The sequence below is a fragment of the Ranitomeya imitator genome, chromosome 2 (genome assembly GCF_032444005.1).
Source record: "Ranitomeya imitator isolate aRanImi1 chromosome 2, aRanImi1.pri, whole genome shotgun sequence".
In the NCBI taxonomy this organism is placed as follows: domain Eukaryota; kingdom Metazoa; phylum Chordata; class Amphibia; order Anura; family Dendrobatidae; genus Ranitomeya; species Ranitomeya imitator.
In genome coordinates, this window is record NC_091283.1 from 362,806,343 (window position 1) to 362,877,495 (window position 71,153).

The 71,153-nt window shown below is 44.9% G+C and overlaps 1 protein-coding gene and 1 long non-coding RNA gene across 2 annotated transcripts; both read right to left on the bottom strand.

The window, feature by feature from the left end:
• Positions 1 to 18,809: 18,809 nt before the first annotated feature.
• Positions 18,810 to 58,804, bottom strand: LOC138663863 (oocyte zinc finger protein XlCOF7.2-like). Its single transcript, XM_069750219.1, has 7 exons — positions 58,767 to 58,804; positions 26,501 to 26,647; positions 26,198 to 26,377; positions 25,991 to 26,114; positions 25,814 to 25,911; positions 25,460 to 25,550; positions 18,810 to 22,637 (listed from the first exon to the last, which is right to left on the bottom strand). Exons 1-7 carry the CDS (start codon positions 58,791 to 58,793, stop codon positions 21,952 to 21,954), a joined length of 1,353 nt encoding a protein of 450 aa, XP_069606320.1. The 5' UTR covers positions 58,794 to 58,804; the 3' UTR covers positions 18,810 to 21,951.
• LOC138663868 (uncharacterized) lies at positions 46,499 to 49,777 on the bottom strand. The gene is made up of 2 exons (XR_011318246.1): positions 47,521 to 49,777; positions 46,499 to 47,367 (listed from the first exon to the last, which is right to left on the bottom strand). It is a non-coding gene; the product is annotated as an uncharacterized lncRNA (long non-coding RNA).
• Positions 58,805 to 71,153: the final 12,349 nt, after the last annotated feature.

Below are 71,153 nucleotides of genomic sequence, written 5' to 3' on the forward strand. Positions count from 1 at the left end.
CAAATGATGAGAGAGGGGAAGTTATAGCTAGAGAAAAAATGAAAAACAAAAAAGAGGGGGGAGGGGTCAACAAACAGACTAGGGAAATTCGAAGGGAGGGAAGGGGGGGGGGTGGGACACACGGCTCCGCACTTCGCCCAATGTGTTATTTAGGAGACAACTCCGCTCACAAGGGTGTTCGGCCCGCTACCGCCTGTTCCAGAAACCATGTAGTTGTACAGAAGCATTGTTTGAGCCTCTGTTGTATATGCGTTGGAAGGATGGGTATAAGTGGCTGCCATAGTTCAAAAAAATTTTGGGTTTTTAGTTCCTTCTGAAGGGATGCTTCCACCCAATCCATCCTAAATAGGAAGGAGAGTTTGTCCAGGAAGATCCTCAGGGTGGGCACATTAGGTGCCAGCCAGGTTTGTAAAATCGTTTTCCGGGCCGAGGCCGAAATCATGTACAAGAATTTTCTACCATGAGTGGGGATCACAGCCCCTTCATTAGTAATGTACCCGAAAAGAGCCCAGGCTGGGGTGAGAGCTACTCTATATGGTGTATGCGTATGAGTAAATACAAGTATGCGTTGCCAAAATTGTTGGATTTGTGAGCAAGCCCATAAACAGTGGAACATGTCTGCCTCGGCCTCTCCACACCTGGGACAGATCGGACTCGGTATATTACCCATAAGAAAGTTGCGCCTTGGCGAGATATAGGATCTATGCATAATTTTCAACGCCATTTCCCAATAAGATATAAACGGTGTAAATTTAAGCGTGTTCCTCAACATTTGTAAAATCAGAGTAGGTGTCAATGACGGGTCACGGAGCTGCCACTTCATTATTCCTGTGGAATGTTCTTCCCTCTTGGTCTCAGTTCTTAGGAATGTATAGTAGTCTGACACAAGCCGTTTCGTCAGCTTGCATGTGGTAAGTTTGGTTATCAGCTTATCCTGCCAGTCATTATCACTGAAGCCACAAGTAACACTTGTCACATAGCTCTGTAGTTGCATGAAGTGGAAAGGGTGTGTATTGATGAAATCAAATAAAAGTGTCGCCTGGTTGAAAGTAAGGACCTTTTTGGAATGTACATCCACTATGTCTCCCACCCTGCCCAGGCCTAGTGTTTGCCAACCATGAAAAATGTGGTGTGCCTTCCCTGCCTGAAACCTAGAATTAGTACAAAACCAGTGACACCCGTGGCGATAGCCCCAACCCACGGCGTATGACAACCCAAGACCGCCAAATTGTTGTAAACAGAGGATTGGCTCTCAGCTCCTGGGGCATCAATGTATAAGGCTCATGTAATACGTTTACCAGTGACCTACCTCCCATTAGTGATGTTTCAACCGCTAGAGCTGAGTATATAGAGGTACCCTTCAACCAGTCTCGGAGAATTCGCATGTTTGCTGCCAGGTTATACAGCTTAATGTCTGGGAAATTCACTCCGCCACTGGTTCGGGTTTGTGTGAGGGTGTGGAATCCTATTCTGGGCCTCTTCCCTTGCCAAATAAATCTGCGAAACATACGGTTAATATTATGTTCATCCACTGGTCTCAGATAAAATGGCAGGACATTAAATAGATATAATAATCGGGGAAATGAGATCATTTTTATCAAATTTGCCCGGCCTATGAAGGACAAGGTAAACTTTTCCCATGCTGTCAACTCGTCCTGTAATGAGGTGATGTATGTTTGCAGGTTAGTTTTGTAAAGTTTTGCCGGGTCTCTCGTGATCTGGACCCCCAGGTAAGTCAAGGAGTGAGTCTTCCAGTGCAAAGAGTGTTCCTGTGTCCAACGTGGTTCAGAAGGCCCAGAGAGCATCATTGCCTCAGACTTACCAACATTTATGGTGAAACCCACCAACGCCCCCTTCTGTTCTATTGTTCTAAGGAGCGGGCCCAGAGACTCCCGCGGGTTTGACAGGAAAATCAATAAGTCATCAGCAAAGGCCACAATCTTAATTTCTGTCGCCCCATATCGTATGCCCTGAAGACCTGTCCAGCCATGGAGATACTGTAAGAAAGGGTCCAAAGCCAGGTTGAACAATAAGGGTGATATCGGGCATCCCTGTCTCGCCCCTCTTTCCAAATTAATCCGGGGAGACATCAAGTTGTTCACCCAAAGCCTAGTAGTCGCGCCACGTTGAATATTCTGCAGAAATCCCAGAAAAGTCTCTCCAAAACCCCTGTAGCGCAATACTGTATTTAAAAATTTCCATGAGATCGAATCAAACGCTTTCTCCGCGTCAAGGCTGAGAAGCATTGTCCGGGGGTAGTTTTGTTGTTTGGCCATAACCGTAGCCGCCACCGCCAATCGGACCCCTAAGGTCGAGTGTCGCCCCCTCGTAAACCCCAACTGTGAGGGTGTCAATACCTGTGGCAGAAATACCTGCAGTCTATTCGCCAATATTTTAGCTAAAAGTTTGTAGTCAACATTCATTAGTGAAATAGGGCGAAAGGAGCTCACATCAAGGGGATCTTTAATTGGTTTGGGTATAAGAATTGTGTGGGCCTCATGAAAGCCCTCCACCACCTCCCCTTTAAGATAAATATCATTGAGTATATCCACTAGAATAGGGGTATTATTCGGTTGCAAAAGCTTATAATATTCTATGGTCAGTCCATCAGGTCCCGGAGACTTATTATTATGGAAAGATTTAATCGTCGATTGCACCTCCTCAATGGTTATCGGGGCAGAAAATAAATCTCTCTGCTGTGCTGTCAGCTTTGTGGGCTCCACCGAGGAAATTAAGTCCCATGCACCCTGGGCGTCATACGGTCTCTCTTTATAAAGTGTGGTATAGTATGTTATAAACGCCTGTTGTATCTCAAGTGGCGAGGTGACCAGTCGGTTACTTTTGGGTTGTTGAATCTGCAGGATTGTGCGCTTGGAGGTATGCGGCTTAGTCAGACGGGCCAGTAAACTACCCGTCTTCCCCCCCATCTATGGTAATGATTTTTTGTGAACTCTATATTCCTGGTTGCCTGGGTGATAGTAAAAGCATCTAGCAGTTGTTTGGCGGAGAAGTAATTTTGTTTATTAATGTCTGTAGGGTCTCTCAAGTACTCCTGGTGCATGGCTAGCAGGTCAGTGTGAAGAAGATTATACCTAGACCTCCTTTCCTTTTTTTGGTGTATCATGTATGAAATGATATGGCCTCTCATGACGGCCTTAGATGTGCGCCACATCAGTGAGGTATCCGAAGATGAGGACATGTTATCGTCCAAGAAGTTGTTCCAATGGACCTGGAGAAACCGCTTGAAATCCTCTGAGTCAACCAAATAGGATGGAAACCTCCAGGGCGCCGAAGAGCCCCTCGAAGGCTCCATCCTCAGTTGCAGTTTAATTGGTGCGTGGTCAGATATCATGATAGTCTCTATTGTGGTTTCTGATATCCTTTCGAATAGAGCCTCTGCTACTAAGAAGTAATCTATCCTAGAATGGGTATCATGGACCCTCGAGTAGAATGTGTAATCCCTTTCCGTGGTATGAAGCACCCGCCACGGATCGCACAACCCAGCGCGCTGCATAATCTTTAAAATGATTAAAGTAGCTCGTTTGTCATGGGAAGCCGCGGAAGACCTGTCCAGGTGTGGAGCAAGGACAGCATTAAAGTCGCCGCCCACAATTAAATTATCTGTGCGCTTTGTCAGAATAAATTGATATAACTCTGAAAAGAAAGTAGTATTGGGATAATTTGGGGCGTAGATATTCAATAGTGTGTATACTGTGTTTCCAATTTGGATCGCAAGATATAAAAACCGTCCCTCCGTGTCTGAGTATTCATCAAGCAAGGTGTAAGGCAGAGAATTCCCCAACAAAATCGCCACTCCGCGCGACTTGGAAACAAACGGCGCTGAATAGCAATGCTGAATCCAAGGTGCTCTCAAAGTGTTATCATCCCCTTGCCTCCAGTGAGTCTCCTGCAAGAAGACCACATCAGGCTTCAGCCTCTTTAGGTGCGTAAGGACCCGTTTACGTTTAATCGGGGAATTCAGGCCCGCCACATTCCAGGATACAAAAGCGTATGGCTGTGCGTTAAGCGGTGTGTTACTCATCCTACCCCAGTCCTGGGCATCTCAAAATGCTGAAAATCCTGCATCTGGATCCTGTGGTCCCTGTCCCAGCGAGCAGGAGCCTCCAGGAAGTCGGTAAGGCGTACGGAGTCGTGTGCTGGTGGGGAGGGGAAGGGGAGTCCACACAAGGGTAAAAACAGCATAAGAACAAACCTATGGTAGAAAAACATCAATTATAACATATAAAAGCATTAATTTGAAGTCGTGAGCATACAGGGTAGAACATTGCAATAATCTCAAGCTAGGTGTTTAACACCCAATAACTTCTCCTAGCCATTATCTTCTTGGCGAATGAGCCTAGCCCCAGCCTCATCAGGATCTGTGTACACCGTAAAACGCCCATTTTCCAGCACTCTGAGTTTAGCAGGATATTGCAACTGGAATCTAATGTTGTGTTCCGCCAGATAGGAGCACACAGGCGTAAATAATTTTCTCTTGTCTGAGACCTGTTTTGAAAAGTCCTGAAAAATTAAAATCTTGAGACCTCGGACTGAGACATTGCGCTTTTGTCGATATGCTTCTCTTATTAAACTTAATATCCAAGGGCTGGTCGAGATTTTCTCCCAGGCCGGGAGGAATTGAGATAATCTCCCTCCCACCCTGGGGAAGATGTCACTTGGGGGGGGTTTCTATCTCGAGGGGTGTTACCAAAAAGGAACCCCCTGTCCTTCCTTTTCCCGTCATACCATCGGCGGTCTTCTCCTAAAAAACTTTATATTCCGAAAGGGCCGCTTATTATATGTTGGGGCCAGGATGGGAAAACCTTTCTTTCTATCACCTGCTTTTTGCAGGATATCGTCCAGAGTCTCTCCAAAAAGAAACTTGCCCTCACATGGAATTGAACAAAGCTTTTGCTTGGTTTGTAAGTCCCCCGGCCAGCTCTTTAGCCATAAGGTTCTACGTGCTGCGTTTGAAAGAGCTGCAGAATTAGATGCTAATTTAATTGAGTCGGCCGATGAATCTGCCAAAAACGCTGCGGCTCCTCTAATCATAGGGATGAACTCTAAAATTTTATTTCTGGGGACCCCATCCCTAAGCTGTTTCTCTAGGTTATCAACCCAGATCATTAAGGATCATGACGTGCAGGCAACCCTATGGTTGGCCTTAAGCATCTACCTGCTGACTCCTAGGCCCCTTTAAGAAAAGTATCTGCTCTTTTATCAAGAGGATCTTTCAAGGTTCCCATATCCTCGAATGGTAATGCGAACTTTTTTGAGGCCTTAGCCACCGCAACGTCGAGTTTGGGGGCTTTATCCCACGAGACAGAAGCCTCTTCTTCAAAGGGGTATTTCCTTTTAATAGAGGGGACTGATGCATTTTTCCTTTCAGGTTTCTCCCACTCCTTTTTAATTAATGCTTGTATGTTCTCGTTAAGGGGAAACACTTTACGCTTTTTTAGGATAACCCTCCAAACATAATGTCCTGCACAGTTTAGTCAGGACGAGGATCCAACACCCCCATTGTTGATCTTACTGCCTTTACAAGGCCATCAACCTCATCTAGGGGGAAACAATGACGACCTCCACTCTCATTATCTGAAGAAGAGAAGGAGGAATCCTGCGTATCCGAATCTTTACTCTCGGAGCTGGAAGAGTCAGGATTCCTATAAGGAATAGGTTGTTTCCTACTAGCTCTTTTTCCCCCTTTAAGGGAGTTAAACACAGTCTCGACCTCTGATTTAATTACAGAACGTAACTCAGAGGCGAAGTTTGGGGTCCCCTCACAGAGGACTCGTTCTATACAGGAGTCACATAGCTTCTTATCCCAAGACTACGGTAGGGCTTTCTCGCATAAGGGGCAGGTTCTGTGTTTTGTCTTCCCCGTTCTCTTCCTTGCCTAAGATAAATGGAGAAGGGGAACCCCAATTACAAAAAGTGAGCTTTCACGAAGATCACTCACCAATCTGACACAGTCACCGGTTCTGGAGGAGGGGCAGGATCCTGAGGTGTGAGATCCGTGGGCGGTAGCTGGTTCACCACGCTGGAATTCTTACTATGCTGCATGGACTGGCTACCAGACCGAGAGCTCCGGTTGTCCGCAGAAGTTCACTTTTTCTGAGCGTCCGACTTCTGTTGCTGATGATGGCGCTGTTGCTGCGGCTGAAGCTGCTGATCGCTGTCCTCCATGGTACCACCTTGGGACGGCATGCAGCAAGGAGCTTCCTTGTGCACCTTCTTTTAAGCGCTTATCCCCTCCCCCATGGCTGCATCGCTGATGAAGCGCTCTTTTTTTTTTTGTCTTCGGTCTTCTGCACCTACTGTGCATGCGTGCGCAGTCAGCGTCCCAGAAATGAAGAACTCCGGTTCCGGGGCAGCGCCATCTTGGTGCAGTCAGTCACCACACTGCCCCTGAACCGGAAGCTCTCCCACTACTTCTGGTGCGGCGCCATCTTGGAGATCCAGGCGTCCTGTGCGCGGCAGAGTGCCGGAGCCCCTATCTCCTATCCGGAGTGGCGGTTGCGCTTCCCCCGCTCACACTTCCCGACCCATTGGTCGTAGCTGTGGTGGCCTCGGATACCGGACCAGCCGTGGCTGGGGCCTCCCCGCTGCCAGAACCCGGACTGGCCGGCTCCAGATTCTTCGTTCAGGTTCCAGTCTTCTTCAGGTACCGTCCAAGAAGGTTCCCCGTCAGGGACAGGAAACCAAACTGATGCAGGGGAGAGGTACCGCCCTTTTATCCTGTAGGTTTCCTGTCTCTGAAGGGCGGATCCCCTCTCTCCGGTAGTGCTGTCATGGGCGACTGAGTAAGAGGCCTTATATGTAGCGAATGTGATCTCTTTAACTTCTGAATGTAGTTATGTATTATACTGTAATTGGATAGGTTTGTTCCCATATAGGATCCCTTTGATGTTTAAAATGCAATTCTACTTTTTGTATATCATAGTCTTTTGGATATGTGATTTTTTCTTTGTTCTTTATTGCGCAGTTTGTCACTTATCCCTTTAAATTATTTTTTTATTTTTTAATCCCCTCGGATTACTAAGGCTTCTCCAGTCCCAACACAATATTACTCATTGTAGCACACTTCATCCCCTCCACACATGGCGCATTTAAATCCCATCTTTTGTACCTTATGTACTTATTATTTATCCCCACATCACAGTACATATATTATTATTAGTGTTCACTACATTGGTTATCCATGCCATCCTCTTCTTTTTATTTCAATTCACATACTCACCTTTTCCTATTCTTCACACATATCCTTCTCATTGTATTCTTTGCTTCCTCAACGTAGAGTTATTGTTCTCCCCGACTGTCCCCTATGCGCATGCGTGGCAGACCCGGTCTTGGCTCTTTGGATGCACGGACCAGTGACCAAACTGTGCATGCTGTCTAGTTGACGGAAGTCGTGGGCCTGCGTTCCACCGCCGTGAGTCGGACGATCCCCATTGAGTGCTGGGGCTGCGACGCATGCGCTGTTCTGATGAGATCTTGATCCAGGAGCAGTGGTCACGCGACACCAATTTACAACACACCCTTTTATACTTTTTTTTCTATTCATTGGACGAGCTCAGTATAAATCACCTGGCCAATCCCTACCCCAACACACGCCTCCTGAAGAAGATTTACAAAACGTGTGTTGGGGCGACGGGGATGCCAAGGTTGCTCGCTTTCTACTGCAGTAAGTGTACTTTCCATTTTACATGTGACCCTGTGGGGTTAGATTTTCATTTATCACTGTCTTAGGTTTAAGCTCTCATTTTGAGTTAATTATGAGCACACTGCACTTTATATAAAATTTAGTGATCAGTACATAGGGTATTTTCTTTTGTAATTACTGAGATTTTCCATGCCTACTTTGTGATTAAATCATGATGTATTTTGACATTTTTTGGTGACTTAGTTTGAATAGCCATGCACTAGCACTTCATATTCATATTTTATTATTGTTATTACTATTTATTTATATAGCACCATTAATTCCATGGTGCTGTACATGAGAAAAGGGGTTACATACAGGGTTATAGATATCGTTAACAGTTAACAAATTTATAATGACAGACTGGTACGGAGGGGAGAGGACCCTGTCCTTGTGGACTTACATTCTTCGGGATAATGGGGAAGAGACTGGAGGTCGGGGTGCTGCAGCACTGGTGGTGGTGAAGCGGCATCTCTGGTGGTGGTGAGGCGGCAGCTCGGGTGGTTGGTGAGATGGCAGCTCGGGTGGTTGGTGACTTAGTAGCAGCTCGGGTGGTTGGTGAGGCGGCAGCTCGGGTGGTTGGTGAGGTGGCAGAATGGTTATTACAGGCTGTAGGCTTTCCTGAAGAGATGGGTTTTCAGGTTCTGTCTGAAGGATCTGAGGGTGGTGGATAATCGGACGTATTGAGGCGTGGAATTCCAGAGGAATTCCTGTGTGAGGAACGAATAAGTATGGAGGAGAGTAGGAGGTCGTAGGAGGATTGAAGATTACGTGGGGGAAGATAGTGGGAGATTAGTTCAGAGATATAGGGAGGGGACAGATTGTGGATGGCTTTGTATATTTGTTTTAGTAGTTTGAACTGGATTCGTTGGGGAATTGGGAGCAAGTGGAGGGATTTGCAGAAGGGAGAGGCAGGGGAGTAGCGAGGAGAGAGGTGGATTTGCCGAGCAGCAGAGTTGAGGACAGACTGGAGTGGTGCAAGGGAGTTAGCGGAGGAGGGTGTTGCAGTAATCAAGGCGGGAGATGATGAGGGCATGCACAAGAGTTTTAGTAGATTATGGGATGAGGAAGGGACGGATTCTGGCAATTTTTTTGAGTTGGAGAAAACAGGAGGTGGCAAGAGTTTGGACGTGCGGTTTGAAGGACAGGGCAGAGTCGAGAGTTACCCTGATGCAGCAGATTTCAGGTGCGGGAGAGAGTGTGATGCCATTTACCAAAATAGATAGAACAGGTAGGGGGGATGTGCGAGATGGGGGAAAGATGATGAGTTCGGTTTTGTCTACATTGAGTTTTAGAAAGCGAGAGTTGAAGAAGGAGGATATGGCTGACAGATACTTCAGGATTCTGGACAGCAGAGATGCGACATCTGAGCCAGAGAGGTAGATCTGAGTGTCATCTGCATATTGGGGATACTGGAAGCCATGGGACTTTATGAGTTGCCCTAGGCCAAGGGTATAGATGGAAAAAAGTATGGGCCCTAGGACAGAGCCTTGAGGGACTCCCAACAGAGAGAGGGTGTGATGAGGAGGTAGTGTGGGAGTGGGAAACGCTAAATGTGCGGTCAGAAAGGTATGAGACACTCCAGGACAAGGCAAGGCCTTTTATTCTGAGGGAAGAAAGAATCTGTAGCAGTAGGCAGTGGTCGACTGTGTCAAAAGCAGAGGACAGGTCGAGAAGGAGGAGGATGGAGAACTGTCTGTTAGCTTTGGCTGTAAGTCATTAGTAATTTTGGTCAGAGCAGTTTTGGTGGAGTGGGGCGGAAGCCAGATTAGAGGTTGTCAAGGAGAGAGATGAGAGATGGGAGGAAAGTTGACCATGGACATGCTGCTCAAGGAGTTTGGAAGCAAACGGGAGCAGTGATATGGGGCAATCGCTGGGCATAGCAGTTGGGTCAAGGTTAGCTTTTTTGAGGATGGGTGTGATGGTGGCATGTTTGAAGGCAGAGGGGAAGGTACCAGAACATAGCGATAGGTTGAAGAGATGAGTTAGGGCTGGAATGAGCATGTTAGTGAGGTTGGGGAGCAGGTGGGAAGGGATGGGGTCAAGTGCACAGGTGGTGAGGTGTGATTTGGAAAGGAGGCGAGTAAGTTCTCCTTCAGTGATGTTGGAGAGGGAGGTTATTAGGGAAGGGCAGAGGTCTGGTGTATGGAGTGGTTGGGGAGGTGGAACAGTAAAGGTTTGCCTTGTTTGGTCGATCTTGTTTTTGAAGTAGGTAGCAAAGTCCTCAGAAGAGATGAGGGGAGTTGGAGGTGGCTGTTGCGGGCGGGGTGTAGCTTGTTTAAAAGCAGTGAAGTCGTCTTGCAGGCGTGTTTTTTTCCAACGCAGCTCTGCAACCCTGGATGCTTGTCTGAGTTTTTTGTTGAGGTTCTTATGCCAGGATTGCCTATTGATTTGTCGCACTTTGCCATGTATGAGAGGGGCGACTGAATCTATGGCTGATATGAGGGTGGAGCTATAGAAAGCAGTGGCGCTGTCCATGTCGTGGAGTGAAGATATGGAGGACAGGGGTAGGAGAGAGTCTGAGAGTCTGTGAGTGTCTAGGTGTGCAAGGTTTCTGTGAGGATGTGGTAGTGGCTGGACATGGGGGGCAGGTGAGGAGGACAAGAATGAGAAGGTGAGTAGATGGTGGTCTGATAGGGGGAAGGGAGAGGTTGTGAGATTAGATAAGGAACAGAGGCGGGTGAAGATGAGGTCTAGCGTATATCCATCTGTGTGGGTGGCTGTGGAGGACCACTGAGTAAGTTCAAAGGATGAGGTAAGGGACAGGAGCTTGGAGGCTGCTGGCTAGCGGGTGTCAGTAGGGATATTAAAGTCATCCATTATGATGGTGGGGATATCAACAGAGAGAAAGTGAAGAAACCAGGTGGAGAATTGGTCAATGAAGGCAGTGGCAGAGCCCAGGGGTCGGTATATGACAGCCATTTGGAGATTAGAGGGAGAGTAGATACGGACAGAGTGAACCTCGAAAGAAGGGAGGATAAGGGAGGGTGGGGGTTGGATAGGGTTGAAGTAAGTTTTTGGAAAGAAGGAAACCCACTCCCCCATGTCTGTTGCCAGAGACGAGGAGTGTGGGTAAAGTTGAGGCCACCGTAACTCAGTGCAGCAGGGGAGGCCGTGTCAGGGGGCATCAGCCAGGTCTCAGTGAGGGCCAGGAAGGAAAGGTTGCAGGAAGTTAAGAGATCGTGGATCATGTGGAGCTTGTGGCAGACAGAGCAGGCATTCCAAAGTGCCACAGAGAGAGAGGAAGCAGGGGGGTGGGGGTCAGTTGGTCACAGATGGGGGTCACAGATTTTAAGTGTGAGGGGTTGCGGTAGTTTCTCTTAGTGTGAGAAGGATAGGGGTGAAGATTAGTGAGATGTATAAGGCGGAGGGGGCAGGATTGGGGGATATGTCACCAACAGTGAGAATGAGAAGAAAAAGGAAAAGCAAGTGGCATTGTATTGGCCCGTTGGTTTAATATTTATATTGTGATACCTTTTTTTGTACAGTTTCTTCTACTGATTGTGTATCAATCACTTGATATCAATCACTTTAAAGTGCTACCCATTGCACTTTAAAGTAACTGTGACCCCTGTATTCTGGAATCTAGCGGACTTTTTATATTTCATAATATAATTTAATAAAGTTTGATATTCTTTGGATTATACTCTGGCTGTCGTGGTCCAATTTTCCCCTCCATGTTTTGTGTCACTGATGGTAGCCTTTGTAACGATGGCCCCAGCTCTATGCAGGTCATTCACTAGGTCCCCCGTGTGATTCTGGGATTTTTGCTCACCCTTCTTGTGATCATTTTGACCCCACGGGGTGAGATTTTGCGTGGAGCCCCAGATCGAAGGAGGTTATCAGTGGTCTGGTATGTTTTCCATTTTCTTATTATTGCTCCCACAGTTGATTTCAACACACTAAGCTGCTTGCCTATTGCAGATTCAGTCTTCCTAGCCTGGTGCAGGGCTAAAAATGTTGTTTCTGGTGTCCTTTGACAGCTCTTTTGTCTTCACCATAATGGAGTTTGGAGTGTAACTGTTTGAGGTTGTGGACAGGAGTCTTTTATACTGATAAGTTCAAAAAGGGGCCATTACTACAGGTAATGAGTGGAGGACAGAAGAGTCTCTTAAAGAAGAAGTTACAGGTCTGTGAGAGACAGAAATCTTACATGTTTTTAGGTGACCAAATACTTATTTTCCACCATATTTTGCTAAATAAATCTTTCAAAATCGCACAAAGAGATGTTGTGGATTTGTTTTCTCATTTTGACTCTCATAGCTGTTATCTACCTATGATGTCAATTACAGGACTCTCATCTTTTAGTCGGGAGAACTTGCACAATTGGTGGCTGACTAAATACTTTTTTCCTCACTGTACTAACTCTCCAGCTGAAGATGGGAATACACTCCTCCTGTACTTCTGAAACCTATTGTCGGAGCTCAATGTTCTATTAACCCTGTCATAATTTGCCGCCCAACATCGGAAACCCCTACACACGGCTCATATATTAATCTATGTGCCATCAATACCCAATAACTATACGTGCCCATCGTGCATATTTGTGGAAACGTAAAATTATTGAAGTCGATCACCTCTACAGCGGAAGAGGCTCCTGAAAACCCCTTGAAAGGGAATACACTGTGATTTTTATATTAATAATTATTGATTATATACTGAATTGAGACCAGGACTGCAGAGGAGACTTCTCCCAGCTGTGAGAACAGCTCAGTAGCCAGAAATTAGTAGTGCAATGTCATGCTGCAGACCACCGCCACTATTTCCACAGTGGTCAGGACACATCGGTGTAATCATCACGCTATGTGCCGAGCAATGACTGAGCTCATTCATACGTCCCTGCATTACAGACATCTGAAAGAGGCTTACACTGACATAGCAGATCCAATGTCTATCTAATCCCACCATGTGCGATATAGCCCACAGTCACTTATCTCATCCCATCATGAGTGATATAGCAAGAAGAGCAGCCTACCTAATATAATAAACTGAGCCCTTCATCCTCCTTTATCCTTTGGCAAATGCCCAGAAGAGGAGAGGAGGTAAATCAGACATGTGAGCAGAACCCGCCCACAATTACTGCAGTTGTAATGCGAGCTATAAGTTCCCTAGGTTTTCATGACGAATTTCAGCAGCTGCTCCACTTAGTGTTTTAGGCTATGTGCACACGTTCAGGATTTCTCGCAGAAAATTCCTGAGAATTCCGGACATGTTCTGCAAGAAATCCGCAAGAAAACCGCACGCGTTTTTGCCACGATTTTGCCGCGGTTTTGACGCGTTTTTGCCGCGGTTTTTTCTGGACACTTCCCAATGCATTTTGGAGTGGGAAATCCGCAAAAAGAAACGGAAAATTAATGAACATGCTGCGGTTTTTACCGCGATGTGTTTTTTTTTCGCGGAAAAAAACGCATCATGTGCACAAAACATGCAGAATTCATTCTAAATGATGGGATGCTTATTGTATGCGGGTTTTTTTGCGGTTTTATAGCGTTTTTATCGGGAAAAACCGCGAAAAAAAACGCAAAAAACCGCAACGTGTGCACACAGCCTTAAAGTGGAAAAAAAAATCAAATGCTTTTCAAAATATTTTTCATCTTATGTCATTACTTTAAAAAAAAAAGTGAAAAAAATAAAACATTACCACTAGAGATAAGCGAATATTTCAATGTTTGGTTCAGATTACGATCACCAAATTTGCAATATTAATTTGTCGAATATTCACCAAACGTAACCGAATGCCATTTATGTCAATGGGAAGCAAAAACAAATGCATGTACAACAACTTATGATGGCCCCTAATGCTGCCAAAACACATTAACTGAGGGACAGACACCAGGAAAGTGGCCTCAATTCACCCACAGTACAAATTGTAGCATGGCCACGCAACAATCAGCCAGGCATGCGGTATCAGCATCTGGGGCAGCATTTACAGCTTTCAATTAAATGTCACAGTAAGATGAGGTGGATGAGCGATTGGTATAGGCCTTCTTTGCTGGGAGCCCTGATACCACATGCAACACCTCTACCTGCTTTCATGCTGAGCCACACTCAGGTGGCATATATATCAGTTTTTAGACTACCATTGTCAGGAAAATTTAAGGATAGTAACACGGGTAGGTGAGTTCAAGGATGTGGAGGCAGTCTTGGAGGCCTACTGCTACAGGCAACACATATGGAGGAGACCCAACCAGGAGTGTTCACATTTCCAAAAATTATTGTGAGACAATACCAAAGTGGCATAAATTTCACCACAATAGAAATAGTATAATAGGGACTGACAGGTCTTCCACTACACCCAATATAGCAGATGGACACTCAAATAGGAGTGTTCACATTTAAACAAATGAGGGCCTTAAAACACAGAAGTGGCATCAATTTCACCACAGTAGAAATTGTATAATAGGGACAGACTGGTCTTCCACTACACCCAATCCAGCAGATGGACACCCAACCAGGAGTGTTCACATTTCCAAAAATTACTGGCAGACACCACAAAAGTGGCATCAGTTTCACCACAGTATAGATAGTATAATAGGGACCAACAAGTCTTCCACTACATCCAATCCAGGATTGTTCACATTGCCACAAACTTGTGTTAACATCAGCAGCAGCAGCCACAGTAGGCACAGAAGCCACACTAAAGATATCACAGTGTGCAGTTACTTGACATTAATACATCATACTAAAAAATGCAATATCTCCTAGTCTGTACAGTCTGTGATTGGTGTGCAAAAGTCCTTGGAGATCCATGACTTGTTCATCTTGATGAAAGTTAGGTGGTCTACACTTTCAGGGTACAGCCAGCTGCGCTTATCCATCAGGACACCACCAGGAGTGCTGAAGACACGTTCTGAGAGTTGCTGGCTGCCGGGCACCATAAAACCTCCAAGGCGTGTGAGGCTAGCTCTGGTCACTCATTCATTTTGGAAGACCAAAATGTGAAAGGGTCCAAATCCTCCATGATGGTATTAATATTCAGTCCTAGATAGTCCTGCATCATCCTCTCCATTTGTTCACCACATGTAAGACTTGATCTAAAAAGTGTTGAAGGACTCACAGAAATTGCTTCTTCCAATTACACCACTGCTGTTGCTGATGTTTTGGTGTTGACAAATAGACGTGCTGGTGGCTGGAAGTCTAGAACTGCGATGCAAACTGTATGCTTCACTGCTGTCTTGGGAAAAAGCTCTCTTCCGGCATTCGCGGGTCCCTTTCCAGGGCGGGAAGCATCTGACAAAATTTTTTTTTTTTTAACGTGGATCTAAGACTAAGTTCACATTAGCGTATCTGTGCGCAGCGTACAATCTGTATGCACAAACACATGCCAAAATGCATACAAACGCATGGTTATGCTGCAGTTTTTATCCGCATCAGCTTACGCATGACACCAAAAAACGCTGCCTGTGCATGCGTTTGTGCAAGCTTTTGCATTGTTTTTGCGCATGCGTTCAAATTTGCAATGAATTTTGTTATGCGGCAAATGCTGTTTCAGGAGAATTTCCTTGACAAAAGTCACACCCAATGGGCATGTCTTATGGGGATTTTGTATATACAGACCCTACACAGATGGAATCCTCATCTGATGCTGATGTATCCTGCTGCAATATGGATCTTGGCATGGAGAGCTTCTATCATAATCTGGATTTGGAATTGAAATAGGCTTTTGCCTTTGCTGTGGCTTGTGTAGAAGAAAGAAGAGCAAGATGGAGAAGACATCATCACTACTACTGGCAACACCCCATCGTTGAAGTCCGAGAGAGCCGTGGAGCCTACCACTCATTATACACCGAGCTGCATGAAAACCAGGAGACGTTTTTCACTACGCGAGGATGTCTGAACAGAGCTTCGATGAATTGCTGCAACATGTCCAAGGATCCATCACCAGGCAGGACACACAACTACGTTGAGCAATTCCTGCTAAGGAACGTCTGCTGGTGACCCCGAGGTACGTAATTTTGAAAAATAAACACATGTCATTTGTATCATTGTTATAACAGCCATGAGCTGATTTTGTTTTCCATATTTGTTCCGCAGATTCCTGGCTACCGGAGAGACTTTATCATCTCTGTTTTAAATTCAGGATTGGAGTGTCAACCCTTTCTGGGATTGTTGGAGACACCGGCCATGCTTTATATCATGTTGTTCGTGCAGAATTCCTTTCCCAACCCACAACTGAACTCTGGCTGAAGAATGCAGCAAAATTCCATGAAATTTGTAATTTTCCAAACTGTTTGGGTGCTGTGGCAGCAAAAACATTCAGATTCTGAAACCTGCTGGAAGTGGATCGGATTATTTCAATTACAAAAAATACCATTAGATTGTTCTCATGGCGATTGCAGATGCTGAGTGTCGATTTGTCGCCATTGACGTTGGCTCATTTGGATGAGGAAATTGCTCACAGACTTTCAAAAACTCTGACATGGGCCAACGTTTATATGGTAATAATTAAAATTTACCATCGCCACAATCTCTTCTGAACACTTGAAGGCCCACCAATGCCGTTTGTTGTGGTTGGAGGTGAGGCATTTCAACCTCATAAAACCATACTCGAGTCGGGACTTGAATCACACCAAAAGGATTTTCAACTACCAACTGACAAGGGCACGGTTTGGTTTGCTGGCATCTAAATGGCGCATTTTGGGGATACCAATCAAGCTAAAAACTGAGACAATTGATGATGTGGTCAAAGTGTGTGTTGTTATGCACAATTACATTCTGGCAAAAGAGCGACAACAATTAGAACTTGGCAAACCTTGTCATGAATTACAGTGGGGTCTATTTGTACATCCCACCGCTGCCACCAATATGTCATGAACCGGGAGTGTTTGGCTGCCCACTGTTCGTCAATTTGGAACTTGCAGCTCTCTGGCGCCCCCCTTACTCTCAGGTCAGTCAGAGAACTGCACCTAGAATAAGTAGTCACCAGAAAGGCTGCCTGGTCGTGTACTGGCTATTGGGCACACTGCAGTGAGGGCGTTATAACTACTCCCATCTTTCAGGCAGGAAATACACTTATAAACCTCTGTCAGTCACCAGCTCCTATTTCTATTAGTAGCAGGTCAGGAGCCAACCCAGTCAGTAGCATAATTTACTTCCGAAGACGTTGAGACAAATACAATATGTACAAAACGATTACAAAATAAAAGGATTAAAAGAACAACTTACATATCTCAGTACTGGCAAGCCATGTGGCGATGGTTGGTGGGGGGAGGGGTTCCCAAAGGTAGAGATTCAGTCCCTCAGCATGGATGGTATACGCTCTGTCCCCTCAGGTTAAACAGACTCCAGAATGAGCCTACTAGCCTTATAATTCTCCCTGGGTGACCTGACTGGGGGCCGGAGCAATGAGTGCACTCCCCTTTTCCAAAGCTACCAAGAACTCCACTAAAACTCAAAACCATCATAACTCGAGCTTGAAACCTCATAGAGCGACAACGGCAGTATTACATGTCTTCTCACGAGATTAGCTTACATTTAAGTCTAAACATGGGGTAGCAGTACGACCTGGTTAAGTAGAAATCCATTTGTCTGATTCTGCTGGTTCCTATATCACTACTTGGGGTCAAGTTATTTACGTTTTCAAGAACAAAGAGTGTCCCATGTGCTTTTGGATAAAGGACCGATTCCTGATCACCAACACATTCCTGAGGGAGGAGTGAGAAGGAGAGCTGATTTGTGCAGGCAAAGGGGGGCCGTCGGGGAATAGCAGCTGCAGCTTGTGTTCTTTACACAGACCTAATGGGGGTTAGAGAGAGACAAAATTACATGCAACCTGTGCCTGCAAAGTGCTTTGGGCTTATACCAGTGAATGCAGTGGAAAGTTCCAGAAGCATACTTTGAATATGGGCATATTCATTTCATCGTGACACCGCCCCCTTTCAGACTGCGCTACGGAGGCAGAACCTCTCAGTACACCTCCATGCGCACCTTGGCAGGCTCGCCACGGTGGGACAACTTGTCTGCATTGCCATGCTCCCTGCCCTTTTTGTATTTGACTGTAAAGTTGTTCTGCTTAAGGGCAAGGCTCCAGCCCAGCAACCTTCCGTTGGTATACAGTGTGCAGTCAGCTCAGGGGGTTGTGGTTGGTCACCACGGTGAAGGTGCATCCGTACAGTTAGGGCTGCAAACGTAGCAGGGCCCAAACCATGGCCAGGCACTCCTTGATGGTGGAATAGGCCACTTCCCTCGGCAGAAGCTTCTGGCTCAGGTGCAACATGGTGTGCTCTTGGTTCCCCGCGTGCACCTGGCTGAGCACTGCACAGAGGCCAAACTCACTGGCATCAATCTGTACCAGGAACTGCCGACTGCTGTCGACGGCTTTTAGCACAGAACTGCTCAGGGCTGTTTTCAAAGCCCGAATAGCCACCTCACAGCCTTTTGTCCAGTCGACTGTTTGGGGTAGCTTTTTTCTTGTGAGGTCCGTCAAGGGCTTTGCAGGGCTGCTATAGTTTTGTACAAAGCGTCTATAGTACCTTGCAGTGCCCAGGAAGGACATAACTTGTTTCTTGGTCCTGGGGGTGGGCCAGGATGCAGTTGTGTCCACTTTCCCAGGCTCTGGCCTCAGGGAAACCCCACCTACCCGATGCCCCAGGTAGTGGACCTCGCTCATGCCCATCTGGCACTTTCCCGGCTTGATGGTCAGGCCTGCTTGATGGATGCGCCCGCGCACCTCCTGGAGATGCTGCAGGTGTTCATCCCAGGAGAGAATGAAGATGGCATTGTCATCCAGGTATGCCACTGACGCCAGAATGAGATGCAGTGAGAGCACGCAGGTAAGGTAAGTAGGATGTGTGCTGGAAGCCAGTGGCTGCTGCTGTATCTGTGCGCGCTATAAGAGAAATGAATATTCACTCCCAGCGCAGTGAATATTCATTTCGCTTTAGTAGCGGGCACAGGCTTTAGCCGCAGGCTCCTGCCTCTGTGACCCGCTGCCCCGCCGTCTTTCTGGGACAATGACTTGTGTATAAGCTTAGGGGGTGCTTTTTTGCACAAAACAGGATTTTATGGAATAAGGCTATTGCAATTGTAAAATCATGTATCAGCAGGTTTAGCTGGAGATTTTTTTTTTATCAGGGTATGTAGAAGAACTGACACTGGACACACACGGTAAAACTGCGGTAGGTGGTTTATTGATTCTTGCACATAAATTGATAACATTTAGATTGATTCAGATGAACCCTCCTACAAAACATGATTAACAAGGTCATTACTACAGGACTGTATAAAAAAGGGATTTATTCTAAAAGTAATGCCAGAGCCAAAAATTAGAGAATTCTGACCTCCAGCATGTAAAAACGATACGGGGTCTTGTGAGTAAAATAAAAACTGCCTAAATGGACCTGATCTATTATCATTGTATAAAGAACTATGGCGATATCGCTGTTCTTCTGTATAAAGTACACTAAGGCTACGTTCCCACGGTCATTAATTGGCAGCACTTTGGATGCAGCACATGTCTGCTGAGCCCAAAGCACTGTGGCTTTTGAACACAGGTAATTCCGCATGTGTTCACTGAACCGTGCGGAATCACCGTGTATGGGTGAAATTTATTTTGCGGAGACTCGCGTCTCCGCAAGATAAATAGACATGCTGCGGTCCGCAAAGATGCACCGCATGTCTGTCTCCACAGGTAAGCCGCTGGTGTCGGTGCACACATAATTGACTTCTTGAAATCCTATCCACTATGCTGTGACATTTGAATGCTGTGGGTTGGATGCTGCAGATGTACGCAGCGTCCAACCCGCAGCATTTACTGACCATGGGAACATACCCTGACAAATGTATGTAGCCCTAATATTTATCCACAGGGTTTCTGAATAGATAATCTTACCCCACATTACAAATTGAGATAAAGAAGATGAATACTTTTTTATTTTAATTGAATCACACCAAACGTTCCAACAAAGAAGGAATGGATCATACATACACTACTGTTCAAAAGTTTAGGATCACTTAGAAATTTACTTATTTTTGAAAGAAAAGCAGTTTTTTCCAATGATTCAGAAATGATTCAGAAATAGACTCTATACATTGTTAATGTGGTAAATGACTATTCTAGCTGCAAATGTCTGGCTTGTAATGCAATATCTTCAAAGGTGTACAGAGGCCCATTTACAACAACCATCACTCCAGTGTTCTTATGGTACTTTGTGCTTGCAAACAGTGTAAGAAGGCTAATAGATGGTTAGAATATCCTTGAAAACTCTTGTGCAAGTATGTTAGTACAGCTGAAAACAGTTTAGCTGATTAGAGAACCTATAAACATGACTTTCCTTTGAGCTAGTTGAGAATCTGGAGCATTACATTTGTTGGTTCCATTAAACTCTCAAAATGGCCAGAAAAAAAGAACTTTCATGTGAAACTCGACAGTCTATTATTGTTCTTTGAAATAAAGGCTATTCCTTGCGAGAATTTGCGAAGAAACTGAAGATTTCCAACAATGGTGTGTCCTACTCCCTTCAGAGGAGAGCACAAACAAGCACTAACCAGAGTAGAAAGAGAAGTTGGAGGCCCCGCTGCACAACGGAGCAACAAGACAAGTGCATTAGAGTCTGTAGTTTGAGAAATCGACACTTCACAAGTCCTCATCTGGCAGCTTCATTAAAAAGTACACCCAAACGCCAGTGTCAATGTCTACAGTGAAGAGGCGACTCCGGAATGCTGGCCTTCAGGGCAGAATGACAAAGAAAAAGCCATATCTGAGACTAACTAATAAAAGGAAAAAGATTAATACGGGCAAAAGAACACAGACATTGGACAGAGGAAGATTGGAAAAAAGTGTTATGGACAGACGAATCGAAGTTTGAGGTGTTTGAGTCACACAGAAGAAAATTTGTGAGACGCAGAACAACTGAAAAGATGCTGGAAGAGTGTCTCATGCCATCTGTCAAGCATTGTGGCGGTAATGTGATGGTCTGGGGTTGCTTTGGTGCTGGTAAAGTGGGAGATTTGTACAAGGTAAAAGGTTTTTTGAATAAGGAAGGCTATCATTCCATTTTGCAACTCCATGCCATACCCTGTGGACAGCGCTTGATTGGAGCCAGTTTCATCCTACAACAGGACAATGACCCAAAGCACACCTCCAAATTATGTAAGACCTATTTAGGGAAGAAGCATGCAGCTGGTATTCTATCTGTAATGGAATGGCCAGCGCAGTCACCAGATCTCAACCCCATTGAGCTCTTCTGGGAGCAGCTTGACCGTATGGTATGCAGAAAGTGCCCATCAAGCCAAACCAACTTGTAGGAGGAGCTTTTGGAAGCATGGGGTGAAATTTCTCCAGATTACCTCAGCAAATTAACTGCTAGAATGCCAAAGGTCTGCAATGCTGTAATTGCTGCAAAGGGAGCATTCTTTGACGAAAGCTAAGTTTGAAGGAGCAAAATTATTTCAAATAAAAATCTTTTTTTTGAACCTTGTCAATGTGTGGACTAGATTTTCAATTTTTTGGCAACTCATTTGATTAATAAAAGTATGAGTCATGGCTAGGAAGGTGATAGCCCGAAACTGGATTAGGGAAGAACCGCCGTCAAGAGGAGAGTTCCTCCAGTATGTGAAGCAGGGCCTGACACTGGAAAAGGGGTTTTATAAAAAAAGAGGGAAAATCGAAATGTTCAATAAAATGTGGTCTCCGTGGATTGCTATGGGATAGGGGTATTATAGAGGGAGAGTTAATTAAGGTTCCTAATTAATGGTAATGTTAAATATGGCTTATATTATTGACCGAGGGATTAGATAGTATATTGGTCTAATGATGGAAGTGCTAAGCAAGGTGAGCTGCTTTGTTGGGTGGGGTTGGGGGGTGGTGGGATTGAAGGGGAATGTTTGAAGGGGGGGAAAAAAGCTTTGCATTGAAAATGAGAATGTAACATGTCATTTATCTTGTTATTCTTAATAAAAATTTATTTGAATAAAAAAAATAAAAGTATGAGTTTTCATGGAAAACACAAAATTGTCTGTGTGACCCTAAATTTTTGAACCGTAGTGTATAAATGATAATTTTCAATAGGGATATGAAATATTCAATGTACATGGAATACTGCATTAAATTTGCTTTTCAGATATCAGATATATATAAATAACTGAATGTTTTAATTCAAATGTAAGTTCTAATTTGTTTTCTCGTTTACTTATTTTTCATTACTTTGTCTCTCTGTTATGTTTATTCTTGTACAGTTTGTCAAAAATAAATGGTTTCTTCCTGTGCAGGTTTTCAACAAAATATGATTTTATAGTAAAATATTTCCTACCTAATACGGATGAGACTGACTTTTCCCTTTGTGAGCCATTTCATGTCTAGTAAGACTCCTTTTATTGGTAAAACATTTCCCACATTTTGAACATGAATATGGCATCTCTCCTGTATGAGTTCTCCGATGTCTAAAAAAATTTGAATTATCTGCAAAACGTCTACCACATTCTGGACATGCATAAGGTTTCTCCCCTGTGTGAATTCTCTGATGTGTAACAAGATTTGTCTTACTTGCATAACTTTTCCCACAATCTGAACATGAAAATGGCTTCTCCCCTGCATGAACTCTTTTTTGGCTAACATCCTCAAATTTCTGGATAATATGTTTCCTACATTCTGAAGAAGAAAATCTTTTCTCCTCTATGTCAAATTTTGGATGTGTAACAAATGACATTTGGAGGGGAAAACTTTTTTCATATTCTAAACTTGAAAATTGCTTGTTTTCTGTCTGAGCACTTTCATTTTCAACATCATTTTTGTGACTTTTATTCTTCTTAATAGTCTGTAATGAATCAGAAGATGTGACCTGTTTAAACGAATCTGATGATAGATCTTTGTTTTTAAAGGATGATGATATATCTGGACTTGTGGCATAGATGCAAGTTATATCTTTATTGATATCAAGGTCATCTGACTTAAAAATTGAAGATGCCAATCGGCCATCTGATCTCCTGGTACAGTCATCTGCCAAGAATAAAAATTATGCTTAAATAAATTATGATGAATTATATTTTTATAACATTTTTAAAATGCCCCAATAAATTGCAAGTTATGTAGCAAAATTCAATCATTTACTAAGACGAAAACAGTTAAAAATCTAACAGACCTTGAAAAGCAACATGTCTTCTATAAACCAATCCAGCAAAATCTGTGTTCATATAGACAAATGTTCCCCTCGCTTCTGAGTCTTACAGTTTGTCCAAAAGTGGTTAGTGTACACATGTTTAGCATTGCAGTAATGGGAAGAACCCACTTAAACATTTACAGTGTGTGTGTCTCCACAAGTACAAGCTGGGTACCACTTATTGGGTTCTAAAATTGTATATTTGCAATTATCATTCTCCAACATTCATTGTGTGCTAGTTTCCAGAAAATATCTGTGGTGTAAAAATAATCACTGCTCCTAAAGATGAATTCACTGAGGGAGTTTGCGTCAATTTTATGAGGGTTTTCTACTGTTTTTCTGCCATTCTGGCACCTTAGATGATCCGCAAATTGTGCTCGCAACTATTGCATGAAAATCTGCATTCCCAAAGCCAAATGGCGCTCCTTGCCTTCAGAACCCTGCCATGTGCCTAAACAGTATGATATTGTCTTGTTTAGGAGAAGTTGCAAAATATATTGTGGAATCCATTTTTTTCTATTACCCTTTGTAGTAAAATTGAAGAACTTGGGGCTATTTCAATAGTTAGTAAAACACCTAAAAGGTTAAATCTCCTGAATGTGGTTTTTGATACTATGTGGGGTGCAATTTTCTAAAACATAGGCCATCCAAGTTACTACAAAAGTGATTTGGTCCCCAAAAAATAGGTTTTGTGAATTTCCTTGAACATATGACAATTGGTTGTTTAAGATTTTTAAAGTCCTAACAAATAAAAGGATGTTTGAGAAATGCTGTCGGAGAAAAGCAGAAATATGATGGATTCTAGTTATTAAATAATTTGTTTGGTATTACTTTTTTTTTTAATGGCATATAAAATCAATGTTTGAACTTTCCAATTCTTCTAAATATTTGCCGAATTTCAGATTTTTCAATAAATAAACTCAAAACAAATTATCCTGAAATTACCACTAATGAAAAGTACAATGTGTCACGAAAAAAAAAAAAAAACAATCACTTGGATCAGGTTAAGATTTTAAAATTATTACTACATAAAGTGACACATGTCAGATGTGAAATATGGGGCCTGGTTAGGAACAAAAGTGGAGCTGTAGAAAGCGATTAAATGAGAGGATCTTGTGCAATAACAGTACAGAAAAACTGACATCTCTGGATAATTATAGTCTGTATTTATCCTCATTTTATGTTTCCCCTTATTATCTCCAGTAATTGTATTATTACACGAGATTCTTTATGATGTTACATCGTCATCATCTCCCTATTCAGGTCCCTACAATATTGGATTCGCTCAGTGGAGATCTTCTATCTACTATATAATTGTCTAAGGGTCACTTCCGTCTTTCTGTCTGTCATGGAATCCAAGTCGCTGATTGGTCTCGCCAGCTGCCTGTCATGGCTGCCGCAACCAATCAGCGACGGCCACAGTCCGATTAGTCCCTCCCTACTCCCCTGCAGTCAGCGCCCGGCGCCCGCTCCATACTCCCCGCAGTCACCGCTCACACAGGGTTAATGCCAGCGGTAACGGACTGCGTTATGCCGCGGGTAACTCACTCCGTTACCGCTGCTATTAACCCTGTGTGGCCAAGTTTTTACTATTGATGCTTCCTATGCAGCGTCAATAGTAAAAACATCTAACGTTAAAAATAAAAAATCATTATATACTCACCTTCCGCCGCCTTTCCCGCTCCTCGCTACGCTACGGTAACCGCTCAATGTAAGCGGCAAGTTCTGGTGGCAAGGATGGTATGGGAGAAGGAACTGCCATGGCGTCATCACAGGCCCTGCGTGAGAAGGACCTGCCATGACGTCACAGTCATGTGATCGCAACATTATCACAGGTCCTCGCCTGTGTGAGAACGACCTGCCATGACGTCACGGTCATGTGACCGAACTACAAGGGGCTCTCGGAAGGTGAGTATATGTTTATTTTTTATTTTTTAACCTGTGACATACGTGACTTGGCAATATACTACGTACCTGGGCAATATACTAAGTAGCTGGGCAACATACTACGTAGCTGGGCAACATACTACGTGGCTGGGCAATATAGTACGTGGCTGGGCAATATAGTACGTGGCTGGGCAATATACTACGTGGGCTGGGCAATATACTACGTGGACATGCATATTCTAGAATACCCGATGCGTTAGAATCGGGCCACCATCTAGTATCAAATAATTTTCCTAAAAGATCATGAAATTCATGACAAGGAGTCATTAGAGCCATCAACCACACAAAGCTTAGAGACACATCGTGACATAGGTGTGATGTTTTTTTCATGCAGTTTATCATGAAATTCTTTGAAGTTGGACAGTTCTTTTCTCACAGAAAGTGAAGAGTCAGGATAAAGGAAAACTCTGCTGTTATTGTACAGAAATTCAAACTTGGCCAAGTTTAAAAAATATTACAGTTAGTTTATTCTACTAATAAGGTGGAATTTTTATTTTCTGGCCTCATAGCTTCAACAATGGATGACTCCACTGCAAGTTCTTACATAAATGCTCAAACTAATGGGAACACTTTTGGTTGGAGGAGCATAGAGTGGTCTAGAGGCAGAATGGTGATCTTTAATTGTTATATGACCGGAAAACATTGCCAATAAAGCAGTGTCAACCATGACTGAGAAGACTCTGTAACCTGTCTGCATTTAGTGGTTACTACTCACCTGGGCGATTATCTGTAGGAATTTCCTCTTTACCCCACTCATCACCCCTCACATATGTCTCTTTGGTATTAACATGGGTCAGATCTTCACCCTGAAATAAATATTGTAAAAGTCACAGACAGATGGAGAAGTCACATCTATGATCAGCTCTAATCCTGCCATCTCCACTGTTCTCATTACGCAAGTATCGATGTGAATACGGCTAACACGGTACCATAATACAATTTGTTATTGTACATCATTACACAAGTATAAAACATATAATACTGGTGGATAAAACAAGACTGAACACAAGACCTTCACAGCCATCTACACATCATAGGGGAGATCTCATGACACCTTCTCTCCATCTACCTGATGATCCTGAGGAATATTGGGATTTTCTTGTTCACACTCCTGTGGAAGAAGAGGACGAGGACATTTCACCGATGTTGTCCTCTTACTGGATAGAACTGGAGGAAACACATACAGAAACTGTATTAATTCTTTATATACAGACAATTATAGGCCGTGTGTATTTAGTCCTATTACCTGGAGATGTGAAGGGCTGGGGAATCTCCATCATGACGTCCTTGTACACATCTTTGTGTCCTTCTAAATAATCCCACTCTTCCATGGAGAAATAGATGGTGACATCCTGACACCTTATAGGAACCTGACACATACAATGATACTGTCATCCCCCAGATCCCTTCATAACATTACAGTATAATATCCCAGCATTCCCAGCAGTGTCACCTCTCCAGTCAGCAGCTCAATCATCTTGTAGGCGGGTTCTAGGATCTTCTGGTCATTAATGTCCTCATGTATCTTGGGGTAAGGTGGAGGCCTCCGGATTGGGTTCAGGGCTCTTCCCAATCCCTCAGACACTGGGTCCTGACAGCGCTCACTAGAGGTCTTCTTCACTACTGTGTAATCCTGGTTATGGAGACACATTAATAAATTTCAATACAGACATTTCCAGAGTCCTCACCTCTCCAGTTATGTTTGTTATTCCCATAGATAAGAATAATGTAATGTGACGTCATCAGAACCTCTCACCTCTCCAGTAAGCCGGAAGAGGATTTCTAGGGTGAGGTGTAATATCTTCTCTAGCAATTTTATCCTATCCATCACTTGATAGTTCAAATAAGGAATTGTTTTTTTATATAGAAGATCTCCACTGAGAGGATCAGATATTGTAGGGACCTGAAAGGGAAGAAGATGACAATATAACATCATAAAGATCCCATGCAATAATATAATTATTGGAAATAATGAGAAACATAACAGTATATATAATGAGGGTAAATATAGACAAACACCAGAGCTCCCAAGAGAGGAGAAGGTGTATGAGAAGGAGAGGGAAATCCACACCAAGCAGCAAATGGTATTAAACAAACCTGCCAATTGTGTGCTAAATATGGGGAATGGAATCACTGATAAATAACATATACAGTGGGGAAAATAAGTATTTGATACACTGCCGATTTTGCAAGTTTTCACACCTACAAAAAATGGAGAGGTCTGTAATTATTATCTTAGGTACACTTCAACAGTGAGAGACAGAATCTTAAAATCACATTGTATGATATTTACTTTTTTTTTACATTTTATTACATGAAATAATTATTTGATACAATAGAAAAACAGAACTTTATATTTGGTACAGAAACTTTTGTTTGCAAATACAGAGGTCAGATGTTTCATGTAGTTCTTGACCAAGTTTGCATACACTGCAGCAGGGATTTTGGCCCACTCTTTCATACAGATCTTCTCCAGTAAAAAAGTTTTAAAAAAACAAACAATTATTAACCTGCTGTTGATTTGTTCATTCTGCCCCCCAAAGATTGCATTAAGGCTCGGCGCACATTTATCCAGCGCGTTTTACGATGAGCGCTTACACCGGGTTTTCCATGTAAATCTCTGAAAAACGTGATCCAGACAGAACCCAAGGCAGAAGATTCCTTATTATGAGGCAGATATTGGCACTGTGGATGTCGTCTGTTTGCCTGTGATCTGGCGTTGTCTGCAACTTTCGGAGTGCATAAAAGCGTGGTCTGTGCACTTCTGAAAAGAAGGACACTGCTGAACAGGGGCCTGATGAAGTCAAGATTAACTCTGCTGCCTCATTATAGTGAATGGATCCGGTTTCTACTGAGATGTAGATGGATACACCTGTAGTGGGATATGTATATGTATGACCAGCAGTAATTGACATTTGTCCTGAGACTACAGCTCTCACAAAGGTCACAACATATGTTATCCTGAGAAAGGCAGTTTCCTGGCTCCAGTCACTGTTGTGGATTCTGTTTTTGGGCTCCCTCTGGTGGTTACAGATGGTACTGGGTGACTTGTGTTCTCTGCGGTCTCTGGTGTCCACCTGTTCTATCAGGATATGGGAGTTTCCTATTTAACCTGGCTTTCTTGTCATTTCCTCGCCGGCGATCAATGTAATCAGTGTGTCTTGCTACCTCTGCTTTCCACTTCTGTAATCATCAGGACAAGCTAAGTTTTTGATTTTCCTGTTCCACGTTTTGCTTTATTTTTGTTTTAGTCCAGCTTGCAGTTATGATTCCTTGTTGCTGGTTGCTCTAGTGGGCTGATATTACTCCTCATGTTCCATGAGTTGGCACATGAGTTCAGGTAATTTCAGGATGGTTTTTTGTAGGGTTTTTCGCTGACCGCGCAGTTCACTTTTGTATCCTCTGCTATCTAGTTTTAGCGGGCCTCATTTTGCTGAATCTGTTTTCATTACTACGTATGTGCTTTCCTCTCATTTCACCGTCATTACATGTGGGGGGCTGCTATTTCTGTGGGGTGTTTCTCTGGAGGCAAGAGAGGTCTTTGTTTCTTCTAATAGGGGAAGCTAGTCCTTCGGCTGGCGCGAGACGTCTAGAATCATCGTAGACACGTTCCCCGGCTATTGCTAGTGTTGTGAATTAGGTTCAGGATCGCGGTCAGCTCAGTTTCCATCACCCTAGAGCTTGTTCTGTTTTTTTGTGTGCTTGTTCTTTTGTGATCCCCTGCCATTGGGATCATGACAGTATCGCCGGCCCAAAAGTGGTAATCGTATTGGCTGAAGTAGGAGGAAAAGTAGTGTGAGGAAGTTTTTTTTTTTTTTTTTCCCTTCCCTCAGAGTTTGCTGCCTAGCCTTAATTGCAGCCTGGCTGCGTCTTACCTCCTCTTAATCCTTGAATGGCTCTGACCTCAGCTGTTTATCATGGACGTCCAGAGTTTGGCTTCCAGCCTGAATAATCTTGCTGCTAAGGTTCAAAATATACAAGATTTTGTTGTACATGCTCCTATGTCTGAACCTAGAATTCCTATCCCAGAGTTTTTTTCTGGAGATAGATCTAGTTTTCTGAATTTTAGGAACAATTGCAAGTTGTTTCTTTCTTTGAAATCTCGCTCCTCTGGAGACCCTGCTCAGCAAGTCAAAATTGTAATATCTTTCCTGCGGGGTGACCCTCAGAATTGGGCATTTGCATTGGCACCAGGGGATCCTGCGTTGCTCAATGTGGATGCGTTTTTTCTGGCATTGGGTTTGCTCTATGAGGAACCTAACCTAGAGATTCAGGCTGAAAAAGCTTTATTGGCTCTCTCTCAGGGGCAAGATGAAGCAGAAATATATTGTCAGAAATTTCGGAAATGGTCGGTGCTTACTCAGTGGAATGAGTGCGCTCTGGCTGCAAAATTCAGAGATGGCCTTTCTGAGGCCATTAAAGATGTTATGGTGGGGTTCCCGGCGCATACAGGTCTGAATGAGTCTATGACTATGGCTATTCAGATTGATCGGCGTTTACGGGAGCGCAAACCTGTGCACCATTTGGCGGTGTCTTCTGAACAGGCACCTGAGACAATGCAATGTGATAGAATTCAGTCCAGAAGTGAACGGCAAAACTATAGGCGGAAAAATGGGTTGTGTTTTTATTGTGGTGATTCAGCTCATGTTATATCAGCATGCTCTAAACGCACAAAAAAGGTTGATAAGTCTGTTGCCATTAGTACTTTACAGTCTAAGTTCATTCTGTCTGTGACTCTGATTTGTTCATTATCAGCCATTTCCGTCGATGCCTATGTGGATTCAGGCGCTGCCCTGAGTCTTATGGATTGGTCATTTGCCAACCGCTGTGGGTTTAGTCTGGAGCCTCTGGAAGTCCCTATTCCTTTGAAAGGAATTGACTCTACACCTTTGGCTATGAATAAACCTCAGTACTGGACACGTGACCATGCGTATGACTCCCGTTCATCAGGAGGTGATTCGCTTCCTGGTACTGTATAATTTACATGATGTCTTAGTGCTTGGTCTGCCATGGTTACAAACTCATAATCCAGTCTTGGACTGGAAGGCGATGTCTGTGTTAAGCTGGGGATGTCAGGGGGTTCATGATGATGCACCTCCGATTTCTATCGCTTCATCTACTCCTTCTGAGGTTCCTGTATTTTTGTCTGATTATCGGGATGTTTTTGAGGAGCCTAAGCTCAATTCGCTTCCTCCTCACAGGGATTGCGATTGTGCTATAGATTTGATTCCTGGCAGTAAATTTCCTAAAGGTCGTTTGTTCAATCTGTCAGTGCCAGAGCATACTGCTATGCGGGATTATGTTAAGGAGTCCTTGGAAAAGGGACATATCCGTCCATCTTCATCTCCTTTGGGAGCAGGTTTTTTTTTCATGGCCAAAAAAGATGGTTCCTTGAGGCCTTGTATAGATTACCGTCTTTGAATAAGATTACGGTCAAATATCAGTATCCTTTGCCATTGTTGACTGATTTGTTCGCTCGCATTAACCCCTTCATGACCAGGGGATTTTTCGTTTTTCCGTGTTCGTTTTTCGCTCCCCTCCTTCCCAGAGCCATAACTTTTTTATTTTTCCGTCAATTTGGCCATGTGAGGGCTTATTTTTTGCGGGACGAGTTGTACTTTTGAACGACATCATTGGTTTTAGCATGTCGTGTACTAGAAAACGGGAAAAAAATTCCAAGTGCGGTGAAATTGCAAAAAAAGTGCAATCCCACATTGGTTTTTTGTTTGGCTTTTTTGCTAGGTTCACTAAATGCTAAAAATGACCTGCCATTATGATTCTCCAGGTCATTACGAGTTCATAGACACCAAACATGACTAGGTTATTTTTTATCTAAGTGGTGAAAAAAAATTCCAAACTTTGCTAAAAAAAAAAAAAAATTGCGCCATTTTCCGATACTCGTAGCGTCTCCATTTTTCGTGATCTGGGGTCGGTTGAGGGCTTATTTTTTGCGTGCCGAGATGACGTTTTTAATGATAGCATTTCGGTGCAGATACGTTCTTTTGATCGCCCGTTATTGCATTTTAATGCAATGTCGCGGCGACCAAAAAAACGTAATTCTGGCGTTTCGAGTTTTTTTCCCGCTACGCTGTTTAGCGATCAGGTTAATACTTTTTTTTATTTGATAGATCGGGCAATTCTGAGCGCGGCGATACCAAATATGCGTAGATTTGATATTTTTTTTATTGATTTATTTTGATTGGGGCGAAAGGGGGGTGATTTAAACTTTTATGTTTTTTTTATTTTTTTCACATTTTTTTAAACTTTTTTTTTAACTTTTGCCATGCTTCAATAGCCTCCATGGGAGGCTAGAAGCAGGGACAGCACGATCGGCTCTGCTACATAGCAGCGATCTGCTGATCGCTGCTATGTAGCAGAATTGCACGTGTGCTGTGAGCGCCGACCACAGGGTGGCGCTCACAGCGACGGGCAATCAGTAACCATAGAGGTCTCAAGGACCTCTATGGCTACAATGGAGACGCATCGCCGACCCCCGGACATGTGACGGGGGTCGGCGATGACGTCATTTCCGGCCGCCCGGCCGGAAGCGGTAGTTAAATGCCGCTGTCTGCGTTTGACAGCGGCATTTAACTAGTTAATAGGTGCGGGCAGATCGCGATTCTGCCCGCGCCTATTACGGGCACATGTCAGCTGTTCAAAACAGCTGACATGTCCCGGCTTTGGTGCGGGCTCACCGCGGAGCCCTGCATCAAAGCAGGGGAGCCGGCATCGGACGGTATAGTACGTCCGATGCCGGTAAGGGGTTAAGGGGGCTAAATGGTTCACTAAGATTGATCTTCGGGGTGCGTATAATCTTGTGCGGATTAAGAAGGGTGATGAGTGGAAAACCGCATTTAATACGCCTGAGGGCCATTTTGAGTATTTGGTGATGCCTTTTGGACTTTCTAATGCTCCTTCTGTCTTCCAGTCCTTTATGCACGATATTTTCCGTGAATATCTGGATAAATTTATGATTGTGTATTTGGATGATGTTTTGGTTTTTTCTGATGACTGGGAGTCCCATGTTCAGCAGGTCAGGAAGGTGTTTCAGGTCCTGCGGGCCAATTCTTTGTTTGTAAAAGGTTCAAAGTGTCTCTTTGGAGTCCAGAAGATTTCTTTTTTGGGGTATATTTTTTCCCCTTCTACTATTGAGATGGATCCCGTCAAGGTTCAGGCTATTTGTGACTGGATGCAGCCTACATCTCTTAAGAGTCTACAGAAGTTCTTGGGCTTTGCTAATTTTTATCGTCGTTTCATAACTAATTTTTCTAGTGTTGTTAAGCCTTTGACGGATCTGACTAAGAAGGGTGCTGATGTTGCGGATTGGTCTCCTGCGGCTGTGGAGGCCTTTCAGGAACTTAAGCGCCGGTTTCCTTCTGCTCCTGTGTTGCGTCAGCCAGATGTTTCGCTTCCTTTTCAGGTTGAGGTTGATGCTTCTGAGATTGGAGAGGGGGCGGTTTTGTCACAGAGAAGCTCCGATTGCTCGGTGATGAAGCCATGTGCGTTCTTTTCTAGAAAGTTTTCGCCCACTGAGCGGAATTATGATGTTGGTAATCGGGAGCTTTTGGCCATGAAGTGGGCATTTGAGGAGTGGCGTCATTGGCTTGAGGGTGCTAGACATCGTGTGGTGGTCTTGACTGATCACAAAAATCTGATTTACCTTGAGTCTGCCAAGCGTCTGAATCCTAGACAGGCTCGTTGGTCACTGTTTTTCTCCCGTTTCGATTTTGTGGTTTCATACCTGCCAGGTTCAAAGAATGTGAAGGCGGATGCTCTTTCTAGGAGTTTTGTGCCTGATTCCCCTGGAAATTCTGAGCCCACTGGTATCCTTAGGGATGGGGTGATTTTGTCGGCTGTCTTCCCAGACTTGCGACGTGCTTTGCAGGAGTTTCAGGCGGATAAACCTGATCGTTGTCCGCCTGAAAGACTGTTTGTTCCGGATAATTGGACCAGTAGAGTCATCTCCGAGGTCCATTCTTCTGCGTTGGCAGGTCATCCTGGAATATTTGGTACTAGAGACTTGGTGGCCAGGTCTTTTTGGTGGCCTTCCTTGTCGAGGGATGTGCGTTCTTTTGTGCAGTCTTGTGAAGTTTGCGCTCGGGCTAAGCCTTGCTGTTCTCGGGCCAGTGGATTGTTGTCACCTTTGCCTATCCCGAAGAGGCCTTGGACGCACATTTCCATGGACTTTATTTCGGATCTCCCTGTCTCTCAAAAAATGTCCGTCATCTGAGTTGTGTGTGACCGCTTTTCTAAGATGGTTCATCTGGTCCCCTTGCCTAAGTTGCCTTCCTCCTCTGAGTTGGTCCCTCTGTTTTTTCAGAACGTGGTTAGTTTGCATGGGATTCCGGAGAACATTGTTTCTGACAGGGGATCCCAGTTTGTGTCTAGATTTTGGCGGACGTTCTGTGCTAAGATGGGCATTGATTTGTCCTTTTCGTCTGCATTCCATCCTCAGACGAATGGCCAGACGGAACGAACTAATCAGACCTTGGAAACTTATTTAAGGTGTTTTGTTTCTGCTGATCAAGATGACTGGGTTACCTTTTTGCCGCTTGCCGAATTTGCCCTTAATAATCGGGCTAGTTCTGCTACCTTGGTTTCTCCTTTCTTTTGTAATTCGGGGTTTCATCCTCGTTTTTCCTCTGGTCAGGTGGAGCCTTCTGATTGTCCTGGAGTGGACATGGTGGTGGATAGGTTGCATCAGATTTGGAGTCATGTGGTGGACAATTTGAAGTTGTCCCAGGAGAGGGCTCAGCAGTTTGCTAATCGCCGTCGCCGCGTGGGTCCTCGACTTCGTGTTGGGGACTTGGTGTGGTTGTCTTCTCGTTTTGTTCCTATGAAGGTCTCTTCTCCTAAGTTCAAGCCTCGGTTTATCGGTCCCTATAGGATCTTGGAAATTCTTAACCCTGTGTCGTTTCGTTTGGATCTCCCGGCATCGTTTGCTATTCATAATGTGTTCCATCGGTCGTTGTTGCGGAAGTATGAGGTACCTGTTGTTCCTTCGCTTGAGCCTCCTGCTCCGGTGCTGGTGGAGGGAGAATTGGAGTATGTTGTGGAGAAGATCTTGGATTCTCGTGTTTCCAGACGGAAACTTCAGTATTTGGTCAAGTGGAAGGGTTATGGTCAGGAGGATAATTCTTGGGTGGTTGCCTCTGATGTTCATGCTGCTGATTTGGTCCGTGCATTTCATAGGGCTCATCCTGGTCGCCCTGGTGGTTCTCGTGAGGGTTCGGTGACCCCTCCTCAAGGGGGGTACTGTTGTGGATTCTGTTTTTGGGCTCCCTCTGGTGGTTACAGATGGTACTGGGTGACTTGTGTTCTCTGCGGTCTCTGGTGTCCACCTGTTCTATCAGGATATGGGAGTTTCCTATTTAACCTGGCTTTCTTGTCATTTCCTCGCCGGCGATCAATGTAATCAGTGTGTCTTGCTACCTCTGCTTTCCGCTTCTGTAATCATCAGGACAAGCTAAGTTTTTGATTTTCCTGTTCCACGTTTTGCTTTATTTTTGTTTTAGTCCAGCTTGCAGTTATGTGATTCCTTGTTGCTGGTTGCTCTAGTGGGCTGATATTACTCCTCATGTTCCATGAGTTGGCACATGAGTTCAGGTAATTTCAGGATGGTTTTTTTGTAGGGTTTTTCGCTGACCGCGCAGTTCACTTTTGTATCCTCTGCTATCTAGCTTTAGCGGGCCTCATTTCGCTGAATCTGTTTTCATTACTACGTATGTGCTTTCCTCTCATTTCACCGTCATTACATGTGGGGGGCTGCTATTTCTGTGGGGTGTTTCTCTGGAGGCAAGTGAGGTCTTTGTTTCTTCTAATAGGGGAAGCTAGTCCTTCGGCTGGCGCGAGACGTCTAGAATCATCGTAGGCACGTTCCTCGGCTATTGCTAGTATTGTGAATTAGGTTCAGGATCGCGGTCAGCTCAGTTTCCATCACCCTAGAGCTTGTTCTGTTTTTTGTGTGCTTGTCCTTTTGTGATCCCCTGCCATTGGGATCATGACAAGTCACCCCAGGGGGCCTTGCTGAGACACTTCACACCTTCTGACTCCTTTGAACAGATACACCAATTGCAGAGACACTGTATATTTACTCTGAGAAAGACAGATTACATGAACGAATAGTGTTCAAAGAAAAATAATGAATTAATTGGTAAAATAGCCAGGATCCAGTCACAAACCAAAGATTAGATTATTAACCTGAGAAGCTGTTCTCAAAATCTGACCTCCAAGTTAACTCTATAAATTAGGCCTGTACACATAGAAAGATGTTCACAGTGAGGGCAGCCCAAGCTGATGTGATCCATTCCATATTTCCCCCTCCCTCAGGGGCAGAATACCTGACTACAAGGTTCAATATTTCTGTAAGTTTTCTCCCTTTTATTTTACCACTGTTTTTGCTTATTTGTATGTCACATTTTATTTCCATATATTTATACCTTTTATTGTAAGCACTGTACTTTTTTCTATTAAATCTTAAAACTTTGATAACCTTTAACCTTCATAGGCTCTAAAGTATCCATAGCCTTAGAGTGTGTGACTCTGCTGATTGGCAGACAATAGCAGTAGTATTTTCGGGACTCATCGCCCGTGTGTTCGGTGAGTGGGGGCAGCGTGTATGAGCAGGGTGTGTGTGGACTGTGTTGGGATGTGATTTATGCTCCCATTGCAGCATAGAACAGAGGTGAATGCTGGACTGAGTGATAGGAGATAGATTAACCCTTGCTGGCGCAACCCCAAGTCACGTGCTGAGAAGTGGGTACGTGACAACACCGATGTAAGTGCTTAGCATAGAGCACAAGATAAACATGATGTAAAATGATCCCGATAAAAACTTCAACTCAGTCCACAATAAAATGCAAATCTCGACTTAGGTCCGTCATCTGTCAATCGAAATATAGGGCGCTTTCATGTTACTGGAAGTACAAAGTCTCTGGAAAAGCGCAATGGTTCCACAGCCCCAAAAGAAATGCAGCAAATTATGCACTCCTAAATCAAAATGCCCCTCTCCCTTCCGAGCCCCACAGTGTGCTTAAATCGCATTTAGCACCCACATGTTTGGCACTTCTTTAGCGATGAGAGCCTGCCTAATTTACTGGTGCATGTCTCCAGAAGCACAAGCTGGGCACTACAACGTATTGGGCACTACAATAGCAGATTTGCAATTTTTATTCCGCAACATCCACTACTGCTTGTTTCTGGAAAATATCCATGGAGTCAAAATCATCACTACACCTGTAGATAAACTCTCAAAGTGGTATAATATCCAAAACGGGGTCACTTGAGGGGGTTCTGCTTTTCTGGCACTTAGGAGCTCTGTATATGGAGTCTGCAAGCTATTCTAGCAAAATCTGCACTACAAGGAGGCAAATAGCTCTCATTTCCCTCCGAGTCTCGCAGTATGGCTAAGCAGTACTCTACGGCCACATATGAGGTATTTCTACATTTAGCAGAAATTGTGGGACAAATTTTGGTGCCATTTTTACCCATTTCTCAGTATGCAAATGTGAAGCTTGGGGCTACCACACAATCTTGGTGGTAAAAATGAAAATAAATTTTCCTTCACTGCCCAGTGGTATAAAATTCTGTGACACACTTGTGGTGTCAATATAATCACTGCACCCCTAGATGAATTCAGTGAGATGTTTTGTTTGTAAAATGGGGTCACTTATGGGGAGGTTCAGCTGTTCTGGCACCTCAGGGGCTCTTCCAATCTGACATGGCACCCTCAAACCAGTGCAGCACAATTTGCGCTGTAATATGGCGCTCCTTCCCTTCTGAGATTTGCACTGTGCCTCAAAAGTAGTTTTCAACCACATACGGTCCAAATTTTACGGTCCATTTTCTCCTGTTACCCTTGTGAAAATACAAAATTTGGAGTTAAGTAAAATTTTTGTGGGAAAAATTAGATTTTTTTTTTCACGGCTCACTGTTATAAACATCTGTAAAGCACCTGGGGTCTTAAGGTGCTCAATACACATCTAGATAAGTTTCCTGAGGGTGTCTAGTTTCCAAAATGGTGTCTCTTGTGGGGGGTTCCACTGTTTAGGCACATCAAGGGCTCTTGAAACGCAACATGGCACCTAGTAATTATTACAGAAAAATTTGCATTCAAAAAGTCAAATCGGGCTCCTTCCCTTACAAGCCCTGTCATGCACCCAAACAGTGGTTTTCCTCCACATATGGGGTATCGGCACGCTCAGGAGAAATTGCACAACAAATTGCTTATAAGGTCCAATTCCTATGGTTACCCTTGCGAAAGTAAAAAAAGATTAGATCTAAAGGAAAACTTTTGTGAAAGAAAGTTAAATGTTTATTTTTTCCTTCCAAATTCCATCAATTAATGTGAAGCACTTGAAGGGTTAATATACTTCTTGAAAGTGGTTTTGAGCACCTTGATTTTAAAACAGTGTCATCTTTGGGTATTTTCTTTCATACAGATCCCCCAAAGTCACTTCAAATGTGCAGTGGTCCCTAAAAAAATGGTTTTGCAAATGTTGTTATAAAAATTAGAGCTCGTTGGTCAACTTTTAACCCTTATAACTTCATAACAAAAAAATTATGCTTTCAAAAATTGTGCTGATGTAAAGTAGACATGTTGGAAATGTTATTTTTTAATTATTTTGTGTGATATCTCTCTCTGATTTAAGGGCATAAAAATTAAAAGTATGAAAATTGCAATATTTTCCCCAAATTTCAGATTTTTTTCAAAAATAGACGTAAGTAATATGAAAGAAACTAGCTGTTTCCAGCCAGCTAACGCTTGGCACGCTCATTGCTATCTAATTAACGCTGCTGGGTAGTGTGTGGGGACGGAGCCTCGTGTGGTAATGTGTGGGGATGGAGCCCCGTGTGGTAATGTGTGGGGATGGAGCCCCGTGTGGTAATGTGTGGGGACGGAGCCTCGTGTGGTAATGTGGGGGGGTGGGATTATGTGTGGTAATGTGGTGGGGGGCGGGATTATCTGTGGTAATGTGGTGGGGGCGGGATTATCTGTGGTAATGTGGTGGGAGGTGGGATTATGTGTGGTGATGTGGTGGGGGGTGGGATTATGTGTGGTAATGTGGTGGGGGGCAGGATTATGTGTGGTAATGTGGTGGGGGGCGGGATTATGTGTGGTAATGTGGTGGGGGGCGGGATTGTGTGTGATGTGGTGGGGGGCGGGATTATGTGTGGTGATGTGGTGGGGGCGGGATTATGTGGTGATATGGTGGGGGCGGGATTATGTGTGGTGATGTGGTGGGGGGGCAGGATTATGTGTGGTAATGTGGTGGGGGGCGGGATTATCTGTGGTAATGTGGTGGGGGGCGGGATTATGTGTGGTAATGTGGTGGGGGGCGGGATTATCTGTGGTAATGTGGTGGGGGGCGGGATTATGTGTGGTGATGTGCTGGGGGGAGGGATAATGTATGGTGATGTGGTGGGGGCGGGATCATGTGTGGTAATGGAGTGGGGGGGCGGGATCATGTGTGGTAATGGAGTGGGGGGCGGGATCATGTGTGGTAATGTGGTGGGGGGCGGGATTATGTGTGGTAATGTAGTGGGGGGCGGGATTGTGTGTGGTAATGTGGTGGGGGGGCGAGATTGTGTGTGGTAATGTGGTGGGGGGCGGGATTATGTGTGGTGATGTGGTGGGGGGCGGAGCTAATGTGCAGGTGGCCGGAATAGCGAGCAGTCACGATGCCTCTTATATTTTGAATGGTATAAGTTGCATGGAGTGGGTCAGATCTGACTTTAGTCATATGTGACATAGTTTCAAGTGACATATTTTAAGTGTATCATCTGAAATATACCACAATGAAAACCCATGGTATATTCTCCTTCATGCTGTCATGCCCTGATCCATCTGCTTTCATTCACAGGTACGTCTGAACTATCTCCTACTCTGGAATAGCCACTGCACCCCTGAATCCCATGTACTTCTCTCCCTCTGTTCTAAGTGGTACATTGTTTTTTTTTTCCCTGACTTTTTTTCCTGTATTATTCTGAAAATTTTCTGACTGCATATTGACATGTCTGTGCTCCTCACACCTAGCCCCGTCTTTTGATATTATTCTGCCTCTGTCTTCATTTTTGGTAGTCAAATGTTGTATTAACTGCAATCTGCTAATTGTCCCCTGCTGCGGACTCTCCTCCATCTCCTTCCTCCCCTCCCTCTCTCACCTGGCTTCATTTCTTGGTCATTTGAATGGAATATGTTGCATGGAGTGGGTCAGATCTGACTTTAGACACCATCACACCCATCCTCAAAAAAAACTAACCTTGACCCAACTGCTATGCCCAGCTACCGCCCCATATCGCTGCTCCCGTTTGCTTCAAAACTCCTTGAGCAGTATGACCATGCTCAAATTTCCTCCCACCTCTCATTTAAATCTCTCCTTGACAACCTTCAATCTGGCTCCCGCCCCCACTCCACCAAAACTGCCCTGACAAAAATTACTAATGACTTACTCACAGCCAAAGCTAACAGACAGTTCTCCATCCTCCTCCTTCTTGACCCATCCTCTGCTTTCGACACAGTCGATCACTGCCTACTGCTACAAATTCTTTCTTCCCTTGGCATCAAAGACCTTGCCCTGTCCTGGATTGTCTCATACCTTTCCGACTGCACATTTAGCGTTTCCCACTCCCACACCACCTCTTCATCCCGCCCTCTCTCTGTTGGAGTCCCTCAAGGCTCTGTGCTAGGGCCCCCTCTTTTTTCCATCTATACCCTTGGCCTAGGACAACTCATAAAGTCCCATACCACCTGTATGCGGACGACACTCAGATCTAACTCTCTGGCCCAGATGTCGCCTCTCTGTTATCCAGAATCCCGAAGTGTCTGTCAGCCATATCCTCCTCCTTCACCTCTCGCTTCCTAAAACTCAATGTAGACAAAACCGAACTCATCATCTTTCCCCCATCTCACGTATCCCCCCTACCTGACCTATCTATTATAATAAACGGCATCACGCTCTCTCCCGCATCTTAAATCCGCTGCCTCGGGGTAACTCTCGACTCTGCCCTGTCCTTCAAACTGCACGTCCAAACTCTTGCCACCTCCTGTCGCTTTCAACTCAAAAATATTGCCAGAATCCATTCCTTCCTCAGCCCACAATCTACCAAAACTCTTGTGCATGCCCTCATCATCTCCCGCCTCGACTACTGCAACACCCTCCTCTGTGGCCTCCCCGCTAACTCTCTTGCACCACTCCAGTCTGTCCTCAACTCTGCTGCCCGGCTAATCCACGTCTCTCCTCACTACTCCCCTGCTCCTCCCCTCTGCAAATCCGTCCACTGGCTCCCAATTCCCCAACAAATCCAGTTCAAACTACTAACACTGATCTAGTAATCTGAAAGGAATCTACCAATCCCAAAGCTTGAATGCGGCAGGGTAGAAATGGTACTAAATTAAAATTTAACCTTTAATATTAGTAATTAAAACCAATTATTGACAACAACAACAAACCAGACACTACTTACAACCAATACAAACAAAAATATACACCCAAAATTGCGTATTCACTTTTTATGGGTGTATCAAAAAATATTTACTCAAATGAGTTCCTAGATCTTAGTCTCTCAACCAGTAGACTCATACAATTTGAGCAATATCATAATATAGCAGTGACTTTTGGCCCCATGCGATTATTCTCTATATTCTAAGTAAACAGAGTGTAGCTGTACTACATAAATGCCACATATTACATAGTTGCCATAATCATAAATCAAAAAAAGGCATCTGCTTAAAATAATGGAACAGTCTCACCCAGATTCATAAGCATAGATTCCTCCTGGTCGCTCGGACAGCTCCAAAAAGATGCTTTTATCAATCCAAAAGAAGTGGGGGAACGGGTGTGTATCAGTCTCCGTAGAATTCAAAACCCACCATTAGGATCTTCAAGCATCAGATTGGGGAAGGAAGGTGTTTCCCTCACAAGGAATAAACAACCTTCTTGTTCAAAATCATCCTGCGGTCTGCCGCCGCTCTTGTCTCTGCCATTTATAGTGACTTACTTGTTAAGGGTTACTCCCTATGACCCTGAACGCCAAAAAGTCCACCTCTATAACTTCCGGGATCTTCCACGTGCATATCACCAGAAGAACGCTCAGGGATTCAAAAGAGGGCAGAGATCTGCCCCTATGCTGCAGCGTCATAACCACGCCCACTTAATACGTCATCCAAAGGACACTGTCAGGTCTGCTAGAGAGCGGACTATATTCCTCCGCGTTCCAGGCAGACACCAAGTCCGTCACTTCCGGTGTGCACCCGATAACTCATGTCGGGGGCATGCTATACCACTGTGTCCCGCAACGTAAATGCCCCTAAGCCGTAACGTCATAAGCACACCCACTTAAACCGTCATCCAAAGGACACTGTCAGGCCCGCTAGAGGGATATATTCCTCTACGTTCCAGACAGGAACTAAGTCCGTGACTCACGGTGTGCTATACCACTACGTCCCGCACCTAAATGGGTCCATCACTTCTGGTGTACGAAACATCACACCCGGAGGTGGGACTCATTATTGTTGCTATCGGGAAGCATTATAATGTACATCCCAATGCAAAAAACGTCTTCAAATGATGTTAACAAAGAGGTGGATCTTAAATTTATGTAAATTTTCAAAAAAATCTTTTGTTAAATTCACTATCCCAGACTAAAATTTACTGGTCCATAAGTGTAATGATTTGAATATAAATATCCTACCAACTCAAAAGATTGAGGGAGGAAACAAAGAGGCATGTACCAATTCCAGACAGAACCACAGACACGGAAGAACATGGATCCTAACCAAGGAAAACAAGAAGACGAAAAAGGAGAAGGGTAAGTGCAAAAACTAAAATAACCCTACTCCTCTCTATCTATTACCTGGCTAACAGCGGGGGTTGGCACCCTAAACAAACGAGATGGCACCCCCATTCCACGGCGGCTGGCCCTAAATTAGCTCTACTCGCCCTGATCTCAATTGAGGCAAATAGGAAAAGAAAAGGCAAACCAAATATAACAGTTTAAGGCATAAAAGCCAAAAGTGTTACATAGAGCTATAATAGGATGGGAACCAGGGGTGCCAACAGTTATATGCCTATTGTTTTACTGAAAAACATACCATACCTAGACAGTGGAGGTTGGCACCCTATAAAGAAAACGACAGTGGCGCCCCCACTTCGCGGCGGCTGGCCCTAAGTTTCCCTATCTCAGGCCATGTATTTTATAAAAAACAACTGAAATATAGGGTCTCATTGAGACCTGTTGGTGTCTGTGTCCTCAGGCGATGAATCCACCTCGCCTCACACTGTAGCACCCTCTGGTCCCAATCTCCTCCCCTTTTTGACTTCTCAATTTTGTCAATACCCATAAATCGTAACTGGGAATAATTTCCGTTATGAATGGTATTGATATGTCTAGATAGCGGAGTGTCTCTCTTGAGCTCTATATCTCTGAGGTGTTCACCTACTCTTCTACATCATTCTCTGATAGTCTTTCCCACGTATTCCAAACCACAAATGCAATCGGCTTTATAGATCACTCTCTTCGTTCTACAGTTTATGAAGTGTCTTATTTCAAACTTTTTCTTTGTAACATTGCTCTCAAAGAATTTCCCTTTTGTGATCACTGGGCAGGCCACACATCCACTGCATGTGAAACACCCTTTTGTCTATTAGGTCAACCAAATATCCTTTTTTGGTGGTATATAAAGGCTAGACACTAGCCTGTCTTTCAAAGATCTTCCCTTTTGGAAAGTAATTTTTGGGTGGGGTCCCACCAAATCCCCAATGTCCTCATTCATTCTCAGGATTGGCCAATGTCTCTTTAAAATTGATCATACCTGATCTGCTCCGTTATTATAGGTGGTGATAAACCTACAGGTTTGGGGCTCTAATTGGGGTACCAAAGGTCTCAGGAGTTGTGTCCTATCGATTTTTCTAGTCTCATTGAATGCCTTCTTTAAAACACCTTGTGAATAACCCCTTTGTTGGAATCGTTTACGCAAATCATCTGCCTGATCCAAAAAAAAAAAATCAGCCTCCAGGGTACAATTCCGTCTAAGACGTAAATATTGCCCTTTGGGGATGCCCTTCCTCAGAGGTGTCGGATGATGGCTCTCCCATCTGAGGAGGGCATTTGTCGAGGTCGGTTTACGATAGACTTTAGTATTAAGCTTACCCTCTGCATTTTTTTGGATTAACAAATCCTAAAAGGAAAGTTCAGTAGAATGACATTCAAATGTGAAGAACAGGCCTAGGGAATTGTTGTTCAATTTTGTCACAAAATCCCTCAGACTCGGCGCATCCCCATTCCATATTACCAGGACATCGTCGATATATCGTGTCCATAATGTGATTTTAGCAGAATCCTCTGCAAAATGTTCCCCAAAAACACAATTCTCTTCCCACCAGCCCAGGAGCAAGTTTGCATACGAGGGCGCACAAGGGCTACCCATCGTTGTGCCCCTGAGCTGGTGGTAAAAAGGGCCATCAAACAGGAAGAAATTAGTTGTCAGGCAGAAATTTAACAGGTTCAGGACAAATTGGTTATGCAGCCTGAATTGTCGGCCCCTTGTATTCAAAAAAGACTCAACCGCTTTTAATCCATCATTATTGCATAGGCAGCATCAATAGTAAAAAGAGAGAGCAAGTGAGAGAGAATTTCCCTGAATGGAATTTCTTCCACGCTCCAGTTTCAAAAGACAGCATCCGTTGCTGGATTCCAGCTTTTGACGGTCAGCGTACATAAAAAATGTTTCTATGTGTGTTGTCCCCGCCCGACGAACAGTGATTTTCCGACGAATCCAGTGCACGACCGATGAAATGGATGGCCATCCGTCACAATCCGTCGCTAATACAAGTCTATGAGAAAAAACAGGATCCAGCAGAAAAATTTGCTGGATCCTGTTTTTTCAAAAATTGACGGATTTCGACGGGAGCTCAATAAGTGTGAAAGAGGCCTAAGAATTCACTGTCACTATTTACACATGTGGTAAAAACATGTTTTTTCTTTACAGAACACTTCAAGTGCAGATGAGCAGGAGCAGCAGACCCAGGCCCAAGAACCGGTGGCAAGAAAGTATGTAAGTATTCTTGACCGTTTTTTGTTCTTGTTGACGGTTTTTTTTTTTTTTTTTAAGTGTGTTATCTTTACAACATTAATGTATTTCTTTCATTTCTAGGTTTCACAACGGGAGCAAGTATTCATCGACAATAACCTCATCATAACGTAGGTGGAAGAGAGAGTTCCGTTGTGGGACACCCGGGAGCAGCAGCACTTGAACGCTGTGGTGATTTGGTGGCTGTGGAATGAAGTGGTCCAACTGCTGATGGATGACTGGGACAACACCACACCATGATTCCGAAAGGATTTTCGTAAGTATTGCAATGTGGTCTGACGCGACTGTGAACCTGTAGGCCGCGATCACACAACCATGTGTGATGCGAGAAACTTCTGCGAGTTTCTTGCATCACACACAGTTGTGTGATCCCAGCCTAAAGAGCATTTTTTAACAATTTATTTTTTTCCCCTTCACAGTGAACAAAGTCAGAACCAGTTGGTGTTCGATGAAGGATCGCTTCAATAAGGACCTGAGACAGGAGATCAAAGTTCACAGTGGTGCTGCTACAAGGATCAGGAAATACAAGTACCATAGGAGGCTGTCTTTCCTGAGGCCTGTCCTTGCTCAGCGAATGTAAGTATTTTTGTGTTGCATTCCATTGTGTTGTATTCCCCAATTTCATTTTTTGTATCCCACAGGATATACTGGCGCTTTTACAATTGTAATTTTTTTGTAGTAATGTTTTTCATTTCTTTTCCACACAGAACCTGGAGCAGTACCCATAAACCTAGATCGTCCTCTGGAGCTGCTCCCCATCGAACAGCAACGGAACAGTCCCAGCCATCCACCAGCGATGCAGCAAGTGGGCAGGCTTCACAGGCTGGAGAACAGGCAGCTGGTTCTTCAGGTGTTCCCCTGTCCCAGTCCTCTGCCACTGTTTTTTGTGGTCTTCCCACCAGCGGCAGAAGGCCTTGGATAGGACACTCATGCCCGAGTTTGTTCACTTGAGCTCGGTGTTCCAGAATGGCCTGAAGGCGCTTGGAGATAGACTGGAAAATGGTTTCACCCATATAAACACACTTTTCCAGGATTTCAACAGATGTCTTGATTACCTGGAAGCTGACCTTCAGAGACCGGCACAACATTTTTTTTTTACTGCGATAGAGCGGGGCATGTCGGAACACCTTACGCCTGAACTCCAGCTTAATGTGATGCAGGCCTGCAATGCTGCTTACTTTCAGGCTATGCAGCAGACTCGGTACTTCCAGCAGCCACACGTGACATTTCCGCCTGTGCCACCACTATGCCGCTTCAGGTCTTTACCGAGTTCTGCTGCATATCATTGTATGGCCATCACCATGCCCAGTCCAGCTGAATGCTAGTCCACCGCCACCACCAGGCCGAGTCTTGCTGCTGCATGGCCGTGCACCGACACCACCAGGCCGGGTCCAGATCCTGCCCGGCTATCCACCGCCACCACCAGGTTGGGTCCAGATCCTGCACGGCTGTCCACATCCACAATGCAAAGTCCTGGGACTGCACGTCATCTGAACCCACCACTTCCACCCTCCCAAGGAGACACAAAAAAAGAAGGCAGCCGCCTAAGATGGGACAGAAATCCAAAAAGAAGAGTCGTGGCACCAAAACTGTCAAACTACCTCCACCCTCACCTCCCAATGTGTCTCTGTTGTCCAGTTTGTCTCTCCCTTCCAATGTGTCTCTCCCGTCCCATGCTTCCACTCCTAATGTGTCTACTTCCATCCCTGACCTCCCATACCCCACACATTTAGTAGACCCTTCCCCTGGAATCCTTTCATCATCCACATCTAGCAAATCATCCCAGCTCCACACATCCTCAGCTCCATAACATTTCGCCCTCATTCTATCGTAAAAGTGAATTGCTGGGTTGTAAAATAAATTTGTGTTTTTTTTTTCCCTATCACTGCTTGTTCTTTGTCTCTTTCGTCGCCGTCAACACACACCATGCGCTGGCAACACACACGTCGCCATCGCCGCTATAGAAGTATTCACTCAAGAAGCACCTTTGCTGCAGTTTAAAGCTTTGTGTTTTTGCCACCTCATAGCTCCATGACAGACACAATCTGCTCCTACTTTTCTTTCTTTGCTTTACACTGCAGCTTTGCTTCTTGTGTCTGTCATAGAGCTATGATGTGGCAAAAAACACAAAGAGGACTGAAAATTCTCAAAAAAAACATAATTAATACAGCACAAAGGGTCAGGGGTCAGCAATGCTCACCTGCCCAGGTGTCAGCACTCAGGATGCAGCAAACCCATGAAGTAAACATGGTTGAAAAACACGGATGAGACCACTGCTCAGAACGACACTGAGCAATCACACCTCCATGAATTGGCAGACTATGAGCTGCCGCCATGTTTACTACATGAGTTTTCTGCATCCTGAGTGCACTAGTTCTGACATACGAGCAGGTGAGTAAAGATATGAGGTGGATTAGCTCCATCGTGTCTTCAGTCTGCATTAATCTATTGGACTATAGATTAATGCTGACTGAAGAGATGATGGAGCTAATCCAATGTCACCTACCATAGCAGTGAGAGAGAAGAGGTGTAGTGTAGTGTGACATAACACAATCTGTGTGAGACAGTGAGTGGATTATACCCAATCTGCATGAGACAGGGAGTGGAATAAAGACTGTAGTTGTGACCCGGTGATCACCTTGTAGAGGGCACTTGAAACAGGCGTTTCACTATAGGTGCTTTATTGTCAGCAAACATAACAGGTACATTTTTACATTCCAGGTACATAACATTACAGGTATATAACAATAAAGGAACATTTTACTGGCATAAACCATTTCATCTTGCCAGATTCATCAAGTTCTACCTTGGGTCGCTCTTTAGCCATGATGTAATTGTGCAGAGCCACATACGCTTTGACAACCTCATTGGTGGAATCAATTTTGTGATTAATGGCTGTTCCCAAAATGCGCCATTTTGATACTAGCACACCAAAGGCACACTCAACAGTTCTTCGTGCCCTTGTCAGTCAGTAGTTAAAAATTCTTTTGTGTGGTTCAAGTCCTGACTGGAGTATGGTTTAAGGAGGTTTGCACACATCTGAAAGGCCTCATCCCCAACCACAACAAATGGCATTGGCGGGCCTTCACTGTTGGGAAGAGGTTGTGGCAGTGGGAAATTGAAATTGTTCCCATACAAGCATTTGCTCATGTCCGAGTTTTTAAATGTCTGCGAGTCATTACCTTGTCCAAAAGATCCAATGTCCATGGCGACAAATCTACAGTCCGCAGCTGCAATCGCCATGAGCACTAAAGAAAAGTATTTTTTATAATTAAAGTACTCAAATCCAGTTCCAGCCGGTTTGGTAATCCTAATATGTTTTCCGTTCACAGCTCCTAAACAGTTTGGGAAATTACAAATTTCCCAGAAATTTTATGCATTTTCCTGCCAGATTTCAAGGGTGGGTAGGGGGATAAATTCCTCACACAGAACGTCTCACAAATCAGGTGTCTGCAAGAATCCCAGAAAGTGTTGAAATTCCAATCCGGAATTGGAAATGGAGCGATGATAAGCTCTCTCCGGTAGCCAGGAATCTGCCAAAAAGAGAAAGGAAAAAAAACATTAAGTACATGGCTTTTAGAGCAATAATATTTATGACAGGTGTTCTGCCAAACAGAAAAAAAAAAAAAAGTACATGGCAGAACAATAATATTTATGACAGGCGTTTCTTTTTAAAAATTACGTACGTTAGGGTCACCAGCAGACGTTCCTCAGCAGGAATTGCTCTACGCAGAGGTGTGTCCTGCCTGCTGATGTCTCCTTGTACACATACCAGCAAATCACTGAAGCTCTGTTGAGACATCCTCGTGTACTCAAAATATTTTTCCAGGTTTTCACGGAGCACACTGTATAAGGAGTGGTAGGCTCTCTCGGGCTTCAACAATGGGGTGTTGCCAAAATCGACAAGGACGTATTCTCTGACTTTGTCTTTTCCTTTCTTGTTCACAAGCAAATGCAAAGGCAAGAAACAAGTTCACATCCAAATTCAGATTCCGATAGAAACTCTCCATGCGAAGATCCATCTTGACGCTGGACACAGCAGCAAAAGATGAGGATTTCATCTGTACAAGGGTCTTTATACAGAATTTCCACGAGACACGCCCATTGGGCATGGCTTGTGTCAAGGAAATTCTCCGGGAAAATAATTTTCCAATCAAACGCATGCGCATAAAAAGTGCTAATGCATGCAAACGCATGTAAATGCTGAGGGTTTTTTTTTTTTTCCGTCTTGCATAAGCCTATGTGGATAAAAAGCGCTGCGTTAGCATGCGCTTGCGGTTGATATGCTGCACACATAGACGCAAATGTGAAACTAGCCTTAGAACACAGGACTGCAGAAAGATCAACATTATTGGATAAGTTGGCTGCGAGTGATTGGATTCCCCATATAAGTTGACTACAGGGGGCATTGGTAAGGCTATTATGTACCTTCAGCAGGTAGTAGAAAAATGGCAGCTGGAATTGCTTGATGTCAAGAAAATCTTTTTCCTTTTAATTCAACAAGTTTCAGTTGGCTAACCAGGTCAAGTAGAATAGGGCATCACCAGTCAAAAAACCCATCTTCGTTTTCTACACTTAGCAGTGGAATCAATGGTTCCTGTAGATGCAACGGAAAAGGCTGTTCGTGTTGCAAGATGTTGAGACATGGAGAAAAAAAACTTTTCATTTTCAACAGGGGAATCAGTTCCGATGAAGCAGTTCATCCATTGCAATTCTAAATTTGTTATCTACCTGTTGGGATGCGAATGCAGGTTACAATACATGGGGCGAATCACTCAGACCATACACAAAAGAATGAATGGGCACAGAACTGGCATCATATAAGAACTGGCATCATGCAGCATTGTCTCTCCAGACATTTTTCAACCAAGCACAATAAAGATCCTACCAACATCAAATTAATCATAATAGAACAAACAGACAGCAGAGATTGATCAACAGGGAATCTTTTTGGATATTTAAAGTTATCGACACTCAAGCCTGATGGCCTAAATGAGTGCATAGAAAATACAGGATAGCACCAGGAATTGTGTTTTTTGGCAGTAGCGAATAATGACCACTGGGAAGCACCAGTATACAATCTGATGTGTTTTGAATTCATATCAAATTTAAATAATTAAAAAAAAAAATGATGGGTTCTTTCTTTGTAATTTTAGTGGTTCTTGTATACAAATTTTTGAAATTTGTACACTTCGTCTGAGATTCGATAATATTTATACAGCGTTATGGTATTTGCGTTCATCCGCAGTGTCAAACCCGCAGCATCCAGGTGTTACAGCATAGCGGAGGGGATTTCAAGAAATCCCATCTCCACTATGCGTTAAAAGACGCCAGCGGCTCCCTACGTAAACGGACATGAGACGCGCCTTTCCAGACCACAGCATGTCTATTTATGCTGCGGAGACACTCAGTTTCCACAACATAAATTTCCCATTCACTATCATTAGATACGGTAAAACCGCATCATCTTTATAGTCACATGCGTAATAAGTGCAGAAACACAGCTTACTACGCATGTGAACTAATTTATATAATGTTCTACCTTGTGATACAGCCGAAACTTTGGGTCCACTAGAGTTCTCGCAATGATATCAGTTGACCGCGAGAACTGCCGTGCACGTGTCTGGGGGTTATCTCCGGTCACTAGCAAAGTTCTCACTGTCAACTGATCAGCTGATCGTGAGAACTGCAGTGCAGGTGACCGCCGGAGACCGCGTTATCTCCGGTGGTCATCAACAAGTTCTGCTACATCTGTATGTCATGCTGGATGGTGGCATAATGCCAACTTTCAATTAGCTTATTTCAACTGACGCATGCAATGAAAAAAAGCATCAAAAAACACATGCGGTAAAAAGCATAAAAAAAGCATGTAAAAAACGCAACAAAAACGCAGTTGACCTGCCAGTGACCTCAGATGCAGGTTTGGTGCAGATTTTACCTGCATCAAATACTGAGCCATTCCTGACAATGGAAACATACCCTAAAGGTACCGTCACACATAACGATTTCTTTAATGATATCGTTTCTTTTTGTGACGTAGCAACGATATCGTTAACAAAATCGTTATGTGTGACAGCGACCAACGATCAGGCCCCTGCTGGGAGATCGTTGGTCGCTGGGAATGATCAGGACCTTTTTTTTTGTCGCTGATCACCCGCTGTCATCGCTGAATCGGCGTGTGTGACGCCAATCCAGCGATGTGTTCACTGGTAACCAGGGTAAATATCGGGTTACTAAGCGCAGGGCCGCGCTTAGTAACCTGATTTTTACCCTGGTTACCATTGTAAATGTAAAAAAAAAAAAAAAACACTACATACTCACATTCCGGTGTCTGTCACGTCCCTCGCCGTCAGCTTCCCGCACTGACTGTAAGCGCCGGCCGTAAAGCACAGCGGTGACGTCACCGCTGTGCTCTGCTTTACGGCCGGCCCTCACAGTCAGTGCGGGAAGCTGACGGCGAGGGACGTGACAGACACCGGAATGTGAGTATGTAGTGTTTTTTTTTTTTTTTACATTTACAATGGTAACAAGAGTAAATATCGGGTTACTAAGCGCGGCCCTGCGCTTAGTAACCCAATGTTTTCCCTGGTTACCCGGGGACTTCGGCATCGTTGGTCGCTGGAGAGCTGTCTGTGTGACAGCTCTCCAGCGACCACACAACGACTTACCAACGATCACGGCCAGGTCGTATCGCTGGTCGTGATCGTTGGTAAATCGTTTAGTGTAACGGTAGCTTAAGAAAGGAAACGAGGTCTATTTGCATAATTGGATTACCAACTGAGGTGTCTAGCATTTGATTTGTTAGCCAATAATCACCGCTTTGTATGTAATGGTTGTAACCATCACACATGCTATATGCTTGCCTGAAGAATGTCCAGGAACTGCTCGGAAAGTTTTTAAAACCTACCTTTCTCGGTTTGGACTGGACGTTCATGGGCAGCGCTGTAAGATCACCTCAACAAGAAACCTCCCTCTTCAACAACAGAGGCATGGCATAATAAATGGACCTCTAAATAAACAAACTGAGCTCACTCGGAGTTTGGAGGGAATTAAGGACTGTAATTTGTTTGTATTCCCAAACCCTTCAATGTTTTTGTGTTTTAAATTTACCCATTAGCGCCTTAGTGGCAGAGTCAATTTGGTACTTAATGACCAAGCCAATTTTTACAATTCTGACCACTGTCACTTTATGAGGTTATAGCTCTGGAACGCTTCAACAGATCCCACTGATTCTGTTTTCTCATGACATACTGTACTTCATGTTAGTGGTAACATTTCTTTGATATGACTTGAAGTTATTTCTGAAAAAAAATGGAAATTTGTCAAAAATTTTGAAAATTTAGCAAATTTAAAACATTTAATTTTTGTGCCCTTAAATCAGACAATTATATCGCACAAAATAGTTAATAAATAACATATCCCACATGTCTACTTTACATCAGCACAATTTTGGAAAGTTCTTTTTTTTTTGTTGCTAGGACGTTATAAGAGTTAAAAGTAGACCAGCAATTTCTCATTTTTCCCAAAAAATTTACAAAACCATTTAGGGACCACCTCACATTTGAAATGAGTTTGGGGGGTCAATATAGCAGAAAATACCCAAAAGTGGCATCAGTCTAAGAACTGCACCCCTCAAGGTGCACAGAACCACATTCAAGAAGTTTATTAACACTTCAGGTGGGTCACGAGAACTTTAGCAATGTGGAAGGAAAAAATTAACATTTTAATTTTTTCACAAAAAATTTACTTTGGAACTAACCCATTTTATTTTCACAAAAGTATCAGGAAAACAGACCACAACATTTGTTGTGCAATTTCTCCCTAGTATGCCGATACCCGGTTTATGGGGGAAAGCCACTGTTTGGGCGCATGGCAGGGCTCAGAAGGGAGGGAGCGCCATTTTACTTTTTGAACGCAAAATTAGCTGGAATCAATGGCGGGCGCCATGTCATGTTTGCAGACCCCCTGATTACCTTAGCCCCAACCCTAACCCAACCCTAACTATAACCCCAACCCTAATGAAAAAAACAACTTTTTTTTAATTTTATTATTTTGATGTTAAAGGGGGGTTTGCTTTACTATTTTTTTATTTTGATCACTGTGATAGGGTCTATCACAGTGATCAAAATTAACCAATTTCCTATTTTTGCCGAATGCCGGCTGGCAGATCTCGCGGGTGCACTGCACATATGCCTGCCATTTTCTTCCAGGAAGAAAATGCTGACGGCAGCGGGACATCACTGGGGGATACAGGAGGGTCCAGGGACACTGGGGGGGGGGGAATCGGGGATCCCAATTTCTCTCCTCTGATGTGCTAGATCACATCAGAGGAGAGAAAAATTGAATGGGAAATCTGATTTTTGTTTGCGGTCACCATTATTTTGTGAATAATGGTGATGGCAACACTGGGGTCGGTAAAAACTGACCCGAGTCATGTTCTCCGGGGTCTCAGCTACCCCCAGTAGCCGAGACCCCGGAGAATTTCCGACGCTGGGGGGAACTATACACTTATTTCTCAGCGCCGTTAAAAGACGGCACTGAGAAAAAAGTGCCCATAACTGCCGCTGTTGAAAGGAAAATCGGTGGTCGTTATAGGCTTAGTATGACAATTTTTATATTGTTTATGTTGTGTCCTTGACCACAGAAATGTTTGGCCACCGGTAAAAAATTTTTTATCTGCAATTATGTGGTGATGAGACCGCATCCTTGCTCTCAATCTCTGTCCTGTTTCTCCCACATAAAGACCTCCAATATGACATATGGTGCACAGAATTAAGTACACCACATTGGAAGAGGAACATGTGAATGTCCCAGAATGCTAAGGCTATGTGCACATGCTGCGGATTTGCCTGCGGATCCGCAGCAGTTTTCCATCAGGTTTACACTACCATGTAAACCTATGGAAAACCAAATCCGCTGTGCCCATAGTGCGGAAAATACAGCGCGGAAACGCTGCGTTGTATTTTCAGCAGCATGTCAATTCTTTGTGCGGATTCTGCAGCGTTTTACACCTGCTCCTCAATAGGAATCCGCAGGAGTAAAACCGCAGGTGAAATCCGCACACAAAACGCAGGAAATCTGCGGTAAATCCGCAGGTGCAGATAAATCCACACACGAATCCGCAACGTGAGCACATAGCCTAAATGTACTGCTGTGTTGGGACTCTGTATCCTGTCTTTGGTCCTCCACATGACGGCAGGTTTTGCAGATCTTCACATTTCAAGTATAAGTTCCTCTTGGTGTATCCAAGGGCATTGAACTTCAGATTATGATGTTTCATAAATTTGGAGGTTGCCTGCAGCACAACAAAGAATGGTCTTTGAATATTGCCTTTAGCCGGTCCTCCTTGTCTAGGATGTGGTTAAGTTTTTTAGCAGTTATTATCAGTACCTCAAGGTGTCGGTTATAGGTCACCACAAGAGATACACGATTTCCTCTTTTTCTCCGTATTGAAGCAATTGAATACTAGAGATCCCTTTGGCTTTAATGATATGATCATCAATGGAGGTGGGGTGGTAGCCTTGGTTTAAAAACAAATTAACAAAAGATGGGTTAAGTGTTCATCCATGTCAGTCGGGCTGACAATTGGGCCTAAAAGAACATTTTTGTGGGAAAAATGTATTTTATTTCTTTTCACGGTTCTACGCTATAAACGTCTGTGAAACACCTGGGGGTTCAATGTGCTCACCAAACAATTATATACATTACTTAGGGGCTAGTTTACAAAATGGGGTCACTTGTGAGGGGTTTCCACTGTTTAGGCACATCAGGGGCTCTCCCAATGCGACATGGAGTCCACTCGCGATTCCAGACATTTTTGAGGTCAAAAAGTCAAACGATGATCCTTCCCTTTCAAGCTCTGCCATGCACCCAAGCAGTAGTTACATATAGGGTATCGGCGTACTCAGGAGAAATTGCACAACAAATTTTGTGGTCCATTTTCTCCTGCTACCCTTGTTCAGGTTTTTTCGCAATAAAAACGTGATAAAACCACATTAGAAACCGCAGACACATGCATCCTATCATTTAGAATGCATTCTGCACGAAAAAAACGCATTGCGGTAAAAAAAGCAGCATGTTCATTAATTTTGCGGATTTTCTGCGTTTTTCCTGCTATTCTATGCATTTGGGAAAAAACGCACAAAAAACGCACCAAAAACGTGTCAAAAACGCATGAAAAAACTCAAAAAACGCATGCGGATTTCTGGCAGAAATGTCCGGTTTTGTTTTTGTGTGCACAAACCCTGAAAATAAAAAAAAATTGTGGCTAAATAAAAAAATTGGGGGAAAAAAGTAGAATGCTCATTTTTTTCTTCCACACTGCATTAATTCCTGTGATGCATCTGAAGAGTTAATAAACTTCTTGCATGTGGTTTTGAGCACCTTGAGGTGTGCAGTTTTTAGAATGGTGTCACACTTGGGTATTTTCTGTCATATAGACATCCCCCACAAGTGACTTCAAATGTGAGGCGGTCTCTAAAAAAAAAAAAAAATGGTATTGTAAACATTGTTGGAAAAATTAGAAACTGCTGATCAACTTTTAACGCTTATAACTTCCTAACAAAAAAAATGTTTAAAAAATGATGCAGATGTAAAGTAGACATGTGGGAAATGTTATATATTAACTATTTTGTGTGACAGAACTCCTTGATTTAAAGGCAAAAGAATTACAAGTTTAAAAATGGCAAAAGTTTCAAAATATGTGTCAAATTTTATTTTTTCACAAATAAACGCAAGTCATATTGAACAAATTTTACCGCCATCATGAAGGACAATGTGTCACAAAAAATAATCTCAGAATCAGTGGGATACATTGACATGTTCCAGAGTTATTACCTCATAAAGTAACAATGGGCAGAATTGTAAAATTTTGCCTGGTCATTAATGTGAAAACTGGCTTGTCTGTCTGTCCTTCTGTCACGGTTATTCATTCGTGATTGGTCTCGGCAGTTGCCTGTCATGGCTGCCGCGACCAATCAGCGACGGGCACAGTCCGATTAGTCCCTCCCCTACTCCCCTGCACTCACTGCCCGGCGCCCGCTCCATAATCCCCTCCACTCACCGCTCACACAGGGTTAATGGCAGCGGTAACGGCCCGCGGTGTAACGCACTCCGTTACCGCTGCTATTAACCCTGTGTGTCCCCAAGTATTTACTATTGATGCTGCCTATGCAGCATCAATAGTAAAAATATGTCATGTTAAAAATAATAAAAAAACAAAAAACCTGCTATACTCACCCTCCGCCGCCTTTCTCGCTCCTCGCCACGCTCCAGGGACCGCTCCATTGCAAGCGGCAGCTTACAGTCCAGTCCCAGGGCTGGTGTGCGACAAGAACCTGCCGTGACGTCACGGTCACGTGACCGTGACGTCATCATAGGTCCTGCTGACACCAGCCCTGGGACCGCAAGCTGCCGCTTGCAATGGAGCGGTCCCGGGAGCGGGAAAGGCGGCGGATGGTAAGTATAGCAGGACTTCCAACGGGCCTTCGGAAGGTGAGTATATGTTTATTTATTTTTTTCTAAGTCTCTATACTACGTGGCTCTGTGCTGGCCAATATACTACGTGACTGGGCAATATACCGTACTATGTGGGCTGTGCTATATACTATGTGGCTGGGCAATACGTGACTGGGCAATATACTACGTGGCTGGGCAATATACTACGTGGCTGGGCAATATACTACGTGGCATGCATATTCTAGAATACCCAATGCGTTAGAATCGAGCCACCATCAAGTAATACATAAACAGAAACTGCTTTTCTTTTTCTAATAGACTGACACATCCATAAAAGATCCCTTTTCAGCAGTTACGTCATTATCATAACAAGCAAATGGGTTCTGGGCATGAGAACTGGTATCAAACTTATTCATATCTTTGAAAATTGACTATTTGCCGACTTTGATGACAGTTCTCATGCCCAGAACCCATTTGGGCCAAGGTGGGGTGACCTGAATTTGATGCTGGCCACCACTACGTATGAAATGGTGGTGTGAGATCAGTGGCCCAAAGACATTTAACCCCTTCAATAAAGCCCTTCGGTGCCTACTTTAGTGCCTACTTCAGTGCCCGTTGTACAACTTTTGTAGCCGCTTTTAAGTCTATTCACATCAGGGCACCTCGCTGCATTGTATGTTATTATTGTGACTTTTTATTTTTGGTTGTTAAGCCTGTAAAAAAATGAAAAATTAAAAGACAAAGAAGAAACCAACTTCATCATCGCCCTAAAAAGAGTATTGGATATTTTAAGAAATGTTTAATAGGTTAGAGTAGAGCAGGGCCCGGCCAAAAGAGTTTACCTTGTTGTGGTGGCCAAACAAAAGCTGCTGGCTATGTATGTGACCTGGAGATGGAAACTGTAAGGCCGGCGTCACACTGGCGTTTTAAACGGCCGAGTGCAATGCGATAAAAAAAAAAAAAAAAAAAAAAAAAATCGCATTGCACTCGGACCAATGTTAAGCTATGGGGCAGCTCCCAGCAGCCAACTTTTTGTCGGCCGTTTTCCTCGGTCCGAGATAATCGCAGCATGCTGCGATTGTCTCGGACCAAGGGAAACTCTCGGCTCACTCGCACCCATATAAGCCTTTGGGTGCGAGTGAGACCGCGCACACCACTCGGATATCATCCGAGTGATGTGCGTTATAAGCGGACCCCAGCAATGGAGGAGATGGAGAAATTCATTTTTCCGCCTCCTCCGCAGCTGTGCTCCGATCCTCCCTGTGCGAGAGAATCGGAGCACAGACGCATGACACTCGGCTCCTGCTCTGCTGCGTGACGCCGGCCTTACTGTGTGATTGGTGGGTTTTACCAAGAGTGGGCTGGGGCTCTGGAGGGCTCATTTAAAAGGGGGTTGGAGGAGGTGCTAAGGGGGAACTTGGGTAGAGTCTCGATGGGGCCCAAAAATGTTGTCAGTATGGGGCCCTGAAATTCCTGATGACAGCTCTGTGTATTGTGCATGTGTGGGGGATGGCGATACTGTGGGAACATTATACTGAGTGTGGGGGATGGTGGTACTGTGGGAACATTATACTGTGTGGGGGGATGGTGGTACTGTGGAAACATTATACTGTGTGTGTGGGGAGGCTGGTACTGTGGGAACATTATACTGTGTGGGGGGATGGTGGTACTGTGGAAACATTATACTGTGTGTGGGGAGATGGCGGTACTGGGGGAACATTATACTGTGTGTGGGGATGGCGGTAATGTGGAAACATTATACTGTGTGTGGGGAGATGGTGGTACTGGGGGAACATACTGTGTGTGGGGAGATGGCGGTACTGTGGAAACATTATACTGTGTGTGGGCGATGGTGGTACTGGGGGAACAGTATACTGTGTGTGGGGGATGGCGGTACTGTGGGAACATTATACTGTGTGGGGGATGGCGGTACTGTGGGAACATTATACTGTGTGTGGGTGATTGTGGTACTGTGGGAACATTACACTGTAAGTGGGGGATTGTGGTATTGTGGGAATATTATACTGTGTGTGGGGGATTGTGGTACTGGAGGAACATTATACTGTGTGTGATTGGATTGTGGTACTGGGGGAACATTATACTGTGTGTGGGGGGGATTGTGGTACTGGGGGAACTTTATACTGTGTGTGGGAGATGGTGGTACTGGGGGAACATTGTACTGGGAGGGGGGGTGGCGGTACTGGGGGAACATTATACCGTGTGTGGGAGGGATTGTGGTACTGGGGGAACATTATACTGTGTGTGGGGGGGATTCTGGTACTGGGGGAACATTATACTGTGTGTGCAGGGAATGTGGTACTGTGGGAATATTATACTGTGTGTGGGGGGAATGTGGTACAGGGGGAACATTATAATGTGTGTGGGGGGATTGTGGTACAGGGGGAACATTATACTGTGTGTGGGGGGATTCTGGTACAGGGGGAACATTATACTGTGTGTGTGGGGGATTGTGGTACTGTGGGAATATTATACTGTGTGTGGGGGGAATGTGGTACAGGGGGAACATTATAATGTGTGTGGGGGGATTGTGGTACAGGGGGAACATTATACTGTGTGTGGGGGGATTCTGGTACAGGGGGAACATTATACTGTGTGTGTGGGGGATTGTGGTACTGTGGGAATATTATACTGTGTGTGGGGGGAATGTGGTACAGGGGGAACATTATACTGTGTGTGGGGGGGATTGTGGTACAGTGGGAACATTATACTGTGTGTGGGGGGATTGTGGTACTGGGGGAACATTATACTGTATGTGGGGGATGGCGGTACTGGGGGAACATTATACTTTGTGGGGGGATGGCGGTACTGTGGAAACATTATACTGTGTGTGGTGCTAACAAAGCGGTACTGTACTAAGGCTAGGTTCAAATTAGTGTTTCTGTACGCAGGGTATCATCTGCATGCGCAAACGCATGCCAAAACGCATGCAAACGTATGCTTACGCCTCCGCATCATCTTACGTATAATGCAAAAGAACCGCTGCTTGTGCATGTGTTTAAATGCATTTTTTATGCGCATGGTGTAGTTGGAGACATCATTTCCTGGACATGCGCAGTCTAAAAGTACGCATGTCCTTGTGTACCAATGCATTCCCATAGACAGTAATGTTTTTTTTTTACGCACTCATCTGCATGCGCTTGATTGCGCAATATTTGACACCTCAAAAAGTGCAACATGTTGCGTTCGCCAGACCCCGCCGCACACCGCAAAACGACGCATGCGGATCTATGTGGATTGTACGCTGCGCACAGAAACGCTAATGTGAACCTGACCTAAGTGAGCAACATGTTTCCTGACTTCCTGTTTTTCATAGTTGGTTTGTAACTATCAGAGGAAGAGGGACAAAATGATAAGATTCTTAGAAGGTGGCAACAGAAAAACACCAAAATAGATTCAGCACTAAAAGGGTTAATGTCCCCCCTGTGCCCAGTAATGGGGAATCTCCAGCACCTACCTCCACCTGCAGAGCCGCACACCACATATATGGCTGTTCTGTGCGCACAGGACCTGTGATGAGGTCACAGGAGGGGAGGAGTCAGGGGTCACATGATCAGGGGCCTCAGTGTATGCAGGACTCTGCTGTGCTGGTTGTCATGGTGCTGGATGAGGGGAAGTTTATGTGTGGGGTCAGGAGGGGTTTACAGTGTGGGTGTAGCAGAGCCGTGTGTGGTACGAGGTGTACGGAGCAGAGTCGTGTGTGTACGAGGTGTACGGAGCAGAGCCACATGTGTACGAGGTGTACGGAGCGGAGCCGTGTGTGTACGAGGTGTACGGAGCAGAGCCGTGTGTGTACGAGGTGTACGGAGCGGAGCCGTGTGTGTACGAGGTGTACGGAGCGGAGCCGTGTGTGTACGAGGTGTACGGAGCGGAGCCGTGTGTACGGAGCGGAACCGTGTGTGTACGAGGTGTACGGAGCGGAGCCGTCTGTGTACGAGGTGTACGGAGCGGAGCCGTCTGTGTACGAGGTGTACGGAGGGGAGCCGTGTGTGTACGAGGTGTACGGAGCGGAGCCGTGTGTGTACGAGGTGTACGGAGCGGAGCCGTGTGTGTACGAGGTGTACGGAGCGGAGCCGTGTGTGTACGAGGTGTACGGAGCAGAGCCGTGTGTGTCCGAGGCATACGGAGTGGAGCCGCATGTGTACGGAGCGGAGCCGCATGTGTACTATGCGTACATAGCGGAGCCACGTGTGTACAACGCATACGGATAGAAGCCGCATGGGCACGACGCGTACAGACCGAAGCCGCGTGTGTACGAAGCAGAGCCGTATGTGCACGAGGTGTACAGAGCGGATCCGCACGTGTATGAGGTTCACGGACCGGAGCTGCATGTGTCTGAGGTGTATGGACCAGAGCCGTATGTGTACGAGGTGTACAGAGCGGAGCCGCACGTGTATGAGGTTCACGGACCGGAGCTGCATGTGTCTGAGGTGTATGGACCAGAGCCGTATGTGTACGAGGTGTACAGAGCGGAGCCGCACGTGTATGAGGTTCACGGACCGGAGCTGCATGTGTCTGAGGTGTATGGACCAGAGCCGTGTGTGTACGAGGTGTATGGAGTGGAGCCCTGTGCGTGCGATGGTATGGAGCGGAGCTGTGTGTGTGTGTACAAGGTGTACAGGTAAACTGGGGCAGCAGGAGAAAAGCCTTGGGGACAGAGTTGCAAGATTCAGATTATGGAGGATGTTAGTCTTACATCAGTTGGAGAATAGAGGGTACAGGTAGGGTGATAGATGAGGGAGGAGTTACAGGCTGATGCGGAACTGTGGAGCGCTTTGTGGGTGAAAGAGTTTATATTGGAGTCTAGCAGATGGGTACCAGTGTAATGACTGGCACAGGGTGGAGGCATCGGTGTAGTGGTTGGACAGAAATACGACTCTGGTTGATGCATTCAGGACGGATTGGAGAAAGTTTGGTAAGAGGGAGACCAATCAGAAGAAAGTTGTAGCAGTCCAGACGAGAATAAATAAGGGCGACTCTAAGGGCTCATTCACACGTCAGTGATTTCTCATCAGTGTTTGTATGCCAAAACCAGGAGAGGTATTACAGAGAATAATTCTAATTGAAAGATTGACACCCGTTTGTGCGTTTTGGAGACACTCCTTGTTTTGTCAAACAAACACTGATAAAAAAAAATCTGTAACATCTTGTGAGGCAGTGACCGGTGTTATATGCGAGGGTTGCTATGTGTCCCCCAGGATGCGTAAAGAAGCGTATTGAGGCCGCGGGAGTGCATTGCAGTCACAGGCATAGCTGTGATTGCAATGCAAAATAAAAGTAAGTGTTCGTCTTGGGCAACTATTTGTTCAAGGCAGATTTAAGAAAACCTGCCATGGGCTTTTATTTTTGAATCTGACTGCAGGATGGTAGCGGTGCTTGACCCAGCCAGGTCTTCAAAGTGGCCTACGGCGACAGGTTCCTTGTAGAATACCTGCAGCAGAGGGTAGGGTATGTCCATTTTGGTTTTGCAAACCTGCAGAGCAGGAGCCTCTGCAGAGCTCAGCCTGTGTGAAGTAACACAGAGCCAAGGGAAGCCAAAAGACCTGGCACCCCTCAGTGTACACGGTGCAGTCGCCCACACCCAACGGTCTCAGATACAGACTGTCTTGTTTCCTGGCTGCTTTGTTTTCTGTGAGTGTTAGGCGCCGGGATTCTCCCGCTGCATGAGGTAGATCCCAAGCCTTGCTTGCATCTGCGGTCTCCCATTTTGCTTGGACTGGGTTCTCCTGAACACAGACGTTGGTCTCAGCGTCTTGGTCAGGCTCATGCTATTCGTCTGGTTACTGCTGGCTCTTCAGCAAAGCCTATGGTAACCAGCGGTAGTAAGCTACGAGCGAACACTCTGGAGACTCTTCTGAATATTCATTTCTCTTAAGTGTCGGCACACGTGACCGCCGGCAGGAGCAGGAAGCAGGCAGCTGACAGTGTGAGTTACTGAAGAGGAATGGATACTCACCGCGATCTCCGATAAACACCAGGTGAGTATTTTGCCAGCTGTGCTCGATCTGCTTGAGCTGCGCATGATGTCCCTGCCATGCGCTGCTTACAACAATTAAGCAGCTACTGGCACTGGAGCAGGATGCTGCAACTGTGAGGCAGCGGAGGAAGGTTTTTTTTAAATCTTTTCTGATGGAGCCATGGATACCAGGAACTGGATGGGGGCCAACCATGCCAGCAAGGGATGGGGCCAATCAATCAATCATACCAGGATAAAATTAATATTCATTGCCCTCTACGCCCATGGGCGTGGAATGCAGTGCATATTCATTTCTCTTTAGCAGCGGGCAGAGGAGATAGCCAGAGCCGCCGGCTTCTGCCTCTGTGACCTGCGGCTCCTCTTAAAAAGTTCCCCCACCTCCCCACCAGAGCCAATACATCTGGACTATAAGACGCACCCCCCATTTTCCTCCACATTTTGGGAGGAAAAAAGTGCGTCATATAGTAAAAAAAATATGGTACTTTGTAACAGTGTGGTCTGTATCAGCATGTGCTCAGGGTCAGCTGTTAGTTGTTAGAATTCCGGCACCTATGGAGAGGAGTTAGGTTGTATGGACTCGGGGCTGGTGAATAGCCACTAGGCCAATAGGCCCTCACTGAAACCTGGATCCAGGATTCTGACACTGTCTCCCCTGCTGCCCTTTCCCATGGTGGCCTTCAATTCTCCCATTCCCCGAGACCGACAAACAGACCTGGTGGTGGAGTTGGCATACTCCTCTCCCCACAATGCAACTTCCAGGTCATCCCACCATCTCCATCACTCTCATTCCCTTCTTTTGAGGTCCACACCATCAGGCTCTTCCGTCCCTTCGCCCTCAGAATAGCAGTCATTTACCGGCCCCCAGGCTCACCCACCCACTTCCTGGACCATTTCTCTGCCTGGCTGCCGCACTTCATGTCCTCAGAACTCTGAACCCTTATCCTAGGAGACTTCAACATCCCCATAAACAACCCCACTTCTACATCTGCATCCCAGCTTCTATCACTAACCACTTTGCTCGGCCTCTCACAGCTCTCAACCTCTGAGACACACAAGGACGGTAACACCATTGACCTGTTCTTTGTCCGGCTGTGTTCAATCTCCCACCTAAATAACTCACCGCTACCCCTCTCTGACCACAACATTCTCTCCTTCATGCTCACAAATCCTCGCTCACCCCAGCACCCTCCTACCTACCATTCAGTCAGAAATCTACAAGCCATTAACCCTCATACACTTTCAGACTCCCTACACTCATCACTGTCCCCAATCTCCTCTTTTTCCTGTCCTGATCTGGCGGAACATCACTACAATGACACTATTAGAAGCACCCTAGACCAAGTAGCTCCCCTCACCCTCAGAACCCCCAAACACAGAGTAAAACAGCCCTGGCTCACATCACAAACCCGATTTCTCCAGCGATGCTCTAGGAGTGCTGAACGCTTATGGAGGAAAACTCGCACACCAGAAGACTTCATACACTTCAAATTTATGTTAAAAACCTATAACTCTGCCATTCACATTGCCAAACAGACCTGCTTCACCACTCTGATCTCCTCACTATCCAACACCCCCAAGAAACTTTTTGACACCTTTCACTCCGTCCACAGGCCAAAAGCTCAAGCCCCTATCACAGACATTTGTGCTGATGACTTGGCCTCCCACTTTATAGAGAAAATAGACAATATCCGTCAGGAAATCCGCTTCGAATCACCAAGTTCAGTGACTCCCATCCCTCCCTGCATCTCCCCTGGCTCACTCTCCGCATTTGATCCCATCACAGAAGAAGAAGTCCCCAGGCTCCTCTCTTCTTCTCGTCCGACCACATGCTCTTTCGACCCCATTCCCTCTCATCTCCTCCAGTCTCTCTCTCCAGTCGTCACTACTCACCTAACTACAATCTTTAATCTCTCACTCTCCTCTGGCATTTTCCCCTCCTCCTTCAAACACTCTATCATTACTCCATTACTAAAGAAACCCACCCTCGACCCATCCTGCACAAACAACTACAGACCGGTCTCCAATCTCCCCTTCATCTCTAAACTTTTGGAGCGCCTAGTCTACTCCCGCCTTACCTGTTACCTCTCCATTCACTCCCTCCTAGACCCTTCACAGTCCGGCTTCCGCCCCCTACACTCGACAGAAACTGCACTCATCAAGGTGACCAATGACCTTCTGACAACAAAATGTAACGGTGACCACTCTCTGCTTATTCTCCTCGACCTCTCTGCAGCTTTTGACACTGTTGACCACCCTCTCTTACTCTCTAGGCTCCAGTCACTTGGCATTAAGGACACTGCTCTCTCCTGGTTCTCCTCCTATCTTTCTGACCGTTCCTTCAGTGTTCTGTTCTCTGGCTCCACTTCATCTTCTCTTCCTCTCACTGTCGGGGTACCTCAGGGCTCAGTTCTTGGCCCCCTTCTCTTCTCCCTCTACACAGCCCCAATTGGACAGACCAGCAGATTTGGCTTTCAGTACCATCTTTATGCAGACGACACACAACTATATACGTCATCCCCTGGCCTTACTCCTGCTGTACTACAGAACACCACTGACTGTCTGTCCGCAGTCTCTGACATCATGTCCGCTCTCTATCTGAAACTCAACCTCTCCAAAACTGAACTTCTTCTGCTCCCACCATCCACTAACCTCCCAACACCTGACGTTTCCCTTTCCGTGGGTGGCACCATAATAACACCCCGGCAGTTTCTGGGTGTTATGTTTGACTCCAATCTCTCCTTCAAATCCCATATACAATCTCTTGCCCGCTCATGCCGCTTACACCTAAAGAACATCTCTAGAACCCGCCCTTTTCTCACCATAAAAACAACAAAAACCCTCACTGTCGCCCTGATCCACTCCCGCCTGGACTACTGCAACGCTCTATTAATTGGCCTCCCCCTCACTCGACTTTCCCCTCTCCAGTCTATCCTTAATGCAGCAGCCAGGGTCGTCTATCTAGCTAATCGTTACTCAAACGCGCCCGCCCTTCGCCAGTCACTACACTGGCTGCCCATTCATTACAGGATACAATTCGAAGTACTTGTTCTCACCCACAAAGCTCTTCACAGTGCAGCACCCCCTTACATCTCCTCCCTCATTTCTGTCTATTGGCCTAACCGACCTCTTCGCTCTGCAAATGACTTTTGACTAACCTCTGCACTAATCCGTACCTCCCACTCCCGACTACAAGACTTCTCCCGTGCTGCGCCAATCCTCTGGAATGCTCTACCCCAAGAAATTAGGACCATCCACAATTTGCATAGTTTTAGGCGCTCCCTCAAAACACATTTGTTCAGAGCGGTCTATCATGTTCCCTAATCAGTTATTTTGTTTGTGTGTAGCCCATTCACAACTTCCATATATCCCCCACTCCCTGAAGTTAACTGTACCATCATTGTAAATACATCATTGTAAATACACACCTATACTTTGTATTTCCCCCACCGCATTGTAGATTGTAAGCTCTCACGAGCAGGGTCGTCTTGTGTTGCTTTAATTATTGTATTGTTAACATTGTTAGTTATGACTGTTGTGTTTGAAGCTGTTAAACTGTAAAGCACTGCGGAATATGTTGGTGCTATATAAATAAAGATTATTAGTATTATTATTATTAAAATATCAGCGCCTCTGGAGAGGAGTTGTTTTGAGTGCTGTTGCTGACTGTTCGACCACAGCTTGCTACCTGCTCAGTTAGTGGGCTTCGATCTGTGAAGTTAACAGGGATCGTGTCTAGCGTGATATCTTTCTTTAATGTGTGCGAGTGACACACCTCTATTGCAGAGCATCTGCTCCGTTACTGTGTGCGAGTGATACTACTTTGAGTGCTGTTCACTGAGTGACGTGTAACTCAGTGCCAGCTAGCAGTCGCTCACTGCTTCTCCACCATTGTTCAGATTAGCTGCAGTTTCACATCTCTGCACGGTGGACCCTGGGTTGCAATTGCACTTCTTGATTAAATCTATTTAGTGCAATTCGCCAACCGTAAGAGTGTGTGAGTACGCTGAGCATTAAAAGGGACTTTGTTTTGAACTTTCCTGGGTCACTGCCTGTCTGAACTGAGGCATACTTAACCCCTTTCTGACATGTGACGTACTATCCCGTCGAGGTGGGGTGGGCCCGTATGACCACCGACGGGATAGTACGTCATAGCGATCAGCCGCGCTCACGGGTGGAGCGCGGCCGATCGCGGCCGGGTTTCAGCTGACTATCGCAGCTGACATCTGGCACAATGTGCCAGGAGCGGTCACAGACATGATCGCGGTGTGCCGGCGGTATAGGGAAGCATCGCGCAGGGAGGGGGCTCCCTACGGGCTTCCCTGAGACCCCCGGAGCAACGCGATGTGATCGCGTTGCTGCGAGGGTCTCTTACCTCCTCCTTCTCCTTGCAGGCCCAGATCCAAGATGGCCGCGGCATCCGGGTCCTGCACGGAGGGAGGTGGCTTCACAGCGCCTGCTCAGAGCAGGCACTGTGAAGCCTGCAGCTGTGCATGTCAGATCGTTGATCTGACACACCGCACAGTAAAGTGTCAGATCAGCGATCTTACACTATAACTTGATCCCCCCTGGGGCAATGTTATAGTGTAAAAAAAAAATATTCACATGTGTAAAAAATTTTTTTTTTAAAAATCCCCAAAAAATTGCCCCCCCCCAAAAAAAAAAAATATTGTTCCTATAAATACATTTCTTTATCTAAATAAAAAACCAACGCTTTATTATCATACCGCCAAACAAAAAGTGGAATAACACGCGATCAAAAAGACGGATATAAATAACCATGAAAACGTCATCTTGTCCCGCAAAAAACGATCCGCCAAACAGCATCATCAGCGAAAAAATAAAAAAAGTTATAGTCCTCAGAATAAAGCGATGCAAAAATAATTATTTTTTCTATAAAATAGTTTTTATCGTATAAAAGCGCCAAAACATAAAAAAATGATATAAATGAGGTATCGCTATAATCGTACTGACCCGAAGAATAAAACTGCTTTATCCATTTTACCAAATGCGGAACGGTATTAACGCCTCCCTCAAAAGAAATTCATGAATAGCTGGTTTTTGGTCATTCTGCCTCACAAAAATCGGAATAAAAAGCGATTAAAAATTGTCACGTGCCCGAAAATGTTACCAATAAAAACGTCAACTCGTCCCGCAAAAAACAAGACCTCACATGACTCTGTGGACCAAAATATGGAAAAATTATAGCTCTCAAAATGTGGTAACGCAAAAAATATTTTTTGCAATAAAAAGCGTCTTTCAGTGTGTGACGGCTGCCAATCATAAAAATCTGCTAAATAAAAGTAAATCAAACCCCCCTTCATCACCCCCTTAGTTAGGCAAAAATTAAAAAATTAAAAAAAATGTATTTATTTCCATTTTCCCGTTAGGGTTGGGGCTAAAGTTAGGGTTGGGGCTAAAGTTAGGGTTAGGGTTTGGATTACATTTACGGTTGGGAATAGGGTTGGGATTAGGGTTAGTGGTTTCACTTATAATTGGGGGGTTTCCACTGTTTGGGCACATCAGGGGCTCTCCAAACACGACATGGCGTCCGATCTCAATTCCAGCTAATTCTGCGTTGAAAAAGTAAAACAGTGCTCCTTCCCTTCTGAGCTCTCCCGTGTGCCCACACAGGGGTTTACCCCAACATATGGGGTATCAGCGTACTCAGGACACATTGGACAACAACTTTTGGGGTCCAATTTCTCCTGTTACCCTTGGAAAAATACAAAACTGGGGGCTAAAAAATAATTTTTGTGGAAAAAAAAAAAGGATTTTTTATTTTCACGGCTCTGCGTTATAAACTGTAGTGAAACACTTGGGGGTTCAAAGTTCTCACAACACATCTAGATAAGTTCCTTGGGGGGGTCTAGTTTCCAATATGGGGTCACTTGGGGGTTTCTACGGTTTAGGTACATTAGGGGCTCTGCAAATGCAATGTGACGCCTGCAGACCATTCCATCAAAGTCTGCATTCCAAATGGCGCTCCTTCCCTTCCGAGCTCTCCCATGCGCCCAAACGGTGGTTCCCCTCCACATATGGGGTATCAGTGTACTCAGGACAAATTGGACAACTTTTGGGGTCCTATTTCTCCTGCTACCCTTGGGAAAATACAAATCTGGGGGTAAAAAATAATTTTTGTGGAAAAAAAAGATTTTTTATTTTCACGGCTCTGCATTATAAACTGTAGTGAAACACTTGGGGGTTCAAAGCTCTCACAACACACCTAGATGAGTTCCTTAGGGGGTCTACTTTCCAAAATGGTGTCACTTGTGGGGGGTTTCAATGTTTAGGCACATCAGTGGCTCTCTAAATGCAACATGGCGTCCCATCTCAATTCCAGTCAATTTTGCATTGAAAAGTCAAATGGCGCTCCTTCCCTTCCGATCTCTGCCATGCGTCCAAACAGTGGTTTACCCCCACATATAGGGTATTAGCGTACTCAGGACAAATTGTACAACAACTTGTGCGGTCTAATTTCTTCTCTTACCCTTGGGAAAATAAAAGATTGGGTGCGAAAAGATAATTTTTGTGAAAAAATATGATTTATTTTTATGGATCTGCATTATAAACTTCTGTGAAGCACTTGGTGGGTCAAAGTGCTCACCACACATCTAGATAAGTTCCTTAGGGGATCTACTTTCCAAAATGGTGTCACTTGTGGGGGGTTTCAATGTTTAGGCACATCAGGGGCTCTCCAAATGCAACATGGTGTCCTGTTGTGAATTCTGTTATCGAACTCCCTCCTGTGGTCATGAATGGTACTTTGGCGAGTTCTGTCCATGGACTCCCTCTGGTGGCTGTGAGTGGTGCTGCTGCCTCTGAGGTTCCTTCCACAGGTGACGGAGTTTATTCGTTGGCTGGCTGCTCTATTTAACTCCACTCAAATCGTTACTCCATGCCAGCTGTCAATGTTCTTGTACTGGTTCAGTTCGCTCTTGGATCTTTCTGGTGACCTGTCTACTCCAGCAGAAGCTAAGACCCTGCTAGTTATTATTTGTTCATTGTTTTCTGGTCCAGCTTGCGATCATGATTTTGTTTTGCTAGCTGGAAGCTCTGGGATGCAGAGTGGCACCTCCGCACCGTGAGTCGGTGCGGAGGTCTTTTTGCACACTCTGCGTGATCTTTTTGTAGTTTTTTGTGCTGACCGCAAAGTTACCTTTCCTATCCTCAGTCTGTTTAGTAAGTCGGGCCTCTCTTTGCTGAAACCTGTTTCATTTCTGTGTTTTCTGACTTTCATCTTTACTCACAGTCAATATATGTGGGGGGCTGCCTTTTCCTTTGGGGAATTTCTCTGAGGCAAGGTAGGCTTTATTTTCTATTTCTAGGGCTAGTTAGCTCTTAGGCTGTGAAGAGGCGTCTAGGCCGTGTTAGGTACGCTCCACGGCTATTTCTAGTTGTGTGATAGGATTAGGGGTTGCGGTCAGCAGAGTTCCCACTTCCCAGAGCTTGTCTTGTGTGAGTTTAACCATCAGGTCGTTCCTGGTGCTCCTAACCACCAGGTCCATAACAGTACAGCTGGCCCAAAGTATTAATGCATCTCAATAGAGGGATAAGAGAAGTTCTGAGACCATTTTTTTTTCTTTGCAGTGTGTTTTGTCTTTCTTTTCCCCTTAACCTTTGGGTGGTTTAGGACACAGGTGTAGATATGGACATTCAAGGTCTGTCCTCTTGTATAGATCATCTCACTGCAAGGGTACAAAACATTCAAGATTTTGTGGTTCAGAATCCGATGTTAGAGCCTAGAATTCCAATTCCTGATTTGTTTTCTGGGTATAGATCTAAGTTCCTGAATTTCAAAAATAATTGTAAATTGTTTCTAGCTTTGAAACCCCGCTCCTCTGGTGACCCCGTTCAACAAGTAAAAATCATTATTTCTTTGTTGCGTGGTGACCCTCAAGACTGGGCATTTTCCCTTGCGCCAGGAGATCCTGCATTGCGTGATGTTGATGCGTTTTTTCTGGCGCTTGGATTGCTTTATGATGAACCTAATTCAGTGGATTAGGCAGAGAAAATCTTGCTGGCTTTGTGTCAGGGTCAGGATGAAGCGGAGGTGTACTGTCAGAAGTTTAGAAAGTGGTCTGTGCTTACTCAGTGGAATGAGTGTGCCCTGGCGGCAATTTTCAGAAAGGGTCTTTCTGAAGCCCTTAAGGATGTCATGGTGGGATTTCCCACGCCTGCTGGTCTGAATGAGTCTATGTCCTTGGCCATTCAGATCGATCGGCGCTTGCGTGAGCGCAAAGCTGTGCACCATTTGACGGTATTCTCTGAGCATAGGCCTGAGCCTATGCAGTGTGATAGGACTTTGACCAGAGTTGAACGGCAAGAAAACAGACGTCGGAATGGGCTGTGTTTTTACTGTGGTGATTCCACTCATGCTATCTCCGATTGTCCTAAGCGCACTAAGCGGTTCGCTAGGTCTGCCACCATTGGTACGGTACAGTCTAAATTTCTTTTGTCTGTTACTCTGATTTGCTCTCTGTCGTCCTATTCTGTTATGGCATTTGTGGATTCAGGCGCTGCCCTGAATTTGATGGACTTGGAGTTTGCCAGGCGCTGTGGTTTTTTCTTGAAGCCCTTGCAGCATCCTATTCCATTGAGAGGAATTGATGCTACGCCTTTGGCCAAGAATAAGCCTCAGTACTGGACTCAATTGACCATGTGCATGGCTCCTGCACATCAGGAGGATATTCGCTTTTTGGTGTTGCATAATCTGCATGATGTGGTCGTTTTGGGGATGCCATGGCTACAGGTCCATAATCCAGTTTTGGATTGGAAATCTATGTCTGTGTCCGGCTGGGGTTGTCAGGGGGTACATGGTGATGTTCCATTGCTGTCAATTTCGTCTTCCACTCCTTCTGAAGTCCCTGAGTTTTTATCAGATTACCGGGATGTATTTGAAGAGCCCAAATCCAGTGCCCTACCTCCTCATAGGGATTGCGATTGTGCTATTAATTTGATTCCTGGTAGTAAGTTTCCTAAGGGCCGACTATTCAATTTATCTGTGCCAGAGCACGCCGCTATGCGGAGTTATATAAAGGAATCCTTGGAGAAAGGCCATATTTGCCCGTCGTCATCACCGTTGGGAGCAGGGTTCTTTTTTGTGGCCAAGAAGGATGGCTCTTTGAGACCTTGTATTGATTACCGCCTTCTTAATAAGACAACAGTCAAATTTCAGTACCCTTTGCCGCTGCTGTCTGATTTGTTTGCTCGGATTAAGGGGGCTAGTTGGTTCACCAAGATAGATCTTCGAGGCAGTGGAGACCATGGGGCAGAATGCTGGACACACTGGGGCAATACTGGAGACCATGGGGCAGAATGCTGGACACACTGGGGCAATACAGGAGACTATGGGGCAGATTGCTGGACACACTGAATACTGGAGACCATGGGGCAGATTTCAGGACACATTGAGGCAATGCTGGAGACCCTGGGGCAGACTTCTGGACATACTGGGGCAATACTGAAGACCATGGGGCAGATTGCTGGACACACTGGGGCAATACTGGAGACCATGGGGCAGAATGCTGGACACACTGGGGCAATACTGGAGACCATGGAGCAGAATGCTGGACACACTGGGGCAATACAGGAGACTATGGGGCAGATTGCTGGACACACTGAATACTGGAGACCATGGGGCAGATTTCAGGACACATTGAGGCAATGCTGGAGACCATGGGGCAGATTGCTGGACACACCGGGGCAATACTGGAGACCATGGGGCAGATTGCTGGACACACCGGGGCAATACTGGAGACCATGGGGCAGATTGCTGGACACACCGGGGCAATACTGGAGACCATGGGGCAGAATGCTGGACACACTGGGGCAATACAGGAGACCATGGGGCAGATTGCTGGACACACC

Coding starts and splice junctions, on each gene's coding strand:
- LOC138663863 (XM_069750219.1), bottom strand. CDS start 58,793: ATGTGGTGTGCGGCTCTGCAGGTGGAG. Junction 26,378..26,500: donor TCTTCCGGCTTACTGGAGAG/GTGAGAGGTTCT, acceptor CTCCATAACCAG/GATTACACAGTAGTGAAGAA. Junction 25,912..25,990: donor CCAGCCCTTCACATCTCCAG/GTAATAGGACTA, acceptor TGTTTCCTCCAG/TTCTATCCAGTAAGAGGACA.